The following is a 60,373-nucleotide window of genomic DNA, read 5'->3' as shown; positions in this document are numbered from 1 at the left end:
ATACGGAAATGGTTGCACCCCAATAAATGTAAGCCTGTCAGTGGATATTCAAAAATCCGGATCCAACTTTAAATTCGATTTGAAAAATTGGATATTATCTGATTTTTTCGAAAATCGGATTCGAATTCAGATGTTATTTTAAAATTCAAATCAAATTCGGATGTTGCAAAATTCGAAGTTATAATATCCAATTCGATTTAAACATATGTATAGTACATTGTGATCTACTTCAACTTAAGTTGACGGCCATTTTCTCCGATGAGGAGCATCCAGGTAGGTACTCTCTCTCTTTTCAATCTCAAACTAAAAACCTTAATTTTTTTTTCTTCCAAAGTCAGTGATTTTATTTTTAAACGAAAAATACCTTTAATTTTTTTTATCGTGAAAATCTATAGGATTCAATTTCATCTTCAATGTTATCCATACAACACTTTGATTTTTTGTTAAAAATTTTCAGCATTTTTCGATTTCTCAAAAATCAATTTTTTTATTTGATGTTTGAATGTTGAAGATGACTGCTATTGAAATTGAATTGGTTTTGGAGAGAAGGAATCAAATTTTTATCGGATTGGATCAGATTACCGGATATCCGATAATTTTTTTGAATTCAAATTCGGATGTTGGCTCATAGGATCCGTCCGATTTTGAATTCGGATTCGGATGCTGTAACAAAAATTTCGGATTCGAATTCGGATATGGTCAGATCCGATTTGATTGGTTACAGCCCTAAATAAATGGATAATCTGATCTTCCGTTGTTTTGGTTCTTTACGATACTTTTCGACTTTCGAGATGACCTGCGAAACTAACCTCTGACATCGTCCTTTCCCTCTTCACTTCTCCCAAATCTTTCAATTCGTCCCTCTCTCTCTCTCTTTGGGTTGTTGAAGACAGAGAGATCGGTTGATTGAAGGAAGCTGTAACCATGGGGAGTGAATCGACATCTTCTCCCACTAATACTGGTGAGAAACTCCAAACCCAGTTCATTTTTCTTTTATTCTTCTTTTCGAGTTCCTTTGTTGGTTTTTGGTTTATTTTTTATTTTTTATTTTAATGATGTTGAAATCAATTATGAGGTACCCTTAGTTATCGGTTAGAAATCTATGTGCAGAACTTTGTTTATAATATTGCATATCTTGATGTGGGTTTTTCTTTGGGTGTTCTTGAAAGTTGTAATTTCGGTAAAATATTGAATAAAAACTGGTTCATATATATATATATATATGGGGGCGGTTCAAGGGCCATATGAGAAAACATATGAAAAAACTTTCGTTTTTCAAAATAAGAGTTAGAGGTTTTGGATTGAGCTGATTTTTTGCAAGGATGGTCACTATGATGAAAAGATCATCCTCACAAAAAATCAGCTCAATCAGAAACTTCTAAATCCATCAAAAGTGATTTACAAATTAGTGATAAAAATTGGTAAAAAATCGACGGTCCACATTCTAAATCACTTTTAATGGGGTTAGAAGTTTCAGATTGGGCTGATTTTTTTTTTTTTTGGATGATCTTCCCATCATAGAGATCATCCTCACAAAAAATCAGCTCAATCCAAAATTTCTAACCCATATTTTAAAATTTTTGAAAAACGAAAGTTTTTACATATGTTTTCTCATATGGCCCTTGAACCTGACCCTATATTATATATTATATATATATATATATTATATATATATATATATATATATATATATATTTGTAAGAAATGAACCGATCTTAAATACCCAGTGAAAAACATACATATATGAAATAAATGAGATTGTAGGGATAAGATGGTATTTCCCCTCCTTAATTTTGTGGTCTTAAAGTTCTGATTGATTCATCTCAGTTTTATGAAGTACAAACATGACAATTGACATAATAAGGGGACTCCCTAGAGCATAATCCAGCCTAGTTAATGCCAAGTTGTTTTCCTCCTTTATGGGTTTAATGTTTGTTGATGCAAACCCTTGTAACCTTTGGTCTCTAGCTTATGGGTTTGTATTTCTTGGGATTGCACGGTAGTAGAGATCCTCCGTGAATCGTAATTGTTATTTTTTAGTTTGTTACTGACCGGTGCGGCCGGGATATCCTTCCATATTTTTCTACTGTTTTTTTCAGACTTAGATGGATGTGCTTTTTAAGCACCCACCAAGCTAACAGGTTCCTATTCTTAGATAGGTACAAAGAAAATCGTTTGCAAAAATGTAGGGTTGATCACTATCCTGGGTTCCTTTTAATTATGGTGCACTTTAGTAATTTTTTCTCGTTTTTTTGACTTTTATTAGGCTTTTTTGGTATACATCTTTTATTTCGGATCCGACCTAGAAATTTGCTAATGCTATCTGCACATGCGAATGATCTAGAGTAATTTTTATTTACACTTTCCATTTGGTACGTCTTAGCTTCGTTCAGTCATATGAGTGTCTATATGAGTCATGTAACATATGAGACTTTTTGGCGCACCAGTGGAGTCGCACACGAGAACTGAGTCCTTACTCTATGCTCCGTTCCTTGTATTAGATTAGTATTGTCAAAGAGTATATTAATATGAGGGCTCTTTTCTTCTTTTGGAGAATGGAATTTTTCTTGTTGCGTTGCCAGATGTTCATAATTAGTTTTAATAGTATCTATTCCTATTAATATTACTAGAAGGTGATATGTGCAGACACACACATGTCAAAAAAGGGCCTATTAGTAATTTAAAATATTAATTAAAGGGGGTTTTTAAGATTAGATAGTAAAATAGATATTTTTGTAATTTTGAAAACTAGTCAATGTGATTTTAGGGTCGTAGGAGTTCAATTTTTTTGGTTTTTGCCCAAAATGACCATGATGTTAAATTTAAATATAAAAGTGGAGGCATTTGTGGGATCTAAAATTTCGTGTTGAACCACTTCTACTCCATCTTCTCTCATTATAATAGTAAAGATATGCTCCTCTTTTTAGTTCGTACTAAGTAGTTATAGAGTGGCAAAGATGGTTGAAGACGCAAAGTATGGGCATGAGCACATTGAAATATTTTGAACTCCATCAGATGGATAATGTGCATAATGTGCACTTAACAGCAGGGTCAGAGCTGGCAAAACCAATGGATGGAAGTGGGCAAGTTGCAAAGGATGAGATAACCAAAGAAGCTTCCCCAAAGTCTTTCTTCGTAAACTCAGAACCAATGAGAGAGGAGCAAGTGCAAAATGCTGTTAAATTTCTATCGCACCCAAAAGTCAAGGATTCTCCAATCATCTACAGACGGTCTTTTCTTGAGAAGAAGGGCCTCACGAAGGAGGAGATAGATGAAGCCTTTCGTCGTGTACCTGTAAGCAACTTGTTGACATTATTTCTTACTTGATGGCCTTTAAATTTTCATAGAAAATTTTAAAGCCCCATCTCTTTTATGCATGCCCGTGTAATTTTATGACATTTTTGATCGATTATAGGACCCGGCTCCGACTGTTTCAAGTATACAGACTGCTAACCCAAATCAAGGTAATGAACTTTATCTACTGATCTGTGTTGCAGTCGTTAAGCCACGGGCTCAATCTTAACTTAGTAGAGATAAAAAGTGTTACAAATGTGAACTTTTTTGTTTGGTACACTTAGCTATAAGTTGTATCTCACTGATGCTCCACTGTTTTCCTCCGTTACTAATAACAGATGGCCAGTCGAAGTTAGCTACAAACTTGCAGCCACAGGTTCCAGCACAGACTCAACAACCTGCAGTAGCTGCTCCTACTGGTGTTGTTTCCACTATGACAACCTTACGGAAGGCCCAATTTCACTGGTCTCATGCTTTTCTTCTCATAGGGGTGCTTGCTGTTTCAGGAGCTGGAACTGCTTTGTTTTTTAAGGTATCAAAAAGATTTTTGACGTAAAATGCTAGCCTCAAACATCGTTTGAGGCAGAGCGTGGAATATATGGTCGAGATGAGAAGATAATCATAGTCATAGGGATTCCCCTGAAAATGTATCTCTAGAAAAACTGTGACAATTCTTTCCATCTCAGCCATACGTTCGATTTTCTGCCTTAATGTCATTTGGGGCTAGAATAGTCCTTTTTTCAACTATCATCATTGTTGTCATTGTGAAATCTTTACCCAAACTATTGAAAGTTTTTCTACCATCATTTCATCAAATAATATAACTTAGGAACTCGGTATTATATACCCACCACGCAATTTGGTTAATTTTACATCCCATGCCAAGATTGGGGCTTGGATTCACATATCATGGCAGACATATTGATACAATGAATGTAATTTTTAATCTTGTTGAACTATAGTTTTTTTTTATCAACATAATTAATTAATGAAACCATTAAGATATATGATATGTGCAGTAAGATTGATTGTTTGGTGTAAAGTGTTTTGAGGAGTCTTCTTTGAGGACTTCATGGGGAGTTGGGATTGTGTTTGTAGATTGTCCTAGCTGGTTTTTGGGATATCTTTGTTCTCTTTCTTTTTTCTGTTTTGTTTTGTTTGCTGGTCATCTCGACCACTATTAATGATATTGCTTTTATCGATCAAAAAAAAAAAAAAAGTAAAAAAAAAAAGAATAAGAAAAAAAACACCATCTGTAATTCTTAAATTACAAATGATAAAGACAAGCTTGTTATGAGCTATAACATAAGTCTTATATTGCTAGAAATAATTAAATTTTATAACCAAGAGGACCGGCCAAGTAGTGTTTGTGTTTTTCTTGATACTGGTAAACATACACATGTGTATAGCTACCATAGATGTTTATTTATTGCAAAAAGTTTTAAACTGGGTAATTATATGATAAAATATTCCTTGTACAGAATTCTGTTGTACCTAGGTTGAAGTCCTGGATTCGTAAGGTTGTATCGGAAGAAGAAGATGACTCTGTGAAGAAAAGTAATTCAAAACCGAGTGTGGCTGAAGAAGCAGCAGCAGCTGCAGAAGCAGCAGCAGCTGCAAAAGTAGCTGCAGCTGCAACTGTTGACCTGGCTAAAGTTATTCAAGAAATGTTGAAATCAAAAAATGAAGGTGAGTGTTTATGGAATGAATGGACTTCAGAGTGAGCTTCTTTCCTTGGAGTTCCCTTGGAAGTTCTTGCATTTCTCTTCTTGTTTTCATTAATCAGTTCTTTCTATATGATTTTTAAATTTCCATAGTTAAAACCTTTGTGTAACTCTTCCCAGAGAGGCAATACTTTGAGGCCTTAATGAAACTGTTGGATGCCCAAGCGGATGAAATGAAATCAATGAGAAATTCTCTCCGAAAATTGGAAGGCGCAAAGGAAGTTGCTATCTCATCTATCAAGCATACTGAAGAAGGTAAATCTTTGTCTAGGAATGGTAAGCTTCTTCCGATATTTTCTAACAAAGAATTGTTTGTAGCCATTCTGTTTGAAAATTACTCTGTTCTTAGAAACTGATTGACGGTTCTATAATCTGTGCCTGTAGTACAAATGTTTTTTGTGGGATAGAATGTACATATGGCATAGGTAGCAATCGCTGAAGTATCTGAGAGTTTGGAGCACTTATACATGTTTGTACACTATGTACTTCATGAGTTGTTGAGGACTTTTGTTTTTTTCTTTGTTTTGTTTCACTTTAATTGAAATTTTAATCTTATCAAAAAAAGAAAAAGAATAGAAAAGAAATTTATGAGGAAGAATAGGAAAACCAGTTGTTTTGGATGAACTTGCGTTGGTTAATGCACTTTTCACTTTTTTATTAGGTCACTTTATGCTTGCGAGTTAAATTAACCTTTCCATGTAAACTAACAGGTTGAGGAGATAGTAATCATTGTTACCTACTTGAAATGGAAATGTCTCTTGTTGCGTAGATAACAGATTGAATATGTTTAGTATCAGACCTCAGGAATTAGCTTTTCAATGAACTTAATCCATACCACATGAACATGCACATTAGTATCAAACACAAGTTGGTTAAGAATTTTAGAGATTTTTTATGGCATGGAAAGAATGGGGTGAGGCAATTCCATCTTGTGAAATGGAGGAGTATTTGCTCAAGCAAAAAATTTGGAGAGTTGTGGTTTCCAGTGGTTAGGACAGATGAATTAGGCTCTTTTGGGAAAATGGTTACAGAGATTTGGGATTGAGTGTAATAATTTGTGGAGAAGAATTTCAAAGCAAAATTCAGGGAAAGGAGGTATGGATGGGAAAGTGAGATCTCTAGGGCACCGTTCAGCTGCGGAATTTTGAAGTGTTCTTAAATTTGATCAAAGTCTTGGAAGAGAAATGTGTTTAGAGTGGGGAGAGGTGATAGAGTTAGATTTTTGGTCCTTTTTGGGGGTCCAATGGTATGGTGTGTCTCCCCTGTTGGATCAATTCCCTTCTCTTTATGCGTCATCTCAAAAGAAGAATGAACAGATTATTGCTTTCTTGAATCAATTGTGGTTGGTTGTTTATTGGGAGTTTGGTTTAAGGGGGGGGGGCCTTCAATGATTGGGAGATTGATGGGATTGCGGTGTTGGTGAACATTGTTTCTTGGATGGCATTGGTTTTCCGAGGAGATGCATAGATGGGAGTGGGTGGCTAATAAAGATAGGCAATTCTCAATAAAGTCAATTGCTTATTAGAGTTGCCATGTTCGGCTTCTGCATGCTTCCCTTCTACCTAGGTTTGGGGCCCTAGTGCCCCTTCTAAGGTGGCATTTTTTGTGGTTGGCGGTGTCTGAAAATTTTGACTTCGGACTCTATTATTCGGTGAGGAATCTCTATGGCTAACTATTAAGTCGTGCAAAGGTGATACTGGTTCAGTTAATCATCTGCTGCTCCATTGCAAGGTAGCTAAGTTAGAGTGGTGGCACTTTCTATCCATGCTCGAGATGCCACTGGTTAATTATTTACAAGTTCGGGTTGGGGGGAGGATTTTTTCGATGACTAAGGGAATTCTTTGGAGTCTGATGCCTTCAGCCATAAGTTGCCTTTGGAGTCTTATCGCATTTGGTTAGACATATTATAGTGCAACTTTGAGGTTGTGGGTTCAAGTCCAGCTTACCTATCAGAAAAAAAAAAGTGGATGATATTAAATACTTTTCATTGGGAACTAGTACTGCCCAAAGTGGAAGTAACTTATACTGATTGATGAACACATGTACCAAATTATGTGTTAAGATGTTGGATTCACAATGGAAAATTTTCTTTGAGTTGGTGGCCAAAATCTGTCTCTCGCTCCTCTGGCTCCACCACAATGCTGTAAATATTCATGGTGTGCTGATATTTGGTGCACCTTAGATATTTGCTGTTTGCTGTTTGTAACACCTCTGTCAAGAAATGTTAGTCATGCTTCTGAATGAGGATGGAGGAAATCAAGTAAATTATAAAGGGCCCTTTTTTTTGTATGTATAGATAAAATCAGACACGTAAAGACTTCGTAAAGGGCACCTTTAAATTTTTATAATAGTGGTATTAGGTAGGTGAAGCCTTATGGTGAAGGATAAATTTTTTCCTACTATAATATGTTAGATTTTCTAGAAACATAATGTTGGGTTGTTGTGGTTCTTTTTATTGACATGTCTTGTTTTTTTAATCAAGAACTATGTTGATAATTCTGCACAAGCCTTCTCCCTATCAGTGAGCGAATTTTTTAATTTTGTTATCAACTACTTTGCGTTTCTGTTTGATCTTCAGGACCAAGTAATAACAACCTGTGGAGGTCCCATCTTATGGGCCAAGAAGATCCTACACTCTCTCAAACAGTTTCAGTGGTAAATTAAGAGTACCAATCAAAGTGTTAATGAAGTATATAAATAGTTTGATTGATTCCACAATCTCTGGAGATACTTTAGAGCTGATAATCGCATATTTCTGTTTCAAGTTTCTCCTAGTTTGAGTCTAATGTTACTTCAAATTGTTCTTATCAGCAAGCGAGAGCGAATGGCATGGCAGATTTTGACTCGGGCTCAGGTTGTTGTTTGGGACTGAAGTGTCTCTTCTCTCCCCCCAGTTTTTTTTTTTTTTAAATTTAAAAAAACATCTTTGTATGCTCAAACCAATTTCTGCCAATCAGATTTCATGATTCTGATAATTGTTCTATACAGTGAGGTCTTCATCAGCACCAACATCTATGGAGCCATCAGTTGCACCACATCCAAAGTCATATATGGAGGTATTAATTTTGTTGACTTTCCCATAATTAGTCACTTCTTGTTTTTTGGGCTTAATTAATGAAGTAATTCCCTTTATTTGCAACTAATCAATTTATCAGTAGTTTCCAATAAATTGCCAAGGATTACAAAATTCGATTTTGCAGATCATGGCTATGATACAGAGAGGGGAGAAGCCTCCAGGCATCAAGGTAAGCATGCCTCTTCCTTTGATTTGCTGCATTTGATTTTACTGGATTTGTCGATATAAATAAATAAATCTTTCCCATTCTGTCTGAATTCTAGGAGATCAATGACTTGCCTCCAAACCCTAATCAACCTCCATCAAACCCTCGATTAGCACCTAGAATCAAGGTCTGCGTTTTCAGAGTTTCAACAATTCGAAACATCTTAAATGCAATCAGACTTGAAATTGTGGTTAAATTGTTTACAATACTTCACTATGACTGATATCTTTCCATTGTTGTTCTTCTAAACAGCCATGGGAGGTTGCTCAGGGTCAAAATGGCTCTTACAATGGTGAAGATTCGAGTTCCAAAGTACTAGAAAACGTGCCCATCTCTCAATTTAATGGTGACAGTTCAGAGCCTTGGTGGCAGCGTAAAAATGTTAGAATCACAGAGATTGAACCTGAGGATGAACTGAAGATGGCCTCTTATCGTGCAACAGCCAACGAACGGATGGTTCAACGTTCGTGGGTCCCTCCCCAACCACCACCTATTGTCATGCCAGAGGCTGCAGCAGCTATCCGACAACCGAAACCATCGATTCTGAAAGAGCAATCTGATCATGATCAGATGATTCCACGCCCTTCAGATGAAGTGGATGATGAATTGCAGAGGATCACAAAAGTATCTGAATCAGGGGGTGTAGTTGAGATCAATGAAGTAAGTACAGGACCAAGTCCGAGCCTAAGTGAGATAGAAGCAGCACAGGAGTAGCATGGCAGCCGAAACAGCTTTCAATTAGGTTTCCTTTATGGTAATAATTTCTATGCAACTTTGTCTTCCATGGTTGACTATGGACATACAAGGTGTTTAGTATTTGATATATAATAATGATGATTCACAATAACCGAATTGAGATGTTTTTTGTGTTCTTCCCTCCTATGTGCCATTTCTTTTTAGTTTTTTTTTAAAATATTATAGGTGGAGTATATTTTGTGATTATTAAAGAGCCAAAAAAGAAAGGTGGTCGAGAGAAGTTCTTAAGTGCGACAAACCAACACGAAAGATCAACCCAAGAGAGAGAAAGCCATCGAAAAATACTCCCCTAAATTGTTGAAATACCTTAGCTTAGAAATATATGATACCCACATAATACTTAATATGAACCATACAAAAGCATGTGCAGGATCTCATGGTATACTGTTCTTGTTAACCAGAACCTATTAGGCTTTTAAGTGTTGGCATGTGAGACTGTTTAATATGGTGTTGTCTGAAACAATTGTTATTATATATAATAACATTGAAGTATTGGGTACTAAAAACAATAGTTATTAAATACGACTATGATATGCTTGATTTGAAGACCGTACTGACTTGGTTCTTTTTACAACGATTAAGAATCATCTTTAATCCCTTTTGGAAGCAAATTAAATTATGATAGATTTGTATGTATTTTGTACTTGTTATTATTGTCTTTCCAACAAAGATTAACCACGATCCAATCTAAACTTGAAAAACCTATCACGTTTTGCTAAAAAATCCTGTTTTTTTTCTTCTCTCTCTCTCGTTTTGAACCTCTCAAAAGAAGTTTAGAGATGATCGGTTAGTACATTAGACAAAATCTTCCCCAATGTTGATTTTTTTCTTCAACCGTCTCAAAAACAAGACTTAATGAGATTTTATCTTCAATTATGCATCTTTTATAAATATAACTTGTTTTAAGAAAACTCTTTGCATGTTAATGCACAGGTGTGTCTGTGATTCTTAAGAATCAACTATGAGGTGAGTGAAAATGTTCCAATCAATTGGACCTCTGTAAGGTAAATTATTTTCCGTTATTAAACTTCGTATTCAACCTCTATGTAGAAAACTGATGATTTTTCTACCTAAAAACTTCACCATCTTTTACTTTCCTAAAATCCTGTATATCTGGTTCATTCTTAATGTTAGAACTTTGGAGGGGACATAGAATCTCAACCTTGAAGACAAAGGAAAAAGAATTTAACCTGGAGGTTGAAAATGACGGGTGAGATTTCGATTTCAATAGATTCACTAGTATATTTCAGCCTTTTAAGTTCCAATATTTCTATTTAGTTTTCAACTAATAGAATTGTTTTCGTGATTTTTGATACTTGTAATCTGACCTTTTACTTACAAAGATCTCTACCGTAGATTCGCCCAAATTCAATTCAGAGTCAATCTTAGTTCTTAGATCTTCGACTAGGCAGAAACTCTCAAACCCCAAAACGCCTGAAGGAGAGTCGATGCACTTTCAATGTTAGTAGACCAAGGTCAAGGGGTGCATGTCATCAATTTGAAAACAGGGTATCTGATCAATTCTCAAATGATAATTAATTAATGAATTTTGGCGTGACTCCACAGAACTTTGAGAGACCTATACTTTTCAACTAATTACATGTCTCATTTGTCCTCACACCTTCACCTCTCTCCCCATTTACCCCCACACCCCTCACCTCCCTCCAATCATATTTTTCAGTATAAATAATTTTTCCACCATTCAAGTTTTTTAACTTTACAACTAATTATAATTTGCCCTCATTACAAGAAAATCCTGACTCCGCCCCTACCCCCTTTCAACAGACAAAACCCACCAACCTTTTTCAAAAAAAATTCTCAAGAGCTCTTACTTTGGGAAAAATTGTCACATAATTTACCACCTTTTCAGTTGAGAAAAACTACAACCACTTTTCAAAAATTTCAAATAACAGCCATGAGTACAGTCTTCTGGAAGAAGAGATCTTCTCTCTCTTCTCCATCTCTACCACCTTCAATCATATCACCACAATGTAAAAAAAAAAAAAAGCTTATATTTGATGGTCCAACGCTGTCGAATTTCATAAAATTTGACATATCAAGACATCAAAATTGCCAATTTTTTTTTGTACGGACCGAAACCGTTAAATTAATGGAGGATGAGAGACATTTGATGGTTCTAAGCTGTTGAATTGAGGATTATTAAAATTTTCAATGCTCATAAGTCGTCAAAATTCACTTTTTAAAACCGAAATTTCTTGTCAAAATTTTCAGTTTTCACATAATGCACCCAAATACTTGCCTAAATATTTTTATTTACAAAACACTTGTCCTTTTATGAGATTAATTACATGCAATATAGCACATGTGGCACTCACTCTCTTTAATTAAGAATATATCTTTGACATGCCATGTGGCACTCTCTTTATAAATGAAGATAAGAGATAAAGACTACATATATGAATATATGCTTGGTGGACCTACATAAACAAAATCAGTTTCGATTTAGTTTGAGAAGCCATCACCATCAATGGAAAAAAGAGTGAATTCATAAGAGAAACTTAAATTAGAGAAAAATGGCATGTGCTAACATCAATACCAAGATTGTAAAATCCTAACTGACTTTGACAATCTTCATGTTAAAGATAAATAACAAATAATCTTGATGTTGTTGGGAATTTTCAATTTTACTCTCATCAAAGTAGGTAGAACTTTCTAATTCCAAACTCAATATTCTTCAATAAACAAACAATCTTGATGTTAGAAATTTTCAATTTTATTCTCTCCCTCTCTTCAAAGTAGGTAGAACTTTCTAATTCCCAACTTAATCTTCTTAAAGAAAACAAACAAACAATCTTCATGTTGAAGATAATTAACAAACAATCTTCATGTTGAAGTTAATTAACAAACAATCTTCATGTTGGGAGTTTTCGGTTTTATTCTCTCATCAAAGTATAACTTTCTACACACACACACACACACACACACACACACACACACATATATAAAGATAAGTGACATATCGATCATCACCTATATTCATAAGAAAGGTGAAAAACCATGAAATTAACCAACATTTTCCTTTGTCCTTATTTTAATTTCGCTATTAGAACTACAATCAAGATGTTGTGTCTGTGCCATTCAAATACTATTATCTCGTTCTACAGGTAAGTTTGGTCTCCTATTTTTTTTTCAAATTTAATTACACTTTCATTCGAGTGGCTAAAACATGGGACCTGTTCCCAGTTTGTCCATGATCAGCGTAAATACTTTGAAACTGCACTGAAGTTGTGAAGAAAAAAGCGAACCTTCTCCAAAAACTTCAAAGATCAAGTAAGTTCGTGGGCATGTTATAATTTTGAACATTTGAATTAAATTAATATTAACTAATATTTTCCTTCCTTGTAGCAATAATTAAACCATATGGCAAGCTTTATAACGTAAACAAGATACTAGAAGCAATAACACAAGCAACCGGACATGTACCTAGATTACAGTGCAATAAGGCTGTATCAAATAACTACGAGCTCTTTGAGGTGAAACTGTGTGTGGACATTTCCGGGGATAAGTTCATCAACTGCACATCTGGCAGACAGAACTGCAATGGCTGGATAGAGTTCCATGATTTTGAAGGACAGCATAAGAAAACTTTTCTCAATTTATTAGATTAGGTATATTTATTTTGTACGGTTCTTAAACGAGTCGATATGCATGATGATGATGATGATAATAAAAGAAATCTAGTTATCCAATAAAATACTTGATTAAGCACTTATTTCGATTATTTCACATTTTACGTATAGTTATTTCTCCAATTAATCTTGCAGTGGATGATTTGTGAACAATGAGCTTGTGGCATCAATGAGCTTGTTGAATTGTGAAAAATTCGACGGCCCACAACCGTCGAATTAAGGGTATTTTCACATAGTGTACAATTAGAAGGGTATTTCAATGTACTTGACACTCCATAGTTTTGAACTACTTTTGATAATTTTTGAAAAATTAAAATATTTTTGGTAATAAATCACAAAATCTTATCTCTAAACTATCTTAGGATTATAACTCTGATGGCGTACAATTTTTTTGGAAGAAAATTGAAAAAACAATTAATTTTGAAGTCCAATCACTCATAGTGAAGACACAAAATTAGAAACCACTCACCCTTGTTTGTACCATTTTTTGTTTTTTTTGTGGAGAAATGAACTAGACCTGACCATCCTTTTTGAAACCATAGATGGACAAGAAAACAAGGATGTCAAGACTCGTTTTATTTATTTCAAAATTAATGTCATTAATTTTGATGTTGTAATGTGCAGGTAAAAATCACTGATTTGAGTGGAAAAAACATTGGAATATATTTTGCAGCTCTAGAGTTTGGCGCTTGCCATAGGTTCACGCAAAAATTAATAGAGGTCTACAATGAGGTATCCATGAAAGGTGATCTAGAGATCGACCTCACAGTCACAAGTTGTACAAAAGAGTACAATGTATACTTCTTCAAAATGCCATGGCTGGCAATCCCTTTAACTGATGGCCACAGAGATCATCCTCACCAAAATGCCATGGCTGGCAATCCCTTTACCCAAGAACATCTGAAAGAGGTTGAGGCAAAATATGAGGAGATTCCCACAAAGGAGGGGTGGCCAACGAAGTTACTGAAGCTCCATGACTGTGAGGAGCATCAATTTGTGCTCATCAGAAGTCATAGCGGTTTGGTTACTTTCGAGTGTGATGCATGTAATGAGGTGGGCCTGGGGTGGTCTTTCTCTTGTGAAGAACATTATTATGATCTCCATCCAAAATGTGCTTTAGAGGATCAAAGAGAATTATTGAATCCAAATTAATAAAGAAATGATCTATGATGCTTGAAGAGTAGCTAGTTAGTGTTTTTTGGAAAAGAAGAAAAAAAAAAAAGATGAGATAAAATTTAGTGCAGTACTCTTCAGCTTGTTTGTGTGATTGAAATTATTAGTTATATTTAAATAATATCCATGGGACTCTGATGTTTTAAGGCCTTCTCTAAATCTTTACTGTATTTTTCCTTTTTTTTCCCTTCTTTTTTGACTTTTTGTGTGTGTAAAATGTAGAGCTTTGGGCTTGTAAATTTTTTGTGTGCCCCAATGAGATTCCTTAAGAAATTAATGCAAACTTTTGTATGGAGATTTTATCCATCAATTGATCTTAAACTTTTGCATTTTTGCAACATTAGACATGTGAGGGTTCAAATTAAGATCCTCCAGTACTCTGCCAATACTAATACATACTTGATCATTATGAAACATGCCAAGTAGAGTATGTTATTGTGTGAGTTGTAGAACGGATTCAAAACCATCAACGATTCTAAACCACTTTGGACTCATCTTTGACACTACTCAGTTTGACTTCAATTTAACAGTTAGGTTCAGTTCTTGGAGTTGGTCATATATACTTGGCTCATTTACCAAAGGAATTCATTGAGCAAGGGTCGTCTCATCTCTCGTGGTCACGCTTGTCTTCATTTTGGAAAATCACATTGAGTGAGGGTCGTCTCATGTCTCGTGGTCATATGCTTGTCTTCATTTTGGAAAATCCTAAAGTGATTTCGTACCATACTGCACTGATGTGTCAGTGTGCACATATGCCCCATAGATTTTTTTTTTCCCTTGTATCACGAGGGAAAAACAATCTATGGTTATCGACACACTGCCACATTAGCACAGTGTTTAGGACAGTGTCATATGAAGTCGCCATAGAATGATGCGTGTGTTTTTTTTTTTTTTTCCCGCCTGAAGCCAAGACCTCAAAGTCGTTTTGCAATGTGTAAAACCACGTGAGCTATGGGTCTAAACAAATTTCAGTAATCTATACTTGAGTTTGAAGAGGAAAAATCTCTCTGGTTAACCAACTTGATCATTCCCCCCACATCTCCTGACTCCTGTGGTATGAAATCATATTTACCATTTTGCCCATACACAAAAATTTATATTAAATGATCAAAATTAACTGCAAGTATTTTCATGGGAGGATCACAAGTACCCCCTTTCAACGGACAAAACCCACCAACCTCTTTTAAAAAAGAATAATTTACTAAAACGATAGAGTTTTTGAAATTATTTACCAAAACGGTAAAAAAAAGTAAAATATATTTTTTTTACACCAAAAATACCATTTTTTTATACCAAAAATACCCTTTTTGTTTTACATATGTATTTACAATTTTAACCTTATTTGCTATAGTGTACCGTTTTGGTAAATATTCCAAATGTTGTGCATGTTTTGGTAAATCTGCCTTTAAAAAAACTCTCAAGAGCTCTTACTTTGGGAACAATTGTCACATAATTTACCACCTTTTCAGCTGAGAAAAACTACCAACCACTTTTCACAAAAATTTCAAGTAACAGCTATGAGTACAGAGTCTTCTAGAAGAAGAGATCTTCTCTCTCTTCTTCATCTCTACCACCTTCAACCACATCACCCAAATATTTACCTAAATATTTTTATTTACAAAACACTTGTCCTTTTAGAAGATTAATTATATGCAATATAGCACATGTGGCACTCACTCTCTTTAATTAATAATTTATCTTTGACTTCAAAGATTTGATGATTCTCCTATCTATATATATACCACATACCATGTGGCACTCTCTTTATTAATGAAGATAAGAGATAAAGACCACATATATGAATATATGCTTGGTGGACCTACATAAACAAAAATCAGTTTCGATTTAGTTTGAAAACCCATCACCATCAATGGAAACAAGAGAAACTTAAATTAGAGAAAAATGGCATGTGCTAACATCAATACCAAGATTGTAAAATCCTAAACTGGCTTTAACAATCTTCGTGTTAAAGATAAAGAACAACCAATCTTGATGTTGTTGGGAATTTTCAATTTTATTCTCATCAAAGTAGGTAGAACTTTCTATTTCCAAACTCAATATTCTTCCATAATCAAACAATCTTGATGTTAGAAATTTTCAATTTTATTCTCTCACTCTCTTCATAGTACGTAGAACTTTCTAATTCCCAACTTAATCTACTTAAAGATAATAAACAAACAATCTTCATGTTGAAGATAATAAACAAACAATCTTCATGTTGGGACTTTTCCGTTTTATTCTCTCGTCAAAGTATAACTTTCTATACACATTATATTATACTATCTATATATATATAACACCTTATAATTCTAATAGCGAAATAAAAATGAAAAGATAATAGTAATTGAATGTCATAGACACAACATCTTGAAATCTTAGTAGTTCTAAAGGAAAAGGTTGATTTCATGGTTTTAATTTCAAAAGAAAAGAACAAAAACCATGAAATCAACCTTTTTTTCTTAGTACTCATTTTAATTTCGCTATTAAAACTACAAGGAGTTCAAGATGTTGTCTATGCCATTCGATTAATATTATCTAGTTCTACCGGTAAGGTTGGTCTCCTAATTGTTTTCAAATTTAATTACACTTTCATTTGAGGTTTTTTTATTATTTTTTTACTTCATCTAACTCATTGTGTTCTTTATTTTTTTTAGTGGTCGGAATCATACGAGAATCTAAAGTCAAGTGATAATTCCAACGAAGGAATCACCAAAGATTTCAAAATTAATGGGCTTTGGTCCATCATGAAATTAGTTTCGAAATATCAGAGTTACTTAGTTGATTCCAAATTGATTTTAAATTTTTTTTCCTTGATTTTTTAACAGAAATTTATTAATCTCTTTGTAAAATGTTCTTGGGCAGATTACAGGCTTGGTTCAAGATCTGAAAAAGGAATGGCTGGATTCCTTCGAGATTTGAAAATTTGTAAAATCAAAATCCGATCTTGATGAAGTCCCTCTCTCTGATGAATATAGAAAAACCAGCTGAGATCGTGAGGTTCTTCGCCATTAAAGACGTTTTCCTCAGATTCTTCGCCGTTAATAACGCCGTTAGCTATCTCCTTGGCTTCTACTTCATCACCACCCATTTTCATTGATGATCAATCAATCAATCAGCTGAAGGGACAGATGGACGGACAGCGTTTATTGGCAGACAGATTACAGATGATTTGCTTCTCGTCTAATGTGATTTCTTTCTTTAAATCAATAAATAAATAGAAGATATGGAAAATACTGGAGTGACTGTGTAGGACTTTGCCGCTTACACACTATGCTGACGTGGAAGTTCGCACAAAATATAGATACTTTTCCTCGAGAAACGAGAGAAAAAAATTTGTGGTTGTGTGGGCACCTCAAGTCGGCACAGTGTGTAACGCAGTGTCGTGTTAGTCACTCTAGCACGACTAGGATATATAGATTTGGATTCTCTTTTTCATTCCTTACGAGCCAATTTTTGTTCCCTTGTACGGATGGAGTCACGCCAAAATTCATTAAGTATGTTATTAAAAAATAAATCATTCTAACATTTCCAAATCAGATGAAAGGATTCTTCTTGAAATTTATAATTTTGATGTTGTCGAAAGTAATAATTTTATGAAAAGACCATTTAACCCATTATTTTTCAAAATTTAAAATGATGAAATCAAGCACTGTTTGAGACTCTCAAAAAAAAAAAAAAAAAAAAAACCGATTGAGATAGGAGGACACTCTCATGGATTTCATAAAATTGAATCCCTAGAAAATCTCTAGTGATTCTAATTAGCGTTTGAGATTCTCCATCAAACGAAGAAGAAGAGAGTGAGAGAGGACAAAGAGAGAGTGGAGGGGGTCCTCTAATATGAGAGCCACTTAAGTCAATAATTAAATTTTCTTAAAATAGAAAAAATTACTTAAAGGACTCTTATAGAGAGATTTTTTTTAATAGTCCTTAAGTTTTGGATGATCTCTTAATAGTTCATTTAGTAAAATTTTCTTTTCTTAATAATTCTTGTATCTCATCTCCCACATTTCTCACAAGTGAATATTTTAACTGTTTGAACTCATTGTTTTCATCCAAAAATATTAGATTTTTGACCTCTTAATCGAGTTTTGGAGATTTTATTTCATTAGAAAAGAGTTAAGAAGAAAGAAGAAACTATTTTCAAAGGTTTTTTCAAATATTTATAAAAATATATATAAAAATTGTTCAAGAATAATTCTTTTGGATTAAAATCATTTAAACAAGTTGTTATCTTAAATAACACATGCTAGGGTGGGTGGTAATTATGGTCTGCCAAAGCAAAAAAAAAAAAAAAAAAAAACGTCGTTATCTTAAGTTTTTTACTTAAACTTTCCATGTATTTTAGTCGAAAAAAATAAAAATAAAAATAAAAATTGATGGATTTTATTAGTATTGAGTTCATCACTCTTTATATAAAAAGTGGTGATCTCAACAATAAATAAAAAGTGATGAATTCAACAATAAATAAAAACATAGAGTTCAACGATAAATAAAAGTAGATAGTAAATAGAAAAGTTGCGAGTTCGCCAATAATGAGGACCCTTTACTAAAGAAAAGTTTACTAAATGCCTTGCCTAGATACTGTGAAAAATTTAAGGACTATAATTTAAAAGAAATTCGTCCGTAGGGTCCTTTATATAATTTTCCAAAAAAAAAAAAAACAAATGTGGGCGTCCCTTTGAACTCTGTCTAACGCTTAAAAAACAAGATTTAATCTCTATGGTCTTTTTTTTTTTTTTTTGTAAGCTTCATGTGTGATGAGGAAACTCATAAATTGATTGATTAAAAAAAGCTTTCTTTGACAATCCAATTTAATTTTAGTCAAAGTCAAACTTCAAAGGTTAATGGCATTTGCACCCTTGGAGGGGTATTTTAGGTCATTAAAATCCACCGAGAAAAGAAGTGGCCAAGCCTCCCTCTCTATATTACAGTCTTGGGATATTTGGGAGAGAGACAGGAACAGAAGTAATCAAGTAAATTAACTAAAATATTGCAGAAAAAAAATAAAAAAATGGAAACCTCAGTTGCTCGAAAGATTGACAACCACCGATTCCCACTCTCTTTCTACTACAGACTAGCTGATCAACTCATCAACCAGGTTTCTTCTTCTTCTTCTTCTTCTTCTTCTCATCAAATATATATTTTTAATTCTGGAGTTTTTTCTTTAATATGTGTGTGTTTAACTTTAATCAGGCAAAAGTATATAGGGATGAACAAAGCATCACTGATCTTTACACAACTCTCAACAGATACTGCAGGCACGTCTACTCAACCCCTCTGTTTAATTCTTTCTTAGATTAATTGGAATATATATTTGGATGAAATTCACCTTGAAAAATCATGGGTACCCGTTATTTTCTGTTTTTAAGTTTATTACCTCTTTGATTTCGTATGTTTTCTGATAAAATTTCTTTTAATTTTTTTAATGTTATTGGGTACTTAAAACATGTATTATATATAATCATGCTTGAGTCTTCTTACATGAAATTAATCACTACCCCATTAGTTTATTTAAGAGTTATAGTTCAAATTCAAACTTCAAACTAGGTCGGTTGCTTTAATGGGTTTTTAGTAACATAGTCTCATAGTTTGAGTAATTATAGATTTAGTTCAAACTAGATAGGTTGCTTTAATGGGTTTTTAGTAACATAGTCTCTTAGTTCGAAATAATTGTAGATGTGGATGAAATTCACATTGAAAAATCTGGGTACCTGTTATTTTCTGTTTTTTACATTGAATTTCTCTTTGATTTGAGTGTTTTCTGATAGTATTTCATTTATATATATATATATATTATTTTTTATATATTATGGGGTACTTAGAATACTTATTATGTATGATCATGCTTGAGTCTTCTTACATGAAATTAATCACTACCCACTAGTTTATTTAAGAGTTATAATTCAAACTAGGTAGGTTGCTTTAATGGGTTTTTAGTAAATAGTTGGCGATTTGGATGAAATTCACCTTGAAAAATCATGGTATCCGTTATTTTCTGTTTTTATGTTCTTTGATTTCGTGTGTTTTCTGATGTTGTTTCATTTAATTTGTTTATGTTATTCTCGTTGATTCTTCTTCAATGAAATCATCACTACCCACTTGGTTATTTAATTTAAAAGCGATAGTTCAAACTAGGTAGGTTGCTTTAATGGGTTTTGAGTAAAATAATCTCTTAGCTTGATTAATTGTAGATTCTGAAGTTAAACTGTATCTAAGGAATACATGTAAGAACTTTGTAAGCTAAAGTTGCTTTTAACTTGAATCTGCAGTTTAGTTTCCAAGATACCTCAACATCAAGGTTACTTAACTTACTCTGCAAAAGAGAAGCTTCATCACAACAAGGTAAAGTGTTAATGTTTCTATATTTGAATTTATTTGGTTTAAGAAACAGGATTGCAATCTTGGTAACTCTTACATCTAGAAAGTGATTATTAAAATGTTTTCAGGGAAAAGCTTGCTTTGAGCTTAGAATATAAGCATTAGTGCTGAATTTCCGTGTTAAAGAATTTTGGGTTCGCTTGGTAGTTTAATTTGTTGTTCAATTTTGGATCAGATGCATCAGGAGTTCATCAAAGAATTGAAAATTTTGAAACCTCTACTTGGTTATTGTGATTGGGCTCAAATGGATAATGTTCTTCCAAGCCACAGTGAGAGGAAGGTACAACATTGAGATCATGTCATTTCTATTTATATTTGAAAATTTTATTTCAGACATTTAGTTTCCTTGAACGACTCAGACTCAATTTTAAATTGTGATGCAATTGTGTACCCCGCATGACATTGCTAACTTGCTATCAATGGCCATAATTCCATGAACATGTATTCCTCTAAAAAAGAAAATATTACTTCCTTTAATTTTTTTTATTCTTGTTCTATAAGGGAATCTTGGAAACTTGAGGGTTCTGTAGTGCACACAGCTTTCAACTTCATCCATCTCTATTCTTGGGTTAGAAAAAAATCAGATTCTATCTTCAGTTTGTGTTAACGGTTGTCTTAAAGAAAGAAAAAGTATATTTTTGTTAATTATGCTTTCTATTAAAGAAGAGAAGATGTAATTCAATAACATTTATACCTCATTTTATTGAATCGCCTTATCCTACTCTTGCTTAATTGATTTGGAAGAAATCGAATTGTCTATCAGAGTATTTGTAGTTCGAGCTGTATGCAGAAAGTAAGAGAGTTCAATGAGAATAGGACTTCCACTGGAAGGAGCTCAGTTCATGCATCCAATTGTCTGTCGTTTAAAGTTCGAAAGGATCTGTTCTAATGAACTACAAATATTTTTCGACAGGTTAATTATTGTGGAGTCGCACAAACAAAAAGTCAGAGGTATTATTCGTTTTCTTTGTTCAAGAAAGATCTCTTGTCCCCCAAAATAACTAGAAATAATGAGTGCCACATATATACGTTGAAAGGCGGTATTTTTCGAGTCAATATTAATTATTTTTTATAACTATTTGTCTGTTCTGCCGTATGCAGCTTCAGCATCCCCTATAAGGAGAATATTGGGTTGGCATCTGTTATAACAGTGGAATCTAGCACTAGTTACCCCACAGCCATTAGTGGCGGAGTCAATGGGCACACTGTTACACAATCCCCATCCCCTGTTCTTTCATGCATACAAAGTGTGCCCGATGCTTCTTGTATTTCTCAAATCACTACTGCGGATTCAAGACATGGATATTCAAGCTCTTCATATCAAGATATACACATTGTAAGCAACCAAGAACTTTAATTTTGGCTTTAGCGTAATAATTCTTTTGCATGTAAAGTTTCATGCTTGATTCTAGCTTACCAAACCAAATAAATACTTTTAAGTTTTACGCATGTTTGACTATTAATGGGTAATTTGTTCTTTATTGTGAGTAGTCATCGAGGTTGATGGAAGATTTTCTTGAACTTGCTAGAGATAACACAAACAAGGATCTCGAGACCTGTGGACTTCTTGGTGCCTTTCTTGTAAGATCAAATAATTTTTTCATGCATGGAGTGTCAATAAAACTGAACCATATACATTTCAGCTGGTTTAGATCCTTTTTAAACATATCTGTTGTGGATCCAGTAAAGCTGATCTTTGCCAGTTCTGGCCCTCTGAGAGTAATCTGATCTGAGACTTGGGTTTGATTACATCCTTGATATGCACATAAGAAAAGTTGGGGGGTTAGTTTTATGAATGCGGATCCAACCCACATGTTATTCATTGGTCAGGTCGTCCCTCGCTGGATTAAGGTCTGGCTTGGCTCATGTAATAAGCTCAGATCTGGGTATGTGTGGGTCCGACTCATTTCATGCCCTACCTTGTCTGACCATGTGTAACATTTAGGTTGATCAAGACTGCCCAACTGGCAAGCTTACCTAAGAGATCAACATGCCCCAAAATCTCAGCTCAATGTGCCTGGTTTTTAGAGTAAAGAGGATTTACTTATGGATTTGAAACTGATAAGACCGATATTATTTTTTTTTCTTCTGATTTTCTATCTCCAGAAAGATGGGGTCTTTTATGCAACCACCCTGATAATACCTAAGCAGGAATCAACTTCAAGTTCAGTAAGTTCCCTAGAACTTTCTTACCCAAGTTAGTTTGGTGCAAAATTTTATTGCTCATGTTTTACAATAGATTCATGACTTGGTGCTACCAAGCTACTCTATTGTTTCATCAAGTAACAAATCAAACTGAATGACAGTGTCAGGCTTTAAACGAAGAGGAGATCTATGCCATACAAGATGAGCACTCCCTTTTCCCTGTAGGATGGATTCATGTAGGTTCTTTCTCTTTGTTCTTTATTTTTCTATCTTGTTTAAACATATTTGTAAAGCAAACTTGAAAGGTGTCTTCTGTTTGAATTCACTTATCTTGCTTAGATTCAGTAATTCTCATGTTCCCTGCATTGCTTATAGCTCATTTCATCTGTTTTGTGTTTTAGTACTTGTGTTATGTTCTATCCATGGAGTACTTTTAAGTCGAAGGTGCATTTAAATATGGGAGAGATCTACTCAACCGCAGACTTGTAATCTTTATTAAGAAATCAAACAATTAGAATGATAAACCATATGGTGTACTCAAGATAGAAAAACAAGGGATCTTGATATTTGAGTGGTAATATCTGATCATCAATGTTTGAGATTTAGGCAAAGTAACTCTAAGTTTCTTGTCATTATAGAATGTGTATCAGACCAGAGGCCATTGTTGGCTAGTGAACCTATTAGATTGTAATGGTGGTTTCCTGAGTCCACCATAGATTTTGATGGAGAAGGTCAACCACCCATTTCATTACTCAAACATGCTTGCATATGATGCGTTTTAATATCTCTTGCTACTAGAAAAGATATATTTGTTTTTCATGGTGGGAGTTCAAGGGCCATATACAAAACCAAACATTGTGCCAAACATTTTTCAATATATGGGTCCGAAGTTTTGGACTGGGGCTGATTTTTTGTGAGGATGATCTCATAGGTTTTGTATATGACCCTTGAACTTGACCCGTTTTTCATAGTTAACCGTGCATTTTAATTATTTTTATAACCTTTTTGTTTAATGTGCGTCATTGTGCAGCTTATAATATTATCTTTCATAGTCTCATGTAATGTTCTTTATGAATTTTTCCTGTTTGTCTGTTACCTAATTCCTTTGTTTCTATTTTCAGACGCACCCTTCTCAGACTTGTTTTATGTCATCCATAGATTTGCACACGCAATACTCTTATCAGGTACTCATATAATGTCTAAGCACAGAACAAGGAAACAAAGGGATATTGCTTCTGAGAATTACTTTCTAAATCCTATCCTGTCTAACTTTATATAACCTTTTTATTATTTGGTATCAATGAACTTAACAAAGGTTGAGTGTTGATCAGATGGTTGGCTGCTCAGACTGTTTTCAGTTAGTGTGCCATACCTGCTAGGTAACCTAGGGTACTATCAGGTAGTGGGCGCCATGGTTTAAAATATCAGAATGTATCGGTCAATACGTATCTGTATCTGCCAAGACCATGAAACATTTACACCAAAACATTGAATGTTTCGGGAATGTATTGTGTATGTATTAGAATTTACTGGTTTGAATCGAATGTATCGACCGATACCGTATCGGTTTTTTCATTAACCGAAATATTCCATCGATATGATAGTTTATAGCTTGGTGGGCACAGCTCATAACTGCCTGATCCATGTTGGTTCATTTGTAATTGGGGATGTAAATTTGACCAAAACTAATCAACCTCATTTGTTACCCAATTAGGGTTCACTAGCTTAAAACCGAAGTTGATGAAACCATAATCTAGTTCAATTGATATCCACAATGTCATTGATAATCAAGATGATTTGAGCAAATTCAAATTAAAAACCAACATATGTAACGTATGAGTGCAGTCTAACCAAACATTTTAACGCAGTCTACAAATCCTAACTCATTCCATTTATCATAATTGTAAGTCTGGAAACTGATTGATTGATGAAATCCTGGACATGCTGTAAAATCAAAATTGAACAAAGTGTGCACGTACCTGATCCCATGAAATTTTGTTGCCATACCCAATTTAGTACGATCAGTTGGGTAAATTGAACCATTGCCACTCCTAGGTGTAATTCTGCATATGAAAATCTTTTTCTGTATGTTAAGCTTTTACTGTGTCATCTATTTGCCAATCCATTTTGTGGATTACTTGCAAACTTCCTAAAATTGATTCTTAAATTGTGTTTAGGTGATGCTACCCGAAGCAGTTGCCATTGTAATGGCTCCAACAGATACCTCAAGGTGAGATAGTCTTACACCTGAAATTAGTAGCTTGTTAACAGACACCATGACACGGTTTTGTTGGACACATGAGTTTCATTTGCACAACCATTTAAGGAACCTAAAATGAGCTTGTAAGAGCATATGATTTGAGAAAGGGAGTCCCCCAAAACTATTTGTAAACACGAGATTTCTCTGAGATTGTTATCTAAGACAGTGGGTAGTGTTAGATGCTCGAATAAATAGTGGAACTTATGTTATGTCAACACATTCTAATCTTCTTCTTCTTTTTAATTATGCTTATATATCTTACCCCAGACCATATATTCAGAATTGTTTGGGTGTTAATTGTGTTAAATTACTTTGATCATTAATTAGGATCTCAATATGGAGATGCTTACTTTTGGTGTTTGATTCTATCAGGAGCTATGGTATATTCCGGCTATCTGATCCTGGTGGAACCTCTGTCCTCAAACAGTGCCATGAGAGTGGTTTTCATTCTCATGAAGAACCACCAGATGGGAGTCCCATTTACGAGGATTGCTCTAACGTCTACATCAATTCAAATCTGAGGTTTGAAATTTTTGATTTACGCTGAATTCATGAAATTTGCACGTGTGTTTTTTTGTGTACATGTGTGTGAATTGTTGAGTGTGATACAAGTTTATGTATACCTTCACAACCAAAACTGAACAATGGAACCTATATATGTTCAAGCTGATGTATTATTTGTATTTTATATGTAATTAGCAATAATAATTAGACCTTTACAAATGGATTAAACTTATTTCAGACTCAATTAAGCCTATATATCTTAATTGGTCGCTTCTGCCTAACCTATTTTCAAAGGAACTTTTACCACTTTTTCACCTCTCCTGAACCCTAGGTTGTTGACACAAGTTTTGTTTCCTCTCCAATAATAACGCTAAATCTAAACATAGGATTACTCGAAATAGGATTCCAATCATTGTATAGTCGATTATTTTCTTTTAGAAAGTGTTGTTAAAATCATTCAAACCCGTTTTTTACACTTAGTTTCCTATGGAAATCGTGAACTTCCTTTGGTTTCGTCAAGATTTTGTCCTTCCACAAGAATTGCTATCTTTTTGTAATGGAAGCGATTGTTTATGTAACAAAATCATTCATTACTATGTATTCACCAGCTTGCACAACACTGTCTTGGTTATGTAGCATTTGTACAAACGTCCATTTGAATATAAAAGTGATCCTTATAATATCGAAGTGATATGATAATGCCCACCCAAGATCATTTTTTTTTTAATAAGTGAAAATTTGTATTAAAAGAAAGAAAAGAACTGAGGAGGCCCCCATATAAGGGAAAGAGAAGAAAATAAACAAAAATAACAAACAAAACAACAAAAAAAAGGGAAGTGAACCCCCCCCCCCCCCCCCTCCCTTTCTTCCCAAAAAATACGAAGTATCACACAAGGAATCTCCCATATGAAAACGAAGTCCTGGAATGAAACTCCCGCAAAGTCCTTACTCAACTTCGACAAAAATACAGAAGGTCCAAAATGTCCATAATCACTGATTGGGATGTATTCGAGATATAGGTACCGAAGTCCTTCCTCAACTTTGACAAAACAAAATGCAAAATGCCCTAGATCATTTTCTCCAATCATTATTTGTCAGTTAATCATCATATCATCAATTATATCTTTGAAGTAAAATGATGCTAAAATATTTTAAACCCATCTTTTAGATTTTGTTTCCTGTTGAAATCTTGGGTGGTGTTTGGTTTATTTGAGATCTAGATCTTTCAATGATTTTTCTTTCTTTCAGACAATGATTTTAGTGCTTCTATAAGATGAAAACAACTATGTTTCTAATGACTCTAATGGATTTTTTAAAGAATAATGCTAAAGTGATCTCAAGGTTGGACCTCCTCTTGCACACCCTAACGTGAAAGTGTATGAGAATCATAGATGATTTACTCGAGATACGAGTGAAAAAGCATCTATGATTTCTATCCACTTTCATGTCAAGATGTGCGATATAAGGTGCAGTCTTGAGATCACTCCAGCACGACTCTTTTTTAAAGGGTAGGTCAAATAGATGATAAGTGAAAAAATTAAAAAGTCACAACTAACTTTCATGGGTGGTGAGGTGGAGCTAATTTAGCCATTTATATATATATTATTAGGCCCAAGGAAAATGCTGGACCGACTTAGTTGCACAATGTATTCAACACTGTGCCGATGTGACAATACACACAGAACTGTTGTTTTTTTAACTTGTAGCTTGAGGAAAGAAATCTATGGTTATTTATGCACTGCCACATCAGCACAGTATTGAATGCAGTGTCCACGACTCAAGGCCCAAATATGATCATAGAATAACAAATAACAATGCAGGACGCTGAATTTGACACAAGTTATGTCGTGGTATGCATAGAAGCATAGATGATTTCACACGTATCTCAAGGAAAGGCATCTATGGTTTTGAGCACACCTTCATATCATTGCATTGTTGAATGCAAGGTTGCAGTAAGTCTCCTTAGCATTTTTCAATGACAAAACAATAGAAACTAAACCGTTGGGTTTAACCTGATATTGGGTCAAGTCTGGGCATAGTTAGTTTGGGTTTGGTCTCGGATTTGGGCTACAAAAGAAAATGCCTGACTCAAATTGGGTTTGGTTAGGGCATAGGTATCGATCCAATTTGTCCAACCCTGAACTTATTATGGTTATAATGCAAAATTATTTTTTCATTTTTGCTTTCTTTCTTAGTTACAATTCATATTTCAATATATATGTTTTTAACCAAGGAACATTGGGTGTAGTAGTCAAGGAATCTCTCCAAAAAGGGAGATTTCTTGAGTTCAAACTCACTAATTAGTCACTCATAGGGATTTATCCCCACTTACTTGGTTATACGTGGTTTGTAAGGTATTGCATGTACACAGGGGATTTGGGCAAGATATGGTGTTCTAAGAGGCCAGTTGCCTCGCCCTTGCTAATCAGGCCTACGGGTCCGAAATCCCCTCCATTAAAAACAAAAATTATTTATACTTTTGTTTATCTGTATATCAAAAGTATTGTGTGATTATTTTCATTAAATAAATAGTTACTTTGTTATTTGATTTTGTTTAAGTATAATCCCATATCATCATACAATGATTATTTTACAACTTTTAAGTGTTTTTTCTTTTCTTAGAAATTGTGATTAACTATAAATGAAGATGATTGTGTTAGTTAATCTTCTTCTTCTTCTTTAAATTTAATTATAATTTTATGGATATAAAATTTTGAAACACATTTTTTGGAAAAATTATTATAAATTTTAAGATCTTTTACATGAATCTTATCATTAGAATTCTTTATCAATACTAAATTATCTAGGGGAAATGTTGGGCACCTTACTATTTGTCCATCATGTTTTGTCCAACATGGATTAGAAATTTTGGAATGAGTTGATTTTTGGTGAGGATGATCTCTATGGTGAGGAGATCATCCTCACCAAAAATCAGCCCATTCCAAAATTCTTAACCCCATGTTTACAAGTTAAAGAATCATGGATTGTTCATTTTCTGTAAATCACTTTTGATGGGGTTAGAATTGCGGAATGGGCTGATTTTTGGTGAAGATGATCTCATCATCATAGTGATCATCCTCATCAAATATCAACCCATTCCAAAACTTCTAATCAATATAGGACAAACACATAGGTCAAAACGTAAGATAAATGATAGGGCGCCAAACATGACCCATTATCTAGTATTAATGAAGAATGAATTAACCTGACCAACCCAACTTAGGTTGGGTTCGAGTTTGGATTCAGCTTTTCATGTCCAAAAGGTCGGATTGGGCACATGCAGGGGTTGGCGTTTGTCAACTTTGGGTTGGGGGGACAGGGGAGGGGTTGGGGCAGATTGATCCCCAACCCGCCCAACTCACAGTCCTAATAGGAACCACCCCCCCCTTAGGGTTTCCCGTTTCTCATTTTGCTGTATCATTTCCATGTGCCTATTTGTGGTCCACTACAATCACTCTCGGTTTTAGTATAAGGTTGGGTACGCGGTTAACGTGACAAGGGCACAGAATCATAGATCTTTTTCATCGGAATACATGGGGATAGATTGTGAGATTATGTGATCTTGCCACATCAGCCGCGTCCCAAGATTGTGCATTCGTCATTCCCACCAAAAACAGTACTTCAAACGTTCGTTGCGTGTCATATTCAATATGTAATAATTTGACTCGAGGACGCAAGCAACTTTCTCGTGCATGAAAAATATTTCTAAAAAAAATTAGTGGAGTGAGGGTGCTTGTTGCCTAGTATTTCAACACATTAAAAGTGTGATTGAGACACCACCACATCACACTACCAATGACCAAAGTTAAGGTCTGTTTGATTGTGAATGAAAATTTGGTGGGAAGATGAATCTTCTTGGAAATTTTAATTTTTAGGTGTTTGATTACGTATTTTTTTCTAAATTTATTTTCCTGTCCAAAGTGATTTTCCAAAGGAAATGGATTCTCATCCTGCCTTTGAGAAAAATGATTTTTACATGTTTAAAACTTAAAAAACTTGATTCAAATGTCCAAATCGTAAGTCCACTTGAATGAGTCAAATAAAATATATTCAATTTATAATTAATTAAAAATAAAGTTTTGTTTTTTCTTCACAAAATATTATATATAGTTCAATAATTTGGTCAAGATGATGACCTAATTAGATGCATTTTCAATTTGATTAAACTAAGTTGAGTTAATGATTTGTTAATATGTAGTGAGTTAATTTCATCAAAATTTGGGGTGGAGTCAAGTTGACTTGATGAGTTGTAAAATTATATTAAAAATCAACTCTCTTTTTGATATTTTACTAACTATAATCGAAGGGAGGAACAAATTCATTTCCCCATGGCCATTTTCCAAGAAATTTGCATTCTCTTGAAAACTAATTCTCTGCAATCCAATATACCCTTACATGAAAAAAAAAATTGATTTTCTAAGGCAAGTACGATGATTGTGCATTTTCAAGGAGAAAACATATTTTCTATAAAAAAAAAGATTTATTTTCCTTCTTAATGGAAAAATATTTTGTACTCGAATTACCTCAATTGTTATTTTCTCTCAATTAACTTTATCCTCGAACCTAAAAATCAATTATCTTTTAGACACTGAGGTGTGATAATCATGAACGGGCAATAATTTTCTGAAGATTCTCTTTTTTCTAATTCCACGCTTATTTTTCCTAAAATACATCATCCCTTACAACACAAACAGTCAAACTTCATTTAAGGTTTGAAAAGTCAAACCATGAAGCGGAAGAAACAGATGGCTTTTTCTTACTCGTGTTACACATTTGCATCTTATTCCCAATCTACTTGTTTAACACGTGGCACTCAATCATGCGTCACAAAACGTTAAAAAAGTTTCTACTCATGGCACCATTACCCTCAAGACTCTTGAAGAATCAAAAGAAGGATCTTTCCACATAATACAGATCCTCTACTCCATGTAGTTAGATAGGTAAACAACAATCCAATCATGATTTACTGTTACAGATAATAATAGGCAGTAATTGTAATGAACGAGAGAGATTATAAAGTTAGGTAATAGAGTTATCCAACTACGTAAGGTACAGTATCTAAACTATAGTGAAGAACCCATTAACGAGGTTAGAGCTTAAAATAAGTAAAATTAGTGGGACGGCAGAGGCCACCACGTTGTAGTCTCTATCTTTTTTCTAAAACATTTTTGGAAGATTAATTAAAGTAATCCAAATTAGGATCTCTCTTTCGGCCAATCTAATCACACAATCCACGAGTCTCGGTGATTCCCATCTCGTCTTATCCTTCACTATCCACCCCTTTTTATTTCTTTTAAAAACTGTAATTCTCTCTCTCTATCTCAAACTCAGAGACAATTTTCTGTTAGTTGTCGAAGAAGAGCAAAATCAGTAATCAAATGGCTCTGAAATTGTCCTCTCCCATGGAAATCGGAGGCATTTCCTTCTTGGATTCCGCAAAGCCGAACCTTTTCAAGCTTAAAGGTTCTTCTTTTTTCTTTTGTAGATTTTTCTCCCTTTTTTACTTGTCAAAAAGGAATTCTTTTTAGGATTTAAGCTAATTCTTGATTTTCTTGCACTGTTAGGTGGATTTTGTAGTTATATTTGTTAAAAAATAGCTGAATTTTCCAAGTACTGGAGTATAGTTTGCATAGATTTAAGATCCGTTTTAGCTATTTATTTCCACACAGGTTTGAAGTATAATTTGAGTTTTTTTTTTTTTTTTTTTTTACATTTTAGTGAATTTATGGATTTATGAATCGAATCAGAGAGGAAAGTTTCGATTTTTGTGTTTTATTTGGTTTTCTGATTATAGTTCTTTAAAGAACGTATCTTGTGTGCTTTCAAATTTAAATTGAGTACGTTTTGATTCAAGTGGAAGGCTCTGAGAAGGCATTTGGAACATCCTTGGCCGACTCAAATGGCGAAAAATAGGATTCATGTTGGTGATCCTAATATTTGGGATGAGCCATATATGATTCAGATACTTTTTAGTGTTTCAGGAATTTGTAGTGATTTATGGGTTTTTTTTATCAATTTGAACTTCTGATTACTTAATTACTTTTAGGTTTGTTTTGGTTCTATTGTTAGAAAGAACGGTTTTTTGAGCTTTCTTGTGTAAATTGAGTAAGTGGGCTTTGAAGTGTAAATCAGTTCTTCTGGATTATGATTGGAAGATGGATGTAGGATTTAGTTTCATTATTTTTTTTTTCTGAATTTTCAGGGGGATTTGCTCTGAAGAGGACGGAGATTGGACCAGCAATTGGAAGGAGAATTTGTTGTTCAGTGCAGGCACCTCCTCCGGCCTGGCCTGGGCGAGCTGTCATTGAGCCTGGACGCAAGGCGTGGGATGGTCCAAAGCCGATCTCCATCGTTGGATCAACAGGTTCCATTGGAACTCAGGTAAAATATTTTCAAAATACATCACGAAATATTATATTATTTATTGGGTTGGGATTGATAGACACATGGAAAGGGAACTCATATGTTCACTCACAATCTTGACCGTTTACGCGTGAAATCCAAAGGTCAGGATAATAAAAGTATCTCGGGAACATAGCACAAATCTCGAAGATAAATTCCAACAGTTGGATTTACTATTTACACGGTTGGGATTGTATGTGAACATATGAGTTCACTTTCTTGAGTCTATGAATCCCTACCCTTATTTATTTATTTATTTATCCTTTCCTTTGATCTTTTATTTGGTGTTAGTAGTTAATTGTTGATTAAAATGTTTATGCTTTATTCAGGACACTTTACAATCTTTAGATAAACCATTTCTTCCCTTTTGATCATCAATTAATTTCTAATCCTAGCTTGCTTAGATGTAATTCAACTTGCTGACTTTCTTGCCCATAGAGCGTTTTATTTGATCCTCAAAGGAAAAAAAAATTTGTGTTGTTTTGTTTTTCTTGCATAAACAAATTCCGGGTATTTTTTTGCCCTAGTTCAACCTTTTTTCTGTTTCTTAGAGTGTCATAATTTGGTATTTTCAGACCTTGGACATAGTTGCAGAGAATCCGGATAAGTTTAGAATTGTTGCACTTGCGGCTGGCTCGAATGTGACTCTCCTTGCTGATCAGGTGATCATTCAAGTTTCTTACAAAGGGATATAGAAAGCCGGAAAAGCTAGAGTTTGATTTTAAATCTATTTCAGGAAAGCCTTGATGATTAATAGTATTTATCATTGAACAGGTGAAAACTTTTAAGCCTCAATTGGTTGCTGTTAGGAATGAGTCTTTAGTTGATGAACTAAAGGAGGCTTTGGCTGATTCTGATTACAAGCCTGAGATCATTCCTGGAGAGCAAGGGGTCATAGAGGTCAGCTACCTTTTCTCCTCCACAGTAGCTTGGATTTTGAGCAATAATTTCTTTATTTTATTTATGTTGTTTCAATAAATCTTCAGGTTGCTCGCCACCGAGATGCCGTCACAGTAGTTACGGGAATAGTAGGCTGCGCTGGTTTGAAGGTAAAGACGGAAGTCCTTTTGCTTGATAATCATGAATTTTCTTCATCTCTTTCTGGACATTAAGTAGGATTATGTACAGCTGTCATAAAATATTTACCCGTTGTTCTTCCATAACAAATATTTAATCTTTTAATTTGATCAAGTTCAACCCACACCTGACCAGAGACCGGCAAATGCTGTGTTAGTTAGGTCAGGCTTTAGGGTTGACACAATGAATTACCATACCTATATATAAACCTAGTGTGCCAATGTATATGAGATTTGAGTCGATGATGTCTGTATTCTTTTCGAATTATCTTATATGACATAGATGAAGATTCGCTTCGTTTCTCTCACCTTATTAAAGATAGATATCAATGAGATTTGATTTGAATTAGTGTATCGTAAATTAAATAGATGATCCACGAGAGGTAATGAGAAGAGTTGTAGAATGGATTGTTAACTATGCCTAGATCGCAGATAAATTTGTTAGTTAGGTCAGGCTATGGGGTTGACACAATGATAACCATACCTCTATATAAAACCTAGTCCGTCGTGTCATTCTTTTAATAGAAGAGCTTATTGAGCTGATTTAAGGTACATCCTTGATTAACCCTTCTTGTGTGAAAACATTAATTTATAATATATATATATATTAACCCTATGGCTGACTATTGCTCTTTCTCCCGTGGCTTTAGCCTACAGTGGCTGCAATAGAAGCAGGAAAAGACATAGCATTAGCAAATAAAGAGACTCTAATTGCGGGGGGTCCCTTTGTGCTTCCTCTTGCTCACAAACATAAAGTAAAAATACTTCCGGCTGATTCGGAACATTCGGCAATTTTCCAGGTATGAATGCATTTTATTACTGACATTGATCCTAGAAGTTGCACTTGATTTGGAATACTGCCAGCTCAGTTATTATATAGTGACATAAAGCAGAGAGATGTTTTGTGTCCTCTTTTTTTTTCCTTAACCATTGTATGCTCATTTTAAATATTTGTGTGCTTCAATTCCAATAATTTTGTTAGAGAGTTGAGAGAGATTTTTTTGGCTCCAGTGTATTCAGGGCTTACCGGAGGGTGCACTTCGACGCATTCTTCTGACTGCTTCAGGAGGGGCCTTCAGGTGCAAATTGAATTTTATTTTGAAAAGTTGAAATGTTTTTTCTCCTGGTTTTTTTTTTTTTTTTTTAATATAAAACTTTCTATTGTTTTCTAAATTAAGAGTATGCTATTGGTTTTTTGATAGTTTTGCAACTACCCTTTGCATTACAGTTCGATGGTATCTGATTTCTTCCTTTCTTTAGTTTCTGGCCTCATTCTATCAAATAGTTTTGCCTATAATGGTCAATTTTTGAAATCTCATCTCATTTGCAATCTTTCCCTCTAATCAGGGATCCAACATTCAGAACCTGGATTTAACCATTTGTTGGTGGTGCTCCTAATAGGGATAGGCCTGTTGAAACATTGAAAGATGCGAAAGTTGCTGATGCCTTAAAGCATCCCAACTGGAATATGGGGAAGAAGATAACAGTGGACTCTGCTACCCTATTCAATAAGGCATGGTATTTTAACCTCATTTATCTTCTAAGTTGTGCCATGATTCACATAATCTTGTTCATTTTTTTAGATTATCGAGTTCCTGATCTCTTTTTTTCCCCCTTAACAGGGTCTAGAAGTTATTGAAGCCCATTATTTGTTTGGGGCTGAATATGATGATATTGAGATTGTGATTCATCCACAATCGATTATACATTCCATGGTTGAAACACAGGTTTAACATTTTATCCCATCAACTTGGCTACATTTTTTTTTGATAAATTCTTTTCTTTTCAGAGATATTGTTAGGTTCCAAAAAGAGATTTTGTTAACTTCAATTGTATTCATGTTTGTTTGCATCAAGTTTCTTATGTAGTAGAAATCGAAATGCCATGATACTATTGAATTGATTCCAAAATTCAGAAATCTGACATTATGGAATTTCCTCTTTTTATTTGTTGGCTTTTTTCAGGATTCATCTATATTGGCCCAGTTGGGGTGGCCAGATATGCGCTTGCCAATTCTTTACACATTATCATGGCCAGACAGAATCTATTGCTCTGAGATCACTTGGCCTCGTCTTGATCTTTGCAAGTAGAGAGCTTTTATCCTTTCTTCCATTAGCTAATTTCTCAATATAGATACATAAATAAAATGTCCACCCAGTAAATGAAAGTAGATGTCATGGTGTCTTCTTTTCTTGAAGAAAGACAAAAGAATCCCTTAATTTTCAAAATCAATGGGACAATTCCAGTTTTTAAAGATAGATGGGACATTTTCATTCTATCACAAACCCTCCAAATAGGCAGGTCATCCATGTTGCGCATCTCTTCAATCTGATGTAAGACCGAATTTGTATAATAGCTAGAGTCAGCATGGAAACCTTTGGAGTATAGAATGGTCATTTGGATCACCTGTACATGGCAATAGATTATAGAAGATATTGCCATTGATACAGTTAACATCAAAACCACATTATCTAATTTTATTGTTTATTTGTTCTAACCAAATTTTCAATGTGATGATGCAGACTAGGTTCTCTAACATTTAAAGCTCCTGACAACGTGAAATATCCATCCATGGATCTTGCCTATGCTGCTGGTCGTGCTGGAGGCACCATGACTGGAGTTCTTAGTGCGGCTAATGAGAAGGCCGTGGAAATGTTCATTGATGAAAAGTATGTATATTTGTTTCTCAATACTTTTTATTATCTTAGTGGGTTCCTTGTCATTCTGCCTTCTCTATGAAAATGTTCATGTAATCTTATGATCATAGCATCCCATGGATATATCAAAGTCAAGTCAATTGATCAGTGTTTGTGGCTACAGTTTTACACTAGATATGAAAATGCAAAACATGTATCATATTATGTACACGGTCAAGCACAAACAACTGTACTGAATATATAACAAGATAACTCATCAAACATTGATGGATCCTGGGTTGAACTCTATTAGATCTTTAGAAGAGCTCACTTTAGTCTTTCTCAGGATAAGTATATGGTTATTAGCTTGCCTTTTGAGTTCCTAAGCTGATATTTGGTTCACTGTTTTGTCAGAATTGGCTACCTTGATATATTCAAGGTGGTTGAGCTTACATGTGACAAGCACCGGGCAGAGTTGGTATCTTACCCGTCCCTTGAGGAGATCATTCATTACGACTTGTGGGCTCGGAAGTATGCTGCTAATTTACAACTTTCATCCGGTTTAAGTCCCGTACCTGCATGAGTCACAGTTGATCTGGCTTACTTGGTGGAGTAAACTCTTGCCCGCAAGGGTCATGATTGCAGAGTTAAGTTGGGAAGCTAGACAACAGTATTAAATATAATTGATGAAAATGAGTGGCTCCCATAATGTGTTTTTTTTTTTACCCCATTTTTATGTGCAAGTAATGTATGAATGCTTTCATTTAGTGATGAATCATGTATATTAGCTGAAAAAAGTCAATTTCATAGCAAGAAAAAGAGTCAAGATAACCTATTGTGCATTTTGCAGTGAGGTGAGGCACATCATATATTGTACTTATTTGAAGGTGCCAATTTAGCCAAGTACGTAAGGCTCGTGGAGTGTTTATTCCACAACCTGAACCTACTTTCAAGCTGACCATTGACCTCTTGATTGCCCAACGCATGTGTACACGCACACACGTGTTAAAGCCCATGGGCCTAACTTATCCTCACAAAATCAGTTTGCAAGGAGTGGGTTGCCCCCACTTTATACATTGCACCTCACAATAGTACCTAGGAGACATGGGACTATTTTACACTCCCCCAGTGCTAGGGCTAGAGACAGTCGGCTCCCCCTCTCCATGCAGGGCTGGAGACACCAACCCTACCCATCCCTGAGGTCACCCACTCTGATATCATGTTAAAGCCCATGGGCTTAACTCATCCTCACAAAACCGGCTTGCAAGGAGATGCATTGCACCTCCCAATAGTACCTCAGTGATGTGGGACTATTTTAACAATATGAAGTGACATTATTTTTATGGGGTCTTTCTTGTTTTCGGAAATTTTCTTTGCACCAAATGAAGTCTTGTTACACAAGTCACCTGGGTACCGAAAATACAATTGGATGACCTCAAGTATCTGGACGTGTAATTGATTGACTATGTCGTTATATCACCATACATATATCTCTTATGTGTGATCCATTAACTGCTGTGCGTTTTATCCTTACAAAGGAAACCCAGAAATCTAATGTCGAAGGAACACTTTAAAAATGAATTGAAAGTTAAATTGTCTACTTTTAGATGTGGATTGCATGCGTCAAATTCTATTTTAGGCATCCATGTAAGATTTTAACTGGAGGGCGACTCTATGCTCTATTTTTTTAAGTTTTTCAGGATTATAATTTCCTCTTCTGTTCGTGTGTGGTAGAAATGAAGATTAGTAGCATAATAACTATGGATTCTTCATTTCCTCGATCCCTACTCCTTGCTCTTCCTCTCAACTGATGTTGCTTGGAATCTCTAATGACGTGGTTGTGCCTACAAAAATATTTCAACCCTTTAGTCAATTGTAAATTCGGCAATGTATAGGTGGTTACATAGTCAAGATTGCTTAAGTTTACCTTCATTGGTTCGCTAATTATAGATTCTCAAATCCTTCGCTCTAATGCATAGCATCTTGGTTATGCGTATTCTTGAGGATGATGACAAGCATTACTCCCATAAATCTCATGTATTGCCATTCTACATGGAAGTCATGTGTCGAATAGATATCATAATCAACATAATAGGAAGGTTAGTCTGCTTAGTGTCAACTCATGCAATCATTATGTGCATGGGGTTGTTCGCTCTTTGTTATGCGTATTTTCGAGAATGGTGACAAGTATTGGTCCTTTGAATATCGTGTATTGTCATTCTACATGGAAGTCACGTGTCGATTTGATGTCAAAGTTAACCAAACAAGTAAGTTAGTATGTTTAGTGTCAAGTTGTGTAGTCATTCGGGGCATGCATGGGGTGTTCACTCAACGATTACGCCCACTGTCGTTAAACTCACATGATCTAGAGTTTACACTTGATAGGTTTCCTTTCTTTCAGATATATAGTCGGTCTCGACTAGTGTGCAACCATCTACCTCCATAGTAATCTTTTTGTATTTTGACCACCAATGGGGTTTGTATATTTAGATGCTGGAAACGGGAGTTCCACGTTGACATGCAAAACTAACAATATTCTGAATGAAAATGAGATTAATATTCTCGTTACTATATAAACCCCACATTAATGCTAGAGTTAGAATAAATCCTACTAGACCAAGTCTTTAGGGGATCTGTTAGTTGCTTTGTTACTGACCAAGTCTTTAGGAATTTGTTAGTTTCCAGATTTAGTGGATTGTTTGTTATTTTGGATTCTCTATTTAAGCAGCTGAATGTTTTTGAATAAAACAAGTAATTTTTTCAGTCTCACAATTAATGTTCAGTCTCACATTTGGTATCAGAGCTGTAGACTCTTTAGAGGTGTAGTAGAAGTACAAACAGAGTAGTAGCTGTTAACTACTCACTCTTGTTTCTTCTAGATAGCAACAACTATCTGTAATGGCAAATACATCAGAGAGCTTCGTGCAACCAGCTATACCTCGCTTTGATGGTCACTACGATCATTGGAGCATGTTGATAGAGAATTTCTTGAGATCCAAAGATTATTGGAATCTCGTTGAAATTGGTGTTGTAGAACCTGTGAGTGAAGCTGCGTTGCTAGCTTTGACAGAAGCACACAAAAAAAAGCTGGACGAACAACGATTGAAGGATCTTAAGGTGAAGAATTATCTATTCCAAGCAATTGAACGTTCAATTTTGGAAACAATTCTCACCAAAGATACTTCAAAGCAGATTTTGGGATTCGATGAAAAATAAATATGAAAGAACTGCGAAGGTGAAACGAGCATTCCTCCAAGCCCTTCGCGTGGAATTTGAGACTCTTCGAATGCAATCGACAGAGCCTGTTTCTAATTTTTTCTCCAAAACCATGTCCATTGTAAATAAGATTCGATTCAATGGAGAAAAGATGGAAGATGTTAGCATTGTTGAAAAGATTCTTCGATCAATGACTTCAAAGTTCGACTATGTGGTGTGTTCGATTGAAGAGTCAAAAGAACCTGATGAACTCTCGATCGATAAATTGATGAGTTCGCTGATGGTCCACGAGCAACGGATTAATCAGCATGTCACAGTAGAGCAAGCATTGCAGACACAGCTCTCCATCAACAACCAATCTCCAAAGGGTAAAGGATTTGGTCGGGGACGAGAAAGAGTGATAATTACCACGGACGCAATAATTATCATGAAGAAGCTTATGAATCAAAGCTCGTAGATAAATCCAAAATCAATTGTTACAGATGTAACAGGTATGGCCATTATCGTTCTGAATGTCGTACAAAATTATTTAAAGACAAAGGAGATAACTCACATTTTACGGAGACAGACGATGATATTACTCTTCTTATAGTTTGCAACACCATGGAAGAGACTCATCAAAACATGTGGTACTTGGACATTGGATCCAGTAACCATATGTGTGGAGACAAGTCTATGTTCTCTAAGTTGGACGAGTCTTTTTGTACCTTTGTAAAATTTGGTGATGATACTAAACTATTTGTTATGGGAAAGGGCAACACTAGCATCAAGAAGTCAAAATGTTATTTTTTCGATGTGTTTTAAATTCTGGGTTTAAAAAACAATTTGTTAAGTGTTGGTCAAATTCAAGGAAAGGATTATGAGTTCATCCTCTAAAATGGCACTTGTCGCATTCAACATCCAAAGAAGGGTTTGATTGCTGAAGTTACAATGACACAAAATCGAATGTTTCCTTTATACTTTGGCAATGATATTCTTCCCTATTTTTCTACAATGGTGAACGATCAAGCATGGTTATGGCATCTTCGTTATGGGCATTTAAACTTCAATGGCTCGAAGATTCTCTGTCAGAAAAATATGTTAGTTGATCTTCCGTAGATTGATCATCTTCCTCAAGTATGTGAAGGTTGTGTTGTTGGTAAACAACATAGAGATTCCTTTCCAAGAGGGAAAGCATGGCAAGCCAAAAAGGCATTGGATCTAGTCGATTTCGATATTTGTGGGCCAATTGATCTACAATCAAATGGCAATAAACGGTATTTTATTACTTTTATTGATGATTTTAGTCGGAAAACATGGGTGTATTTTTTGCAGGCCAAATTTGATGCTCTTTCAATTTTCAAAAGCTATAAGGTCCTTGTTGAAAAAGAACTTGGGCAGCATATTAAAATTCTCTGATCTGATCGTGGTGGAGAATATAATTTCAAAGACTTTGAATCATTCTTTGAGAAACATGGTATCAAAAGGCAACTTACAACATCCTACACTCTGCAGCAAAATGGTGTGGCAGAGAGAAAGAATCATACAATCCTTAACATGGTGCGAAGCATGTTAAGGACATCTGGTATTCGTAAGAGCTTTAGGCCTGAAGTTGTTCTGTGGAGCATTCATCTATTAAATAGAAGTCCAAAAAAATCTGTCCAAAATATGACTCCTCAAGAAGCATGGAGTGGGAGCAAGCCTAATGTTTGCTCACTTCCGGATTTTTGGGAGTATAGCATATGCCCATATTCAGATGAAAAGAGGAAGAAACTAGATGATAAAGGAGAAAAATGCATTTTTCTTGGAGTCAGCGATCATTCAAAGGCCTATAAGTTATAGAATCCTGTCACCAAAAAGATCATCATTAGCCGAGATGTAATCTTTGATGAAGAAAAGACTTGGGCATGGAATGTTGCTGGTGCAAATGCAGGAAAACACATTCCAATGCACTTTGATGATCAAGATGATGAACCTCTCCCACAACTTACAGTCACCAATCCTCCCGAAGTTATATATGATACACCACAATCACCAAATGCATCTCCCAGTCCTTCATCCAATGCAAAACAATCTGATCTTGTATCAAGCACAAGACCTCAACGCACCAAAAGTCGACCGGCATGTATGCAAGATTACGAAGTACTTGGAATTGATCACATTGATGATCCGCTCACTCATTTTGCTTTGTTTTCATATTGTGATCAAGTTACATTTAACGATGCAGTTCAAGATCCAAAATGGCAAAAAGATATGAATGAGGAAATCCATGCCATTAAGAAAAACAACACTTGGGAATTGACTGATCTTCCCAAAAGTCACAAGTCAATTGGTGTAAAAGGGGTCTACAAGACAAAACTGAATTCACAAGGCAAAGTTGAGAAGTATAAAGCACACTTAGTTGCTAAAGGCTATAAGCACCAGCTCGAAATTGACTACACAGAAGTTTGTGCTCTAGTTGCAAGGCATGATACCATTAGATTGGTCCTTGCATTGGCAGCACAAAATGCATGGCCTGTATTTCAACTAGATGTAAAATCCGCATTTGTCCATAGCGAATTGCAAGAACGAGTGTACGTTGATCAACTTCTAGGCTATGTGCAACCAGGGAATGACCACAAGGTGTACAAATTAAATAAGGCTTTATATGGGCTGAAACAAGCGCCTCAAGCTTGGTATAGTTGCATTGATGAATTCTTCTCCAAATCTGACTTCCACAAGTACCCACATAAGCCTACTTTACTTACAAAATCAGGTCCTGGCGGAAAAATTCTGATCGTATGCTTATATGTAGATGATCTTATCTATACTAGCAATGTTAGTGTTATGTTTACAGCATTCAAACATTCGATGATGACTGAGTTTGACATGACTGATCTTGGCATGTTGCACTATTTTCTTGGCCTTGAAGTCGTCCAATGTTCAACTGGTATCTTTATTTCGCAACGAAAATATGTTCGCGATGTGTTAACCAAGTTTCAAATGCTGCAATGTAACCCAGTTGGTACACCTGTTGATCTTGGCTTGGAGCTAACCACAGATCCTGAAGGTAAAAAGGTTGATAGCACTTTGTTCAAGCAAATAATTGGAAGTCTAATGTACTTGACCATAACCAGGCCTGATATAATGCATGTTGTTAGTCTAATCAGTCAATACATGGAACACCCTACGGAGCTGCATCTTCTCACCGCCAAAAAAATCCTCAGGTACTTAAAAGGTACTATTGATTATGGCATTTTCTATAAGAAGGGAGGAACATTTGTTATGATCAATTTCATGGATAGCGATTATGCTAGTGACCCTGATGATAGAAAAATCACATCTGGTTATGCCTTTACGTTAGGATCAGAAGCGATCTCGTGGTCATCCAAGAAGCAACCAATTGTCACTCTGTCCACCATTGAAGCAGAATTTGTTGCTGCTGCATCCAATACTTGTCAAGTTATTTGGTTGAGAAGACTACTTGCAAAACTAATGGACCCACTTTAGTTTACTGTGATAACAGTTCAACGATCAAGCTCTCAAAAAATCATGTTCTCCATGGCAAAAGCAAACATATCAGATGTCCGATATTATTTCCTACGTGATCTAGTTAAGGATGGAACTCTTGATCTGAAGTATTGCCGAAGTGAGGATCAACTAGCAAATATCATGACTAAAGCCCTCAAATTACCTGTCTTCACAAAACTATGAAAATTACTTGGAGTGTGTTCCATGGTTATTTGAGTTTAGGGGAGGGTTTTCTAACTAAACTGCATGTTTGCAGTACAATACATTTAGTTTAAGGGAGAGTGTTAGAGTTAGAATAAGTTCTACTAAACCAAGTCTTTAGGGGATCTGTTAGTAGCTTTATTACTGACCAAGTCTTTAGGAATTTGTTAGTTTCCAAATTTAGTGGATTGTTTGTTATTTTGGATTCTCTATTTAAGCAGCTGAATGCTTTTGAATAAAACAAGTAATTTTTTCAGTCTCACAATTAATGTTCAGTCTCACAATTAAATCTTTTTATTTAAATTATTAAGAATTACTCTAACTCATTATTATAGTTTTATTTTTAAATATTCATAAAGAAACTTATTAACCTACTCAAGTAATTAGAACATGGACAATTATACAGGTGTATTTATATGAACATGCTAATTTGCATATAAAATGCCCCAATAAACTAATGTATAGATATTTAACTAGTTATAAGTCAATCTAGATGAATAATTTATAAATTTGTATAAAGGTAATTTATATTTTATAATAGTTTTATAAATTTTGTTAATAATTTATATTATATTTTCAAAAAATAAATAAATAAATATTTTGATCAAAATTTACTCATCAAAATATTTTTACATAAATCTTATATTTTAATTGAGTAGTGCTGGGGTGACACAAAGGTGACAAAATGATGTGGCGTCACGCTCATTATCGTAGATGCTTTTCCACGAGATACAAGTAAAAAGCATCTATGATTTTGTGCATGCCACCACATCATTTTTGTCACCTTTGTGTCTTCGTTTGTGTCATTCCAGCATTTTCCATTTTAATTTGATTATTTAGATTGAACTAACACAATTTTAATTCAAATATTAAGAAATATATTAACTAGATTTTCACTTTCTTTGTGAATGAAATTATTTTTAATATAATTTATGTAAATAAGTATGAAAATGAAGTAGTTTCAGTCTCAGGTAGGAAATGTCACATGTAGGATTAGGATGATCGACCTCGGATTGACTCCAGATCATCTTCTTTATATTTCTTTGAATTTTGAAAAATAAAAAAGTACGGAAGACTTCTTTTTTGTGGAAACGAGAAACACGGTTGAACAGTGGGCCCTGTATAGATTGATAACTTGGAGTGGGCCCCAGTGAGACTGAGTGGAGTGGTGGGCCCCCACACACACTAACTACGTGTCACTGATATAGCTTTTAGCGTCGGTGGGGTGTCTAATGGTCTCTCTCTCTCTCTCTCTCTAGTTTTCCATCATTTTATATATACCCCCCCTACTGCCCTCCACGCATTTTGGTCGATGTAAGAGATATTACGTAGGAAAGATTAATTTGAAATGACCAATATGCCAACTTCTAGTCCAAAACTCTTATTTTTTCCCTAAAATATGTGGCATATTCAAACTTGTTAATAATAAACCCTTGATTTTTTTTTGAAAATCCATCATCTTCAACTTATTTAACCAATGTTAGATTTATTTTTAAACTTATTATTCCCCATCGCCAGTCCATCGTAATTAATACCTTAACTTCTAATAAAAAAATCCTTAATTTTTCTATCCAATATAATATATATGGGGGCGGATCATAGGACATATGTAATAATAATGATTTTTCAAAATATGATTAGAGGTTTTGGATTGATTTGATTTTTTGTGAGGATGGTCTCTATGATGAGAAGATCATCGTTACAAAAAATCAGCTTAATCTGAAACTTCTAAGTCCATCAAAAGTGATTTACAAATTATTGATAAAAAATTGATAATCCACATTCTAAATCACTTTTAATGGGATTAAAATATTTAGATTGGACTGATATTTTTTTAGGATGATCTTCTCATCATAGAGATTATCTTCATAAAAAAATCGGCTTAATTTGAAACTTCTAAGCCATATTTTAAAAATCTATTATTATTACATTGTTTTTGCATATGTCTCATGATCCGTCTCTTATATATATTATTTTAATAGTGAAGATGATTGATTTTAAGAAGAAAATCAAGAGGTTTCTACTAGAAATTAAAGATAAGGGACCTAAGACCTAGGTAAGGGGGCATGTTATCTCTTTGAAAACTCTATTATTGACATAAACATTGAGGGGCATGTCTAAATTTCCCGAATCTTTATGAAACACAAAAATAATAATATTAAAATATATTAAATTAAATGTTTTCGTAATTAAATTTAAATTTTGAATTTCACATTTGAACTTAAACAACAATCTATATGATAAAATACTACGGTGGACTCCGATTTTGTCTTAACTTATATATCCCATAAAGAATGTGTCTCAATGATTGTTGTCCCTCTTTCTTTGTCTTCTCTCTTCTTCCTTTTCTTAAGAATATCTTTAACTCTATTATCTTTTTTCTTCTATTCCTTTTCAAAAACACTCCTACAATTTTTTATAATGTCTTTCTTCTTTTCTCCCTTCAAAAAACGAAATTCGTGTTGAAAGTACTGTCACAATTTAATATATCATGAAACACAACAGTGGAACTCACTTTTTTTATCCCCTACATCAAGATTACTTGAGATTTAATCTCATCATGAATCTCGATGATAAATTTTAACTTTATTCTCTTTCATTTTTCTCTTACTTTTTAGGAGTATAGTTTTAAGTCGTGCTAGAGTGACCTTAAGATTATACCTCATATAGCACATCTTAGCATGAAAGTGTGCAGGAATCATAGATGCTTTTTGACTCATATATCGATGAAAACATCTATAATTTATACCCACTTTCACATTAGGATGTGCAATCTGAGGTACAATCATAAGGTCATTTCATTAGGATGTGCAATCTGAGGTACAATCATAAGGTCATTTCAGCATTGTTCTATCAATTTTTCTATTCTACTCTTATTTTCAAAAATATTTTTCTAATTTTATTATCTTTACTCTACTATCATTTTTTCTGTGATACCCTTTCAAATTTATTATCACTAACTTTTTCTCTTTAATCCATCAACACAGTCAAAATCTAGTAAATATTATGTGGTGGGACTAATCTTAGACCATTATTTATTTTTTAGTACAAAGGGTGGTTAACGTCCACCTATGATGAAATTATGAAAGCGGCGCTACATTGTGTACGACTGAGGTCTTATGTTAACAAATTATGACAATGAAGGTATTTATTTGAGAAATGGACTGATCAACGAATCTGTGGCAGTGGATTCTTTTAGGGTCCCACCCTAAGCTCCTAACAGACAACTGAATCTGATTTGTATGTTTAAAGTGTGATGGGGTACACCCATTTTAATGTAAATACAGGGACTTGTCTGTTCTTATCCTACAACCGGAAAATATTAGCCACAAAAAAGGTTTGAGTCCCTTTATCAAACGATATATATATATATATGGACATATGTAAAAATAATATAATATTAATAAATTTTCAAAATATGGGTTAGAAGTTTTGGATTTAGCTGATTTTTTGTGAGACTGATCTCTATGATGGGAAGATCATCTGGAAAAAAAAAAAAATAGTCCAATCTGAAACTTCTAACCCCATTAAAAGTGATTTAAAATGTAGACTGTCGATTTTTTGTCAATAATTTGTAAATCACTTTTAATAGATTTAGAAGTTTCAAATTGAACTAATTTTTTATGAGGATGATCTTCTCATTATAGTAACCATCCTCGCAAAAAATCAGTTCAATCCAAAACCTCTAACCCCTATTTTGAAAAATCATTATTTTTACATATGTCACATGAACCGCTCCTATATATGTATAGGGGGGCATGTTCGACATCCTCTTATTTACCTTATGTGTTTTGTTCTACATGAGTTAGAATTTTTGGAATGGGTTAATTGTTGGTGACGATGATCTCTATAGTTAAGAGATCATCCTCACAAAAAATCAGCTCATTCTGAAATTTCTAACCCCATCAAAAATGATTTATAAAAAATGAACAGTTCACGATTCTTCAACTTGTAAACATTGGTTTAGAAGTTTCGAAATGGGCTAATTTTTTATGAAAATGATCGTCTTCTCACCATATAGATCATCCTTACCAAAAATCAGCTCATTACCCGTGTAGGACAAAACACATAGGGCAAATAGTAGAGTGCCGAACATTTTCCATATATATATATATATATATATATATATATATATATATATATATATATTATATATATATTATTAAAAGTAATTAATTTTTATAAATTCGAAACTTTGAGCCCATTTTGACCCATCTAGGGCTTGTCCATGTCAGGTTCATTATATATATATTATTAAAAGTAATTAATTTTTATAAATTCGAAACTTTGAGCCCATTTTGACCCATCAAGGGCTTGTCCATGTCAGGTTCATTATGGGTGTAGGGTCCAACCCACCTCAGGTTCGGTTGGGGATCAATTAAGCCTGACTACTGGCCCCATTGACAGATACGACTCAATGTACGCCTGGTTTTGGGTATTGGGTTAGTTACCAACACCAGTCGGTTGGACGTTAGGAGATTTGAGTGCTGCGTAACCGACCAACATCTATGTTATTAAAGCAATGAGAAACCCTTTGCTTACTAAGATAGTGAGGAAATAGGTTTTACTAAGTCTCATCCACCGTCAAAAAGACATCGAGGTGCGTAAGACAAGACCTTGATATTTGTTACTAATCTCGAAGACTTATATTACACCATCTGGAGGCCATCTCTAATTTTCTTTTCCCTGTTTTACTATTTATCATAATAAATCAAACTATTAAAAATATAATAAGAATTTATTTTTCATCTATATAATAACAATTAATAATGAAATTTATTGAAAAGATGCAAATTTCAGCTTTGATGAATCCATTTTCATATCGAAACGAATTATAGATTAAATATTATATTTTTTGAGATATTCTTTAGAATTTTATTTTAGTTAAATAGGGTGACTTGATATTCCATGTGAAACATGTGCTCCACTACTTGAAAGTGGATAATTTGACATGAGGGTAGATTTTACAAAAAGAAGCTTATGTATTTAGCCATTTTAGTTGCTGCTGATACAAATCGAGTTTTAAGACAGACATATACTCCTTCATTTTGATTTTTGATTCATTTGGCGAAGTTATCTAGGATAAAAATTTATTAAGAAAAATGCTAAAGTGATTTCGAAATTCACTGCATTTCACACTGTGCTGATGTGAATGTATGTACAGAACCATAGATGCTTTCATCGAGATACGAATGAAAAGCATCAATGGTTTTGTGCACACCTCCACACCAGCACAATGTAAAATGGAGTGAATTGCATTCACTCTCACACAACTCATTTATTAATAAGTTAATGATTTTCAGACTTTTTTTTTTGTTTTTTGACTTGATTTGTACTCAGCTGACATGGCCAGAGCACATAATCATAGATCTTTTTTCCTTATGTATCTTGAATAAAACGATTAATGATTTTGTGCCCTTGCCACATCAATCGAGTACAAATCAAGTAAAAAAAAAATGAGTCCAAAAATCATGACTCTTATTAATATTCTTACTTAGAAGATGAAATAGTAAACAAATTGCATAATTAATCAAATCATAGACGGAACAAGTATCAATCTTACTAGCAAAACCTTGAGTAGAAGTTTATGGGTCTTTAGAAAGAAAAAAAGAAAGGAAAAGAAGAGTATATAGTAAAAGATTGAAAAGGAGATACATTAATCATTTCATATTAGTCTCTCTTAAAGGACCATTGTCAGGAGGTATGCCTTCATTTAAAATATAAGACCTTGTATAAAGTATGGGCTATGTGGGATGCCTTAGACTGAAATTCAAAAGATTGTATAGAAGGCCCCTATGAGGATTTGGTTGAAAACCCAAGAAATTTGGCCATGTTTAGAACCATAGGCTTTGGCATGTTTGCTGCAAAAGAGGAAATAATATAAGTGAAACACCAATAACAGATCCCACTTATACCTCTCTTGGGATTTGTGCATGAAAAGCTAAAAATAATAATTATTCCCTTTAAATTCAAATTTTATTTGTCTGGAGCTACAGTCCACAAATCCTTGGAAAAACTACATCACCCAATTAGCAAATTTTAAAGCAATAACAAAAACCCAACAAGTGTGAAGTAGAGGCAGACTTCTTTTGCCTTCGTTTTTTTTTTTTTATTTCTCTATTCAAAGATTTGAATAACAGTGTAGATTGAGCAATGCAGCTCACCTAGGCAAGAAAACTACAGTGAATAAATCTGGACTGTAGCTCCAGAAAATTTCAACAAAATAGTAAAGGAGGCTATCTATCAAATCAAGGCACTTATTTTCAAGTCTGAATCACCATATTGACAACAAGGCCCTCAGTTCCCACTAATAACACTATCAAAAGAGATAAAAAGAAGAGAATCCCACTTTTACTTTTCACACTTACCAAGAGTTAGTGCCACATCTGAGATGTAAGAATTGGTTTGGAATTTTTTGACAAAGTGGTGAGCCAATTTGGAACCATTAAGATAGAGATATAGTGGGACCCTTCTTACGTTTCACATCATGAACATTAGGGTTTGGCAAACTTATGGATTATCACCTAACTTTACTATGGAACGAACCTGGGCTACAAGTATTCTTGTCTAAATTAAAAGCATTTGGCTTGATCTAGAATTTAATTCTTACTTATTTTGGTAGTTCAACAAACCTTACTTTGTCGCAATTATATATTTATTTTCTTGTACTTTTTTTATTTTTTATTTTTTATATGAGAGATTTTATTGTTACACTAGCTTTTGCTAACAACAACTCAATTCATTGTAAATCACGAAAGAATTAACACACATCTTGGAGTGTTATTAGTAAAAGTTAATGAGGTAATAGAAGTTTTTGGGTTTTTATTTTTTTTTTCTTTTAAGGATTTGATTAAATTGTATTATCTAATTTGAACAACCCTAGAATATTTCATAACAGATCTCATCTAGTAATCATCGACTCCAATAAATTCTAAGATAAGTGAAAGTTGATGATAATAAATTTCACAATAGACATTTTTCAATAATTTAAAGCAGATCAAGGACTTTGATATTCATGGCACATGAACATGTGATGGTAATGACTCGGATAAAATTTAAATTATATTAGTTAGAGTTTGCATCTAATTAAGAGTTCTTTCTATTATTCTTTGCAAAAGCCTTAGTTTGATTCTTGTAATCCAACCATCAAGACATGTTTCTAATTATCATTTTAGAACCTATTTATTGCCACTTTTTTTTTTTTGGCATTAAAATGACTTATTTGCTCTAGTTATAAAACTTTCGTATCACAACCATACAAACAGGGTTGGCAAGAGGTGATTATGATTTTCCCGAAAATAGTGTATCAAAAATAGATTATGAAATTAGTTTTTATAATCTAATTTTGACAATCAAAAGTTAGAATTTGGAATCAGAATCGTTATCCAAACCAAATTCCCTAAGAAAATTTTACTAATTTCCTAATGTTGACATGCTTGATTGAGACGTTTAGTTAGAATAAGATGGGTGCGATATCCTAATTTAAAATCCCCTTTTAGAGAATATTTGTTTGAAGAATTTTATCAACAAAGTCATCCTAATTTATTTAAGAGTCGTGCTAGAGTGGCCTCAAGATTATACCACATATCACACATCTTGATGTGAAAGTGTGTAGGAACCATAGATACTTTTTGACTCATATCTTGATGAAAGCATCTATGGTTCCTACACACTTTCATGTCAGAATGTGTGATATGAGGATCAATCTTTAAGTCACTTCAGCACTATTCTTTATTTAATTTAGAGGCCAATGAACTTTTATTCTGATAATGAATTTGTCACGAGGGATGACCCTCATGCTATTAATATTCACACTTTAACCGACTTAACAGTCTGATACTCAATGAATCTAATTTCAAAATCAAATCGACCACAGTATGATTTCTGACACCAACAAAAATAAAAAGTAGACCAAGTGAGAGAATAATTTAAATTTTGTGGTCAAGACTAAACTCGAAAAAGATTAGGACCAGACGAAGTTCACTTATTTGAATACTAAAGTGATGATAATTGTAATGAGGTTGGAATTAGAAATGAAATGTAATATAAAAAATGGAAAAAAAGACAAAAAGGAAACAAAAATGAATTAGTACACAACTTAGAAATGTTCACCTTTCCTTCTCGACTTTTACCAACTTAAAAAAAAATATATGGAAAATTGCTGAAGTAACATTGTTTTACACATTGCTGACACAGATACATGTATAGAACCATAGATACTTTTCATTGAGATAAGAGTGAAAAGCATCAATGGTTCTGTGGGCACCTCCACATTAGCCACGTGTGAAATGATATAAATTTCAATGTTACTCTAGCACGAATCAAAATATAAATAAAGAATTAAGTTGACTGAGATATATTTTATAGTTACAAGGCTCGCTTAAAATTAGGGTAAAGTCATATTATGACGTAAAGTCAACTTACACCTCAAGAATCACAACAATGCCAACATTTTTCTTTAATGCCAACCTTATTAAAAGAAAAATGCTGAAGTGACATTAAGACTAACCTCATTTCACACTTTTATGATGTAAAAGTGTGTAGGAAATGAAGAAATCTGATTTATTGAGTATTCTTGGATGAATATTACATAAACCCTAATAGAGTATTTATACAGATTACATCAACCAAGATATATGGAAACTAGCCTAATATAATAGTTTAGAATATCCTAGTTGATATATTTGAAATATTCTAGAATATCTTCCATCACAATTTTTCATTTGTAATGGGATACACTGACAATAATACAGTGTATATCACACATCTTAATACAATGCATCTTATTCTCTAACATCCTCCTGCAATTACATGGTCCTTTGAAGAAGGAATATACAATTGGTGTTGCTGAATAATTACTTGATTTCATTAACTAATATGTTCATTGATCGTCGAAGTGCCAATCATGTTTGTTGGTGGTCACCGTCTGTTGGAGTTAGTGGTTTACTAGATCAGATCTATCATAATCTCTCCCAGAAGGAAAAAAAAAGTAGGATTGTGCAATTTAATTGAAAGAACTCTCGTTGAAAAGATTTTAAATAAAAAAAAAAAATGAAATTGTGTAATATGAATATGTGAAATTGGGAGATTTGTACAGATATAGAAGGAGATGTGATTTTTATTGGAAAAAAAAAACTCTAGAACAATAACGAAGGAGAAAACAAAAAAGATTCAGGTATGGCAATGGAGCAACAATGGCAGTGGCATCATTGCCGAAGAAAGATACAACAAGATCGAGCAATAAAGCTTAGGCTCTGATACAATGAAAAAATTTGTTATATTGAGTATTCTTGGATGAATATTACATAAATCCTAATAAAGTGCTTATAGAGATTACATCAACCAAGATATATGAAAACTAGCCTAATATAATATTCTAGAATATCTTAATTGATATATTCTAAATATCAATAAATATTCTAGAATATCCTTCATCACAATTTTCCATTTGTAATGAGATACACTGATAATGATACACTGTATCTCATGCACCTTAATACAATACATCTTATTCTCTAACATGAACCATACATGCTTTTTATTGAGATACGAATGAATAGCATCTATGATTCTACATGCACCTCCACATCAAAAGTGTGAGAAATGAGGTCAATTTGGAGGTCACTCCAGCACAACTCTAACTATTCTTCAAAGAGTCGTGCTGGAGTAATATTAAAATTGACATCAATTCTTACATTGCTGATGTAGTGGTACACATAGCCATAGATGCTTTTTACTCTTATTTTAATGAAAAGCATATATGACTTCGTATATACATCCACATTAGCAAATTAGCTATTTTGAGTATTAGTTCAGTAACCTTCTAAAGAAATTCTCATGTCAAAGTCAATTTCTTAATTTGTAAATTGAGAATTATAACATTCGTTATATTCATTCCAACATATATCCCTACTTTTACTAGTATTATGTAAAGTATCATAATCATGAAGAATGGCTTGTGGAAGAAAAAATAAAACATATGATCCCAACCATTTAAATACAAATTCCAATGGTTGAGATTTATCTTCATGATAAGTATCTTTGAAACAAGTGTCATCAATATAAGTATCATCTCAACTGTTGGATTTCATGTTTAAACGATGAGGATCATATGTTTTCTCATGGGTCAGTGGAATCCAACCCTTACGTAAAATCATAATTACATTTTGGGGAATATGTATTTCTCTTTGTTCAAGGTGTTAATAGTAAATGAGAGTTTTCTCTTCATAATGGAATCTCCATATTGAGGGAATGTGTAAATCTCCATGTGTAATTGCATCTTTATTATTCTTGGGATAAACTGGATAATGACAGTTCCAATAACATTTCATTCTTGAAGCAAAATCCATTTTTATTTATTTATTTCATCTATTCCATGACCCCCCCAGGATACACATCACACCACGCCACAATTTTTTTTATCAGAAGAGAGATTTCATGGAATGACAAGATCCATTCTCCTTCAATAGTTGAGTTGAATCTGATGTATCATAAGAGATTTTCCTTTTCTATTAATTCCTTTGGATTAGAGCAAAAAGAAAATTCTTGAATGAGGTTAAAACATCAAAGATGAATCGAAAAAGATTAATTTTTCACCACAAGCCGCCAACGCTACCATTTTAACTCCTCATCGAGCGAAATAATTAAACAACGAGATTTTGGATAAACCCTACAAAATATTTTTTAATCCCACAATTCCTCTAATTAGAATGAGATCCAGATTAACAAATTTAATTGAGATTATTATTATTATATTGATGATACCAATAACTAATTTACTTAAATTTTAATAATAATTTTTTTTTATAAGTCAAACAATGTATATTCAACCCCATTTACAGCCCACATGCGTATTTTATATAATAGACTGTTTCAACAGGACTAATACTAAGAATCCCCCGATCAAGTCCTACAATTATAATTGGTTTGATCAATCGAACGGTTAAGAATGTCAAATGTCCAAGGTACCAAAACGAGTAAACGCGTGGGACCCACTTGTTTTGTATGTATTCCTCAAACTTTTCGGCATCAACTAAACGGCCCAGACTGAACAAAAATATTTTACTAATATTTACAGATAAACAACAAACCCTATTGCCTTGATTTCCTTTACAATCAAAACCCTAAAAAAAAAAACAAATTAAAAAAAAAAAAAAAAAAAAACTTGATCAAGATTTCTATATGTTTCCGAACTAAATTGCACAGATTGATTAAACAACCAAAAAAGAGGGGAAAAAATAATATTCAGAGCTTAGAATGGATGGTGAAGGTTCCTGCCCAATCCGTTTCCATTAGAAAATAATCCAACGAGATCTTGCCTGTACGGAAGGTACGACCGCCTTCGGTCACCTTCCTTCAACGCCCGATTCCTCACATAGTGGATCTCGTGCGCCGACGCCTTCACCTCGCCGGTGGTACCTTTCGTCTTCGTTCTTCCGATGACCTTCGTCTCGCCGGAATTTCTTTTCTCCTTCGAAACTTCAACCTTTTCAACATTCTCGACTATTTTCTTCGATTTTGTAGTGTTTGAAGGAGCTAAGAAAACAAAGGTATCCTTACCATCACTGTTACTTCTATGAAGAAAATCTCGAAACCTCCATCGCTTAGAAGATCCAGTCGAATTGCTCTTCTTGCATATCATCTCCGAAGGCGCTTGAACAGGTTTCGGAGTCCAAACGCAATAAGTTCCGGCCGGTATTTGTTCGAGTTCGTCGGCATCCGATGAAGAAGACGACGGAGGATCTCGTTCTTCGATCAAGAGTTTTCCTAACGGAAGGCGAATAATCGAAGCATTTGGACGATTGATATCTTCATCGTGACTGTCGGCAAAGATCAGATTCCGGTTAAAAACAGGGTAAATCGGTCTAATCTGACCATTGGAGAAGATCTCGTCCGCCGAAATCGGTGACGAATCAGGATCTTTGCAAACAACAGAGAACTCGAAATCATCGTCTTCGTCTTCATTATCGTTATTAATCTCCTCTTCTTCCAATTGTTGTTCTTGAGGCGCATCTTCAGAGATCTGATCCTGAGGCGGCGGATCTTGACTTGAGTTATCTCCATCAACATCAACAACAGCTTCTAAACCCAATTCATCTTTTTGATCGACAAATTCTTCGCTAACTTTAACTGCGATTTCTGCAAATCTGGTCGAAGAATAACTATTGAAGCTCGGAGAGAGCGCGAGAATCGAACCTTCTTGCATTTTTGGGCGATTTTCAGGGTAAAATCTCCTCTCTGCAACTCTTCTATCTCGTTTGGTTTTTTTTGGCTTTTTCAGACTTGAAAGAGAGAAAGGCTTTGGTGGCTTAAATGAGAGAAAATTGGAGCTTTTTCAGGTTTTATAGGAAACTTGGAAACGGGTTTGGATTTGATTTGAACGAGTTTGGTTGTAGAAGAGGAGAAGTGGCTACGCGCGTTAAAAAGTAAGGAAAATTGAATGCGCGTGGCGCCCAAAATACTGACGCTTGAAATTTCTTCCTCTGCACGCAACACGTGTGTATCGTTCTACTCACACACCTGTGCGGAAGTTACCGGATGCTTTTATGTATTTTGCTATTGGCACCCCAACTTTTACTTAGTACACTCATAATTAAAATGAAAGAAAATAAGTGAATGATTAAGAATAATTAAAAGTTGGGTTTATAATAGAAGCTCTACCGCTCTCTTTTTGCTAATTTACTACTCTTTGGATTTAGGATTTTATATCAGGAAAATTGTCATAAAAAACTTTAAAAAAATAATTATCTAAAACTAAATAAAGTTTTTGTATTTATCAAAAATAATTTAAATCGATATTTGAAGTGTCAAAATTTTTTAATAAAAAAAAAAGATGGCATTTAAAGTATTAAAATATTTTAAAATAATAATTATTTTGACAACACTTAAAGTGTTGAAATTTTACTATGGATGATTTCGATGTACTTAAAATGTTAAAATTTTATTTTTTATTTAAAAAAAATTAGTTCAACATTTGAAATGTCGATTTAGATTCTTTTTGATAAATATATAATATATTTTTTTTAATAATTTTTATTTTTATAATTTTTCCTAATATATATAATATTGAGATTGTAATTTGAGTTAAACTTTCGTAATGTTAGATGAATTTTTAAGTGTGGTGTGATAAATAATTTAAAATTTTTGAGTGTAATAAGTAAGAGTTGGGGTGCCAATAACAGCTTTCATGTTTTATTATCCTCGCTTATAATATGGGTCCATCACTTGATCATGAATAGGAAAGTCGGTGGAATTCGTTGGAAGCATGTGTGTGAGGGTATTATAGTCATTTAAAGAAACGATGGTGTGAAATGGATGACCTCGAATCCGTGTTGGGTGAACCTTGGTGTCTTTTTTCCACTTGTCTATTTTGGTTTGCTGCCACGTAATTTTACCAATTGAAAATTAAAAACAAAAATCCTTTTTTTTTTGGTCTGAGAACTCTATATGGTGTAAAACACACACATATAGGTTGCAACAAAAGACCCTTTCTCAAGCATCGCCATCAAACAGGTTACATCAATAAATGGCGGTAAGAGCTTTATTGGTTTATAAAAATCAAAGAGGGACCCACACATGAGAAGTGACATTATTGTTGTTTAATAGCCACCTTTCATGGTCTCATACCTCACTTAACCTTTCTTTAGGAATGAAGACATACGGATCAAAATGCATTTAATCACAATTATTACTGGTCTACGATTGTCCAAATCGATGATATCAAATTTGTTTCTACTAGTCCGAGTCACCAATCAGTTCATGATACGGTTCGTTAAATCAAATGAATCACGAACCCATCAAATTTTGATGGGATTCAATAAATTAAAATTTTTTTATTATATATATTTAAAATTTAAATTATTTTTATTTAATTTTAAATTTTTTAATATTATAATTATAATTGTAATTTGTATACTTGAATTATATACATGCACAAACGAATCAAACTAGTGAACAGAATTAGAAAATCAAAGCGAACTAAAAATCGAACATCCTCTACCTACCCTTACATGTTGGATTCATTTTAGATTGATAAATTGCAAACTCTGAACCCGAATTTTAATTTATCGAACCAACGAATTAAGTAACATATGGCCAACTCATGAGTTGATTTGGATAAGTCACATAAATATAAATAATAATATTTATTTTTATTCTATATAAAAATATTAAGTATATATTAGTCACATGGTTAAATTTAGATTGGGCTTAATAAAGTTTTGAGGTGATTTAGTTGAGGTGATGAGAATAATTTTGTAAATTGAATCGGCAAGTTGGTTCCATTGGATGCAAGTGTGTGAGGGTATTATGGTCATTTAAGATATGATACATGTGAAATGGATGACCTCGAATCCGTGTTTGGTGAATCTAGAAGGTTTATTTTCCACTTGTGTCCTTTATTTTGTTGCCACGTAATTTTACCTACTTAAAATTGAAAAAGGGGATTGCCACGTAAGTTCTATTACGGTGTATAACAGGAACATATCGAGTACAATAAGAAACGCTTTCTCAACCATCAACATCAAAGAGGTGTTAAATCAAATACATGGTGGTGAGATAGTGCCTCATTAACTTGTTGGTGCAACCCAAAGTAAGTTTAAGCTTCCATATTTTTTTATTTTATAAAAATCAGAGTGGGCCCAACGCATGAAACTGACATTATTGTTGGTTGGTTGCCACCATTCCGTGGTCCCCACATCCCACTTAACAGATCATAATCAAATGTCTCTAATCACAGTTAATACAATTCTACAAGTTAGATTGTTGTGATGAGCTAACCAACCATGCATGTTCGTCCAAATCGTAGTTTTAAAACTTAGCCAACTTGTCTCTTCTCAATGCCCAACAAGTAGGCAACTCATGAGTTTGATTCAATTATGAAAAATAAAGATATGATTACATTATAGTATTTATTATTATTTCATAAAAAATATTTTTTATTTTATTTTATATTTGAAAACGATGGTGTCTAGACTCTAAATAAACTCTAGACCTATATGCCTGGTTGATAGGGATGAGACAATTAGACTCTTAGAACACTATATCTCACTTAAATCCTTTAAATACCTCACAAACCGCTCATACTAAATACGTTAGGATAAATCCAAAGAGACTTGAACTTGTGACCTCTCCCTTTTTGAAGGAAGGTCATAGTCATTGTATCCAATATTCATTGATTGTTTTTAAATGAGTAACTAAGTTGAATTTGAACCCACGACCCCATAGTAATTTGCAAGGTGTCAAATAGAGTTGCAACTTGAGTTGGCAAAATCCGAAACCGATGGGTTGAACCCAACCTTAGGTCATGTCTTGGCATAATTAACTTGAGTTCAACCTCGAATTCTAACAATAAAAAAAATGTCCGACTCAAATTAGATTGGATACAAGGTATAAGAATTGGCCAACCTGATTTGCTCCAACTCAAATTTAATATGATTATAATTTAAAAATATTTCTTATCTTAGATTCTTTCACACTCATAATTCACATTTCAATATGTATTCTTTTGAATATCTATATATCCAAATTAAAGTGTGACTATTTTCATTCGATAAATAATCAATTTTGTTATTAATGTTTTGTTTTAAGTGTAATTCTATATTGTCATACAATGATTATATTGCAATTTTAAATATTTTTCTTTTTTAAAAGTTTATGATTATTAATAAAATGATTATTTTAATTAATCTTATTATTTTTCTTCTCTCTTTAAATTAGTTTATAATTTTATATATATAAATTTTTTAAACACATTTTAAAGAAAAATAATTGTAAATTTTAAGTTCTTTTACACATCACTTATCTTTATATAAACTCTTATTAGTACTAAATTACCTAAGTATGTATGAGAAACGTATTAACCCGACTTGGGTAGGATTTAGGTTGAGCATTTCATGCCCAAGGTCGAGTTGGTCAAAAGGCGCGGGTTGGTATTTGTCGAGTTTGGGTTGGGTGCGGGTTGATCCCCAATCCACATGAGTTGCAACCCTAGTGTCTTAACCAAATGAGCTATGTGTTTAAGCTGAACACTTTCTCTCTAATATATATATATAGGGTCCCGTTCAGCAACAAACATTTTTCAAAACATGGGTTAGAGGTTTTGGAATGGGCTGATTTTTGGTGAGGATGATCTCTACAGTGAGGAGATCATCCTCATAAAAAATCAGCCCATTCCAAAACTTCTAACCCCAGTTTACAAGTTGAAAAATCGTGGACCGTCCGTTTTTTGTAAATAATTTTTGATGGGGTTAGAAGTTTTGGAATGGGCTGATTTTTGGTGATGATGATCTCCTCACCGTTGAGATCATCCTCACCAAAAGTCAGCCCATTCCAAAACCTCTAACCCATGTTTTGAAAAATGTTTTGCTAAAATGTTTGTGGCTGAACATTTCCCATATATATAATATATATATATATATAGGGAAATGTTCAGCAACAAACATTTTGACAAACATTTTTCAAAATATGGGTTAGAGGTTTTGGAATGGGCTGATTTTTGGTGAGGATGATCTCTACGGTGAGGAGATCATCATCACAAAAATCAGCCCATTCCAAAACCTCTTACCCATCAAAAATGGCTTACAAAAAATGGACGGTCCACGATTTCCCAACTTGTAAACATGGGGTTAGAAGTTTTGGAATGGGCTGATTTTTGATGAGGATGATCTCCTCACCATAGAGATCATGCTCATCAAAAATCAGCCCATTCCAAAACCTCTAACCCATGTTTTGAAAAATGTTTTGCCAAAATGTTTGCCAAAATGTTTGTTGCTGAAAGGGACCCATATATATATAGGGTCCCGTTCGGCGCCAGTCCATAAATCAGTCATTTTAACAAACGTTTGCAAGCCGTTAGATAAGATGCGTTCGGACGACACAGATTGAATAGGAAGGCGTTTTGCGTTTAACTTAAAAATGTATCATTATTTACACCGCCGTCCTTAAACTTAGGGATATTTAGTGTTACCTCCCTAAATACTTAAAACCAAAAAGGAAAACGAACAGAGAAGAGAGGTTCTCTCTTCTCCTTCACCTTCACCTTCTCTCTGCTTGAACGTGTGACCCTATCTCTCTCTCTCTCTTTCCAATTTGAGAAACATAATTGGAGCACAAACAATTGATCTTGAGACGAGAAATTGGAGTCGGTTGAATAATGCCGTTATGATCTTCGACAAGAATCATCCTCTCCCTTTCAAATTTACAGAGGATTTTGCACTGACCTTCAATGGAAATAAATGGGGTCACAATGGGCCTTTGGTTTCAAGAGTTGTTTCGAGGGTGATGGAAAGACCCGGATTTAATTTCACGGTGTTGCTGCCATCAGCATTTTATCCGATCGATTGGAGTAGGATTTAGAGTCTCTTTCATGGACCAAGGGATAAGGTTCATTCAAAATGGATGACGGGGAAGCTCGGGCAAATTTTTAGGGAAAGTTTTGTTGTTCATCTGTGGAACCAACAAAGTAGAATGCTGAAGATCGAAAAGTAGTCGTATAATGTTGGATTCTTGTATTTTCTGCAATTCCTTGGTTTCGGCTTTGTAAAGAATCGTGTTCGTTACTCTCAGGTATCAATCTTGAAGAGAGATCAGGGAGAAGGAGATGAGAGAGAGAGAGAGAGAGAGAGAGAGAGAGAGAGAGAGGGTCGCACGTTCGAGCAGGGAGAAGTGAAGGAGAAGAGATAACTCTCTGTCTCTGTTCGTTTTCTTTTGGGTTTTAAGTATTTAGGGAGGTAGAAGTAAATGCCCCTAAATTTAAGGACGACGGTGTAAATAACATATACGTTTTTAAGTTAAACGCAAAATGGCTCCCTACTCAATCTGTGCCGTCCGAACGCATCTTATCTAACGGCTTGCACACGTTTGTTAAAACGACTGATTTATGGACTGGCGCCGAACGCCTCCCATATATATATATGTAGATAACACAAATCTCAAACGTACTTAGTTTGAGGATAAATCTCAACTATTAGATTTTACATTTAAAGGATTAGGATCATGTGTTTTGCTCATGAATCATTCTTAGGAGTCAAGGGATCTTGAACTATATATATTGAGTGATACAATTAGCTTAACATGATCAAATTTTGATTTTTCTAATCATGTATTATTTCATTTTAGCCGATTGGATTGAGTTCATAAGCATATTTGTCAAAATGACTTGGCAAGTTACTTCCATTTAGTGCGAAGCC

The 60,373-nt window shown here is 34.1% G+C and overlaps 4 protein-coding genes and 1 long non-coding RNA gene across 10 annotated transcripts; 4 read left to right on the top strand and 1 right to left on the bottom strand.

Moving 5' to 3' along the window:
• The first annotated feature begins 757 nt into the window (after positions 1-757).
• Positions 758-9,174, top strand: PEX14 (peroxin 14). 5 transcript variants are annotated; one of them, XM_086448186.1, is made up of 12 exons: positions 759-961; positions 3,047-3,294; positions 3,416-3,464; positions 3,633-3,826; positions 4,776-4,983; positions 5,139-5,294; positions 7,597-7,673; positions 7,830-7,872; positions 8,007-8,074; positions 8,219-8,263; positions 8,358-8,426; positions 8,552-9,174. In XM_086448186.1, the coding sequence occupies exons 1-12, from the start codon at positions 925-927 to the stop codon at positions 9,011-9,013; spliced, it is 1,656 nt and encodes a 551-aa protein (XP_086304312.1). In that variant the 5' UTR covers positions 759-924; the 3' UTR covers positions 9,014-9,174. The 5 variants fall into 5 exon arrangements, with proteins under 5 accessions (XP_086304317.1, XP_086304312.1, XP_086304313.1 ...); XM_086448187.1 differs by having other exon boundaries at positions 760-961; positions 3,050-3,294; XM_086448190.1 differs by having other exon boundaries at positions 760-961; positions 5,139-5,273.
• A 2,769-nt stretch (positions 9,175-11,943) lies between these two features.
• LOC147398856 (uncharacterized) lies at positions 11,944-14,082 on the top strand. Its single transcript, XR_015180058.1, has 4 exons — positions 11,944-12,180; positions 12,260-12,346; positions 12,422-12,684; positions 13,330-14,082. It is a non-coding gene; the product is annotated as an uncharacterized LOC147398856 (long non-coding RNA).
• A 4,549-nt stretch (positions 14,083-18,631) lies between these two features.
• On the top strand, positions 18,632-25,331 carry AMSH2 (associated molecule with the SH3 domain of STAM 2). 2 transcript variants are annotated; one of them, XM_086448184.1, is made up of 12 exons: positions 18,638-18,976; positions 19,072-19,136; positions 20,148-20,220; positions 20,432-20,536; positions 21,170-21,207; positions 21,358-21,592; positions 21,748-21,837; positions 22,363-22,425; positions 22,563-22,637; positions 23,523-23,585; positions 24,579-24,631; positions 25,034-25,331. In XM_086448184.1, the coding sequence occupies exons 1-12, from the start codon at positions 18,890-18,892 to the stop codon at positions 25,206-25,208; spliced, it is 1,122 nt and encodes a 373-aa protein (XP_086304310.1). In that variant the 5' UTR covers positions 18,638-18,889; the 3' UTR covers positions 25,209-25,331. The 2 variants fall into 2 exon arrangements, with proteins under 2 accessions (XP_086304311.1, XP_086304310.1); XM_086448185.1 differs by lacking the exon at positions 21,748-21,837 and having other exon boundaries at positions 18,632-18,976.
• A 4,955-nt stretch (positions 25,332-30,286) lies between these two features.
• DXR (1-deoxy-D-xylulose 5-phosphate reductoisomerase) lies at positions 30,287-36,121 on the top strand. The gene is made up of 12 exons (XM_086448183.1): positions 30,287-30,628; positions 31,368-31,546; positions 32,143-32,229; positions 32,342-32,467; positions 32,554-32,616; positions 33,294-33,443; positions 33,655-33,722; positions 34,045-34,156; positions 34,266-34,370; positions 34,608-34,729; positions 35,166-35,312; positions 35,694-36,121. The coding sequence occupies exons 1-12, from the start codon at positions 30,544-30,546 to the stop codon at positions 35,860-35,862; spliced, it is 1,413 nt and encodes a 470-aa protein (XP_086304309.1). The 5' UTR covers positions 30,287-30,543; the 3' UTR covers positions 35,863-36,121.
• A 17,315-nt stretch (positions 36,122-53,436) lies between these two features.
• On the bottom strand, positions 53,437-54,390 carry LOC147398853 (uncharacterized). The gene has a single exon (XM_086446771.1). It carries the CDS (start codon positions 54,388-54,390, stop codon positions 53,437-53,439), a length of 954 nt encoding a protein of 317 aa, XP_086302897.1.
• Positions 54,391-60,373: the final 5,983 nt, after the last annotated feature.

This window comes from Akebia trifoliata, chromosome 7 (assembly GCF_017979445.1).
Source record: "Akebia trifoliata isolate Shusen 1 chromosome 7, ASM1797944v1, whole genome shotgun sequence".
NCBI classification, from domain to species: Eukaryota; Viridiplantae; Streptophyta; class Magnoliopsida; order Ranunculales; family Lardizabalaceae; genus Akebia; species Akebia trifoliata.
Note: the sequence above shows the minus strand (reverse complement) of the source record. Positions and strands in the feature narration are given on the sequence as shown.

Excerpts from the sequence above, each read along its gene's own strand:
- PEX14 (XM_086448186.1), top strand. The coding sequence starts at position 925 with ATGGGGAGTGAATCGACATCTTCTCCCACTAATACTG. Across the intron at positions 962-3,046 it reads ATCTTCTCCCACTAATACTG|CAGGGTCAGAGCTGGCAAAA; the intron begins GTGAGAAACTCC and ends TGCACTTAACAG. Across the intron at positions 8,264-8,357 it reads AGAAGCCTCCAGGCATCAAG|GAGATCAATGACTTGCCTCC; the intron begins GTAAGCATGCCT and ends TCTGAATTCTAG.
- AMSH2 (XM_086448184.1), top strand. The coding sequence starts at position 18,890 with ATGGAAACCTCAGTTGCTCGAAAGATTGACAACCACCGATTCCCACTC. Across the intron at positions 22,426-22,562 it reads AGGAATCAACTTCAAGTTCA|TGTCAGGCTTTAAACGAAGA; the intron begins GTAAGTTCCCTA and ends ACTGAATGACAG. Across the intron at positions 22,638-23,522 it reads TCCCTGTAGGATGGATTCAT|ACGCACCCTTCTCAGACTTG; the intron begins GTAGGTTCTTTC and ends TTCTATTTTCAG.
- DXR (XM_086448183.1), top strand. The coding sequence starts at position 30,544 with ATGGCTCTGAAATTGTCCTCTCCCATGGAAATCGGAGGCATTTCCTTC. Across the intron at positions 31,547-32,142 it reads CAGGTTCCATTGGAACTCAG|ACCTTGGACATAGTTGCAGA; the intron begins GTAAAATATTTT and ends TGGTATTTTCAG. Across the intron at positions 33,723-34,044 it reads GCTTCAGGAGGGGCCTTCAG|GGATAGGCCTGTTGAAACAT; the intron begins GTGCAAATTGAA and ends TGCTCCTAATAG.
- LOC147398853 (XM_086446771.1), bottom strand. The coding sequence starts at position 54,390 with ATGCAAGAAGGTTCGATTCTCGCGCTCTCTCCGAGCTTCAATAGTTAT.